Source organism: Solenopsis invicta, unplaced genomic scaffold (assembly GCF_016802725.1).
Source record: "Solenopsis invicta isolate M01_SB unplaced genomic scaffold, UNIL_Sinv_3.0 scaffold_131, whole genome shotgun sequence".
NCBI lineage: Eukaryota > Metazoa > Arthropoda > Insecta > Hymenoptera > Formicidae > Solenopsis > Solenopsis invicta.
In genome coordinates, this window is record NW_024105247.1 from 122,464 (window position 1) to 173,595 (window position 51,132).

At 36.4% G+C, this 51,132-nt stretch overlaps 3 protein-coding genes across 6 annotated transcripts; all 3 read left to right on the plus strand.

Annotated features, from left to right (window-relative positions):
- Nucleotides 1-2,240: 2,240 nt before the first annotated feature.
- Nucleotides 2,241-5,133, plus strand: LOC113004006. The gene has a single exon (XM_026135872.2). The coding sequence runs from the start codon at nt 3,780-3,782 to the stop codon at nt 5,106-5,108; it is 1,329 nt and encodes a 442-aa protein (XP_025991657.2). The 5' UTR covers nt 2,241-3,779; the 3' UTR covers nt 5,109-5,133.
- Nucleotides 5,134-5,223: 90 nt separating this feature from the next.
- On the plus strand, nt 5,224-15,627 carry LOC113005795. Its single transcript, XM_039459265.1, has 4 exons — nt 5,224-5,623; nt 5,668-7,035; nt 14,836-15,203; nt 15,514-15,627. Exons 1-4 carry the CDS (start codon nt 5,224-5,226, stop codon nt 15,625-15,627), a joined length of 2,250 nt encoding a protein of 749 aa, XP_039315199.1.
- A 12,780-nt stretch (nt 15,628-28,407) lies between these two features.
- LOC105206120 (cytochrome P450 4C1-like) lies at nt 28,408-34,465 on the plus strand. Of its 4 annotated transcripts, XM_039459266.1 has the most exons (7): nt 28,408-28,797; nt 30,374-30,443; nt 32,700-32,826; nt 32,924-32,999; nt 33,079-33,191; nt 33,305-33,542; nt 33,954-34,465. In XM_039459266.1, exons 1-7 carry the CDS (start codon nt 28,680-28,682, stop codon nt 34,316-34,318), a joined length of 1,107 nt encoding a protein of 368 aa, XP_039315200.1. In that variant the 5' UTR covers nt 28,408-28,679; the 3' UTR covers nt 34,319-34,465. The 4 variants fall into 4 exon arrangements, with proteins under 4 accessions (XP_039315200.1, XP_039315203.1, XP_039315201.1 ...); XM_039459269.1 differs by lacking the exons at nt 28,408-28,797; nt 30,374-30,443 and adding an exon at nt 30,457-31,043 and having other exon boundaries at nt 33,954-34,463; XM_039459267.1 differs by lacking the exons at nt 28,408-28,797; nt 30,374-30,443 and adding an exon at nt 31,183-31,571 and having other exon boundaries at nt 33,954-34,464.
- Nucleotides 34,466-51,132: the final 16,667 nt, after the last annotated feature.

Genomic DNA, 51,132 nt, shown 5'->3' on the forward strand with positions numbered 1-51,132 from the left:
AATATATATTTTTAACTGCACATATTCATTAGTAATAGGCTTATTCAACGCATTTTTGCACCACGCGAAAGAATTCGGCAGAAAAATGTATCGTTTGCCCCGCAAACCGAGATATTATTGACGATTCAAGTTACAGGTTAGGAAACCTGTCATACGCGTAATCATGATCGCGGTCACGTGATGCACATCACATGGTGCATCACGTGATCGCATAGATGCTGATAGTGTAGTAGCGAGCGCCACACTGTGTCGAAAATGTGAAAGGGGAATTCCTGAGGGCGACGACCAAGGAGACGTATCTTACAGAAAATTTAGAGATTAGAATTTGCATCGCGATATCTCCGCTTGTACGGCACGGAGAGAAAAAATAAAAACACTTTTATATATGCAATTTTTCCCAAGCTATCGAATGAGACGACTTTGAACTTGATCGGTTCAGCCGTTGCTGAGATCTGATAATCTCGTTATGCTTGAACTCGCTGACTCGCGTTAAAGAGGCTTCGGTATTTCTCGCTTTTTTTTTTGAATTGGCACGAGACGCGACCGCGCCTCTTGATACTACCTCAAAAATTGATTTTTTTCCAGAACGTGTTTCATCGCCTTAACGGTTATATAGGCCCGAATAAAAAATACATGTCCCAAATTCTTATCTGCACTGCAGCATATTAAAAATCAAAATCGAAAGGGGACACATCGGAACCTTTCCTTATTGGATGTTAATTCGGCCCAGGATGAAAGGCTCTCTTGAATTTAAAGCGAGAGAATTACAATCGTCTCAAGAGGGTTTCGGTAATCAAGTTTGGTAGGGATATCCCAAGAAAAAGTTTTTCAAAAAATAAGGTAAATGATACAATTTGTGACAATCATGTATCTTATTTTCAATAAAAATATTAATAAAGATCAATATTGTGTGTGTGTGTGTGTGTGTGTGTGTGCGTGTGCGTGTGCGTGTGTGTGTGCGTGTGCGTGTGTGCGTGTGCGTGTGCGTGTGCGTGTGCGTGTGCGTGTGCGTGTGCGTGTGCGTGTGCGTGTGTGTGTGTGTGTGTGTAAAATATATGAATAATAAGAATTCTTATATTGTGCAAACAAAAATATCTACAACAGCGCAATCAGAAATAATTATTAAACAAATTTTGCACCTATTTCTTCAAATCTTGAAACTGAGATATTTAAAGTTCGTGAACAAGCAAAAGAATATAATAAATCTATACTATCACCATTGTTATTATGTGAACTTTGTAATTTTAGCATAAGTCAAACAATTACTACTTCAAGAGATAGTACACCATCTCCAGCATTACAAACATTGACAGGAAATAAAAAGGTTAACCGTAAAATATAAAATAATACCTATTATGAACATTTCCTTGTAATTTTAAGCGAGTATTTTCAATACCGTATGGTTAATCGAGAAAATTCTCAACAAACTGTTTAAATTCTTAAGAATTTGACACCTGATATTTTGGTTGATCGAGTTTAAAAATCGTTATTAAATCTATCTACGTATCCCAGTAAGCAAGAAAATCACAAAAGCACTTTCGACTACGCCGGTAGCGGTATAATGAATGTCCTAAGGCGCTTTAATATTATTACAGATAATTGAAATATTTTAGAGAAACAGATTCTCTGAAAGCATCTTGCAGCTGTTCCAACTGCTTCTTTGAATTCCGCCTGTGATCCAAAAATCCAAAACTTGAGAAAAGTAAGTTTTTTATTTACTTACAAAAACTCAACACTTATAAAAATCCAATTAAAAAAAAATATTTCCTGTAAAATACAATCTCTTAATAATCTTTGACAAATGTTATAGTGAAATGAAATAATTCAAATATTTAAAAAAATGTAATTTTATTAAATTGTGCTAAACATAAGTATGTAGGATTCTACGCTAAATCACACATTATATCTGACCCATAGTCCTATTTTTTTTTCTTTTATAGCAATATTAATTTGTCGGCATTGACTGTAATTTTCGGATGTTGATCAAATAGTGCCTTTTGTTAAATTTTTTTTAAATCCTTAAAAGTTTCTTTTGCAAAGATATGATATTTTTTTAAAGAAAGTGTAGATTTTTGAACAATTTTTCATTTTTGCCTAATAGTTTTTTCTTTTTAACTTTATAATAGCTTTATAATAAATCATTTTTTGGCAATGCCGTTTGTGCAGTCACATTTATGAGATTCTAAACTTTCATTTGAAAAAAAATTGTTGAAAAATATTGACTGGAACCAAAATTATAGCTTCTCAATGTTAATAAAGTCTTCCAGGTATGAAGATGTGTTTACGTAAATATTGTAATTGCGTACAACTCATAAACTAATAGCATTTTAAATAATAACCGCGAAAAGCACAAATATATTTACAATTAGTCAAATAGTTTCATCCGTGTAATAGCCTTTTGCCAGGTATATATTTTCAGTATTTGATTATTTATCTGTGTAGGAATCAAGAGCGTTTAACAATAACAAAAATATTTTAAATATCAAAATACAGAAATTGTCGGAGCAACATAAACGCGATATGGTAAAAAAAATTTGTTATATTAATAATGTATACTTATTACATTTATTCTAATCCCTTGGTAAATTTTCATATACGTATTTTAAGATATTTCATAAAAAACAGTGTTATTCGACTCTTACATATTGCATAATTAATAAATTAGTAATTATTAAATTGACATTTAAAGAATATATTTGCTAAAAATCGTACACTATTCGATCATGTATCATTTATATATAGTTCTCGTGCACGTTGATGATTTGGTATCGCACACGCTCGATCCACGCGTTTTGCTCTATAACAACACGCTTCGGTGATCGCAGATGAATATTATTGTAAGAGTTGCCTATTTGTGTAATGTTTGATATTATGCTTAGGTCGGCATTTCTCGATAAATTCAGGTAGGCGTACTCGTGTTCAACAGCCGCTCGTTCGCATGATTTACGCGACAACAAGCGCGAATACTTTTCTCACGTGATTCCCGCATGGACATTACAAGCCCATACGCTATTCCCTCTCCCTTAAGGACAGATTTGGGAACGCCGCAGCTTTTCGATAGCTGTCGATAACCAGATTCGGTCGAGACTTCATGCGAGCGAGACGCACGAGCGATAGAGCAGTGATTTCGCGGAAACGGTGATAGAAATTAAGAAACCGTGAGTGAATAACGAACTTCTTGCCAGGATTGCTCGAGCACAGCGAAATACTCGCGGTTTACGTGATTGCTCCGACGGAAACATAAAGCAGGCATAGCAGGATTGAAAGAATTTTGTACGCGAGGACTTATCGTTGTTTGGAGACAGAATCTAAGTGCAACGAGACCTCAGTGATCCAGTGTGCACTGTCATGTATAATAAAGACGACTAAGACTCAAACTTATACCAATTCGTCGAAATTCATCAAGATCACCTGCTCCTACACTAATCCCGCTTTCTCGCTTTCACTTTCGTACTTCGCAGACGCTCTCGCTCTCTCACATGCATGACTCCCGTCTTTCACACGCTCCCCCGAAAACAGTCGCACTCTCGCGGGGCGGGCATTTCGTTTCGTCACACCAGATATCAAGCTAAGCTCAACTCATTTCGCCTCGAACGCCACGCGCTCTCTCTGAGTGACACGGGCGCTCTGTTCAACGTTTTCGCTCTTGAACATAAAATTGTGGTCCTTCGAGCCGGATTCGTGGTGATTCAGTGGAGAATTCTCGAGTGGCCTGGTCGACGGCAGGGACGAAAGACGACCGCAACCTTGCACTCTGAAGCATCATCGAGGACGACAACATGAACGAACTTCTCGACCAGCAAATAACCGCCCTTCAAACAATAGGAAGGTCGCTATCTAACTTCAAGAAGATAGGAAAAAACAACTACACGCCGGCCATGATCCGACAGCGGATGACAACGCTAAAGGACACTTGGGCGACATGCCTCGCCAGGCATGCCCGATTGCTACAAACCGTCCCGGAAAAAAACCGAGCCACCCTAACTTACTTCAGGGAATTGCAGCTCGAGCTAAACCAGGAGGTCTACGAAACAACGCTCGATTACATGGCCACCTGCCTCGAGGAACTGGAGCCTCCCGTACCAGCATCATCGTCATCATTACATTCGATAAGTACATTCGAAAAAGCGTCCTTTTCCTTGAATCATCTTCCTCCGATCAGGCTTCCCCCGTTTTCCGGGAATCTTGATGAATGGGAGAATTTCCGAGATCGATTCACGTCTCTCATCATACAGAACAATGAAATCACTGCATTCTCAAGGATGCATTTTCTTGCATCCAGTCTTAGCGGTCGTGCGCTTGACACGATAAAGTCAATTCAAGTCACCGCGGCTAACTTTGAAATAGCGTGGAAAACGCTGGTGTCACGCTACGATAATACGCGACGGCTCGTCGAAGTACACGCATCCGCGCTCTTCAACCTTCCGCCGTTTGGTCGCGAGTCCGCGCTCGAATTGAACGAACTTCGTGACAGAGCCAATCGGTCAATCGTGTCACTGAGAAACTTGAATCGATCTAATGACGAGAGACTCAGCGACTTGCTGGTGTACAGCGTGACTCAACGACTCGATCACGCAACACGGAAGGCGTGGAGGCTTAAAACGGGCGACGACGCGAGCGTTCCAACATACGAAGCCCTTGACAAGTTTCTTGAGACGCGTGTTCGCGCTCTTGAGGAATTGGTCCCTCAAAGTTCTTCGAAGCACGCCCGTGCAGCCAGAGTATCGAGCGCGTCTGCAACCGCTTCGAGTCCAGCGTGCCCCCTCTGTGCCGCGTCTCATTTCATTAATCGGTGTCCGCAATTTTTAAAGAAGACGCCGACTCAAAGAATGGAAGTCATTAAACAAGCAAACAGATGCCTCAACTGCTTGAGTTACAAACACGCTGCTCAAGCGTGTCCAAGCCGATATTCATGCCGTACATGCCAAAATAGACATCATTCCATGCTTCACAATGACTCGGCCTCTTCTTCCTCAAATGCGACGAGTTTAAGTTTAACGACCACCTCAGATATCTCCGCCGAAAATAAAAACAACGATCACCGCTCTATGCTCAACCCTGCTGTTCGCTGCGCGAAAGCGCGTATTGCTCGCGACCGTGCGCGTTAATGTAATATCTCCGGCGAATCGCAAGCTCGCGGTACGAGCCCTCCTTGATCAAGGCTCCGAAATCACATTCATAAGTGAACGTCTCACGCAAGCGCTACGGTTGCGCCGCTTCAGCATGCCTCTCGAAATCTCTACCGTCGGTGGAGTAAATATCGGTAAAAGCCGTTACGCCGCTCAGATTCAGGTCGCTCCGATCAACGGATCAGCATCGGCGCTCGCGACAACGGCGTCAATTCTAAAGTCATTAACGAAATATTCGCCATCACAACCACGAAATCATAATGAGTGGACTCATCTAGCTCATCTCGCGCTCGCTGATCCGACTCCCTTTAGCGCCGAACCTATTGATGCGATAATCGGAGCGGACCTCTATAGCGAAATGCTTTTCGACAAAGTAATTAAAGGCGCACCTGGTCAACCAGCTGCGCAAGCAACTATCTTTGGATGGATATTGTCAGGTCCAATCTCCGATCCCTCTCCTCCGGGTCACGTGATCAGCGTTCGGCATTGCGCCAGTACTGACATTCTGGATCGCGACATCCGCGATTCTGGGAGATAGAGGAAGTTCCGCGTAAACCGCCGCTCACACCGGAAGAGCAGCAATGCGAGGATCATTTCGCCAACACGCATTCTCGCGGCCCTGATGGACGATATATCGTACGGTTGCCGTTTAAGCGTGGCCCTCCGATCGAAATTGGCAACTCACGAGCCACCGCGGAATGGTTACTCAGAGCGCTTCATCGTCGTCTTTCGGTGCGACCCGAATTGAAAATCGAGTACTCACAATTTTTGTGCGATTATGAATCGTTGAATCACATGCACCGGGTGACAGAAGCGAACGACTCATCGCAAACCGTGTATGTACCGCATCACGCCGTTATTCGGGATGGCAGCGCGACGACACACCTTAGAGTAGTTTTCAACGCGTCATGTCAAACTTCCAACGCAACCTCGCTCAACGACCATCTCCTAGCAGGCCCAAAATTGCAAGCAGACTTGTCGGCTGTCATCCTACGTTGGCGGCTATTTCGGTACATTTACGCGGCCGATATCACAAAAATGTATCGGCAGATTCAAATCGATCCGCGAGATATCAATTACCAACGTATTCTTTGGAGCCCTGAACCCAACAATCCTGTGCTAACATTTCGGCTCTCGACCGTCACGTACGGCACCGCATGCGCTCCTTTTCTAGCTCTGCGCGTGATACGACAGCTGGTTGCGGACGAAGGCGCCGCGTTTCCACTCGCCGCGTCGGTATTATCCGAAAACGTATACGTGGATGATGTCCTGTTCGGCGCCGATAGCGTGCCGCGCCTAAAGCAGATTCGCACTCAAGTCTGTTCACTGCTGCGACAAGGCAAGTTCGAACTAAGAAAATGGTCGAGCAATTCAGCGGAGCTGCTGGACGATATCAGCGTTGAAGATCACGGCATCGCGTGCGACAAAACGTTGCAATCCGACGAAAGCCTAAAGATCTTGGGCATCATCTGGAGTCCATCCACTGATGTATTTCAATTTAAAGTCTCTTTTGATTCGGTTCAGTCTACAACCAAACGATCAATTCTATCCACCATCTCAAAGCTCTTTGACCCTCTAGGGTGGAGCACACCAATCACAATCACAGCAAAAATGTTTATTCAAACATTGTGGCAATCTAAACTTGACTGGGACGATGTTCTCCCTCCCGATTTCTTAATTCAATGGGAGCGTATTCAATTTTCCCTCTCAGAGCTACACGGACTTTCATTGCCTCGCTGGGTTCAGCACGAAGCTCAAACTGAGCAATGCGAATTGCACGGCTTCGCCGACGCATCCGCGCAAGCATATGCTGCTGTGGTCTACCTCAGGCTGGTGTCTAAGTCCGGCGTCGTGACCACTCAGCTGCTTATCGGGAAATCTAAAGTCGCGCCGCTGACTCCTCTCAGTATCCCGAGACTCGAACTACAAGCCGCAGTGCTATTCACTCGTTTATTAGAATTCGTCAGAATAACTCTCTCTCTCTCTCAACTGCTCCATGTTATTGCTGGACAGACTCTACCGTGGTCCTTGCGTGGGTGACCCAACACCCCTCCAGATGGAAGACGTTCGTCGCGAACCGCGTATCCGAAGTTCAAACGCGAATTCCGAACGCCTCATGGAGACACGTGACAACCGATGATAATCCCGCCGATTGCGCGTCTCGCGGAATCCCGGGTCATTCGCTCGCGTCGCATCCGCTCTGGTGGTCGGGACCACCGTGGCTTCGGCACCTCGCAGCGGAGTGGCCGCAGCCAATCCACTCGACTCATCTCGATACATCGTTCGAAAGCAAAAATGAAACAGTTTCGGTTTTTGTCGCGTGTCAAAATTCGTAGGAATTAGCAACGCGATATTCTTCATAGCCTCGTCTCATTCGAATTACAGCATACATAATGCGATTCGTGACAAGAACGCGACGGAAACCCGATGTTCACGATAGCGTCGAGCAATATAAGGCGGCGATTCATGCTCGCGAATGTCAAATCGCAACGGAGTTTTGGCTCCGATACATTCAAGCACAGCTTTTCCCTCACGAACGAAAGGCTCTGCTAAATGATCAACCAGTCACGTCCAAAAGCCCACTGGCCTCGCTCAATCCGTTTCTGGACAATGCCAAAATAATTCGTGTTGGCGGGCGGCTGGCACACGCTACCATCGCGTTCAACGCAAAACATCCCATAATTTTAGCCGCGCATCCTATCGTTCAGCTATTAATTCATCACATTCACATTAAAACCTTGCACGCCGGTCTTCAACTCACGCTTGCGACTCTCCGACGCGACTACTGGGTCTTATGAGCGAGACCGATCACCAAAACTGTAATTCATCGTTGCGTTATCTGCACTCGGGAGCGAGCAACGATTCCAATGCAACTGATGGGAAATTTGCCAAAGGTCCGCGTCAATTCTCCAGAGCGTGCGTTTGTGCATTGCGGAGTGGATTATGCCGGACCAGTTCTAACGCGTTCAATGGCCGGGCGCGGAATGACGTCACGCAAGGCGTACATCGCCATATTTATCTGCATGGCCACTCGAGCCATTCACCTCGAGCTCGTCGACGGCTACTCAACGGCGGCATTCCTCGGAGCCTTCTCCAGATTCTGCTCGCGACGCGGTCTTCCTACGTCCGTCTACTCAGATAACGGCACGACATTCGTGGGCGCCGATCGCGAGCTCACCGCCGCATTTCGATCGGCATTGCGAGACCCGAGTTTTTTGAATAAAACAGCCGCTGACAGCATTTCCTGGCACTTCGTTCCCCCTTCGGCTCCGCATTTTGGCGGTATCTGGGAAGCCGGAGTTCGAAGTGTCAAGCACCATCTCCGGCGAGTCATAGGGTCTCATACTCTTACATTTGAAGAATTCTCTACCGTACTGTGCAATGTCGAGGCTTGTCTAAATTCGCGGCCTCTAGCCCCTCTCAGCGACGATGCAACCGACTACGACCCGCTAACCCCGGGTCATTTTTTAATTGGCTCCGCAATTACGGCCGCTCCCGAGCCCTCCATATTTGAAGTGCGAGAAAACCGACTTACGCGCTGGCAGCTCGTGCGGCAGCTTACAGAGCGCTTCTGGAGGCGGTGACATGACGATTACGTTAATACGCTACAGCAGCGCGGAAAATGGAAGCGAGTTGAAAAGGCAGAGATTCGAGTTGGACAAATTGTACTCTTGCGAAATGCGCTCCTTCCCCCATGTAAATGGGAACTCGCGAAAGTGACGTAATGTCACCCGGGCGCCGATGGTTTGACACGCGTCGTCACTGTAAAAACCGCCTCCTCAGAATATAAACGTCCGTTAACGAAAATATGTATGCTCCCAATCGATCTTGAACAATCGGACACCACGGCAGAATAGCGTCTAAATTTCTAATGGATATTTGTAAAACGATGTGTGATTGATATTCCGACCGCCTCTGTAAATCAATGTAGACCTTAAGTTTTTTTTTTCTCTTCTTTTCTTTTCTTCCGTCTCTGTTTTCTTTTCGAAACGACGGTTTCGAGGCGGGCGGTATGTTAAGAATCGTACACTATTCGATCATGTATCATTTATATATAGTTCTCGTGCACGTTGATGATTTGGTATCGCACACGCTCGATCCACGCGTTTTGCTCTATAACAACACGCCTCGGTGATCGCAGATGAATATTATTGTAAGAGTTGCTTATTTGTGTAATGTTTGATATTATGCTTAGGTCGGCATTCCTCGATAAATTCAGGCAGGCGTACTCGTGTTCAACAGCCGCTCGTTCGCATGATTTACGCGACAACAAGCGCGAATACTTTTCTCACGTGATTCCCGCATGGACATTACAAGCCCATACGCTATTCCCTCTCCCTTAAGGACAGATTCGGGAACGCCGCAGCTTTTCGATAGCTGCCGATAACCAGGGGGTCGATTGTGTATCTTTGTCGACTTTTCTCACTTCTCGTATTTTCATTTCACATGAAAAAATACGCGCGATTGGCTATGAGCATAGTGAAAATGCGATATCCCTATGCTCACGTGAGTGAAAATCACAAATGCGAGTGCGAGCAATGGTAGAAAACTTCACATAATCTTTAAAAAACGGTGCGTCGCCTCTGAGTTAATCTCCAATAATCTCAAAGTCCCTCCTGTTGACGATTGACGACGCGTGTTCCGAGTAAGATATCAATTAAAAAAAAAACGGTGCGTAAATATTGCATAATTGATTTACAATATATACTTATATTATTTATATCTTATTATTTATTTATTGTTATTTATTATTTATATACTTATATAATTATTAATTTATTTATATACTTTATACAATTTTACAATGTATTATCTAGAATATATTATCTAGAATATCGAATGTATCCTGAGTATCTCTCAGTCTCTTTCTTAATAAATTTAAATTTCTTTTTCTAATTCTTTTTCTAATTCGCATGTTCCTCTTGCTCGATAAAAAGTAAAAGGTACTCCATTCTGAAACGATACAAGACTTCGCAAACTCGACCAAATTCGACACAGTTTGATTGAACTCGACATCAAAATACTTGCCGAGCAATGTCACGTGAGAAATGTCGCATTTCCACTATGGTGAAAAGTAGCCAATCGAGTGAGAGCTCACTTTTACCATTTTCACTAGGTTTTGGAATACGCAATCGACCCCCAGATTCGGTCGAGACTTCATGCGAGCGAGACGCACGAGCGATAGAGCAGTGATTTCGCGGAAACGGTGATAGAAATTAAGAAACCGCGAGTGAATAACGAACTTCTTGCCAGGATTGCTCGAGCACAGCGAAATACTCGCGGTTTACGTGATTGCTCCGACGGAAACATAAAGCAGGCGTAGCAGGATTGAAAGAATTTTGTACGCGAGGACTTATCGTTGTTTGGAGTCACAATCTAAGTGCAACGAGACCTCAGTGATCCAGTGTGCACTGTCATGTATAATAAAGACGACTAAGACTCAAACTTATACCAATTCGTCGAAATTCATCAAGATCACCTGCTCCTACACTAATCCCGCTTTCTCGCTTTCACTTTCGTACTTCGCAGACGCTCTCGCTCTCTCACATGCATGACTCCCGTCTTTCACACGCTCCCCCGAAAACAGTCGCACTCTCGCGGGGCGGGCATTTCGTTTCGTCACACCAGATATCAAGCTAAGGTCAACTCATTTTGCCTCGAACGCCACGCGCTCTCTCTGAGTGACACCGGCGCTCTGTTCAACGTTTTCGCTCTTGAACAATATTGTCTTCTGAACGCGTACTATTAAAAATATGTGAATTTTCTGCGTGTACTTATAGAATACAGAAATAAACGTCAATGTTCTTGTAAAAGTAAAATAATATTACCTTACGTCTTCGTTCAATGTTTTATTTGTATATGTGCGAAATAATACGTGAGTAATTTAAATGAAAAAATTTTTCCAATAACAAGATTACACATTAAAAATTTCTGTTAATCTTTTTCTAAATTTTCTCTTAATTCCGCATTAAAGGCCTTATTTATAAACCGAATATGAACGTAATGAATATTACCTAAACAAAGTTATACAAAAATTATATAAATTTTAATTTATTATTATAATTATTTGCACGATATCTAAAGTTACTGTATTAGATTACATAAAATTGTTAATTTAAACATTAAATTGTTACATAATGTTTAATTATTGACAATTACTTTTTAAATATATTAAAATACATATTTGTTTTTATATGTTATGTTGCTGACAAAAATTGTTTATACGAAAAATTATTTTTATCAACATGCCACAGTAATATTTTCATAAATTTACGCAAGTAATAATTCGAAAGTAACAAGGTATGTGTATAATGTTCAGAACATATTAAAAAACAGTAATTCAGGTAATGCACAGGCCCATGAGAAGGTGTCGAAATTATTTATGTGTAACATATCGCAATTCCTTGTTACAAACAGGGGTTAGACAAAATAATATGAACACCTATTCTGAACACCCGAAAATAGGCATAATTCAAGAGAGTGGAACTTTGTAAAAAATAATTATAAAAAAATTTAAAAAAAAGCATTTTAAAGCTTGCAATCTCTAGTTTTGAAATTGGTAAGTCATTAAACCAATTTTCAGATTGTTTACAAATTTACGCGGATTAAATGTTGATGCGTTAAATACAGGGATGGGAAGTAACTCGTTACTTGTAACGAAGTTACAGTTAGAGTTATCTGTTCTTGGTAACTGTAACTTAACTTCGTTACTTTTTTTCAACTGTAACTATAAACTTAACTTAGTTACATTATTTGTGTAACTAGTAACTAAATTAATAGTTATTTTTATAGTTACTTTATATATTTCAAACTCATTTGCCAATTTAGATAGCATTTGCAAACATCACCCGAGTGGCGTCGTGTATCATTTTATCTTTATTTAACAATCGGTAAACGACAAGGATAAAATGATATATATGAGGGTACTCAACTGATGTTTTCGAACGCAGCTTTAATGTAATTGGTGATTGGTTAGACCTAAAAGAATACACTAATAGCAGTAAGCGCTCACTCAACCACTGAGTTTGCTGAACGCAGCCACTGTTGCTCGATGCAGTGACAATTCTATGTTCTATGCTTCTTATGTGATCCGAGAGAGATGATATGATGAGAGATGATGTGATCCGAGAAAAAGTTCTGTCTAGAAACATACACGTGACAATGAACGGTTATATGTTATACATTTGGCAGCCCCGTACCAGTAGTCATAGGTTAAAAATTATTTACATGTAGATACACGATTGTATGTACATACAGTCGTGAGCTAAAAGATTGAAACACATTTTCTTCGATGGTTTTTAAAATATAGACTTGCTCATCGAACGGCGAACGTAATTGGTTCTTACTTGTGGATTCAACCAATTATGTTCGTCGATCGAGGAGCAAGTCTACATTCTAAAAACCATCCAAGAAAACGTGTTGCAACCTTTTAGCTCACGACTGTACTTGTAGGGCCCGGATATTCAAGTACGATTCCGGGATGCTCGCGAAGAATCACTGCGTGTTGTGTGATCGTCTGGCTGGTCTATCGTGTACATACGTGTGATAATCAGCCAGCAGAGAATTGATTACTAAGAATGCCTTTGAGTCTAAATTCTATACTTAGTCTTAAAGTTAGTTTATAATAGCCGTTACCATAAGAAATTGATCAATCATAGTCAATTATTCTTTTATAAATCAACTATGATTGACCAATTTCTTACGATTACGGCTATTATAAACCAACCTTTATCCTCAAAAAATTTAGAACATAATTCACATAGTTTTCATCTGTACATATAGGTAATTAATATTTAATATATGTAAACATGTCACATGCATCTTATGCGTCGTCAATAAAGACTATAATAAAGACATAAGCCTTTAGCCTTAAGAAATTGGCCAAACACAATCGATTATTCTTCTATAAATCAATTATTATTGGTTAATTTCTTAAGGTTAAAGGCTTAAGTCTCTATTGTAGATAACGCTTTACACAATTAAAGATAGAAAAGACTTTACGTGGATGTTCTTCAGTAAAAGTCTCGTATTTAAATTATTAATGTTTTATAATATTACCAAAAAAAAACAGAAAAGTAACTGAAAAGTAACTTTAAGTTACTTTTTCAATAACTGTAACTGTAACGAGTTATTTTTTAAAGTCAGTAACTTGTAACGGTAACTAGTTATTTTTTGGAAGACAGAAACTGTAACTGTAACTAGTTATTTTTACAAAGTAACTTTCCCAAGCCTGGTTAAATATCAAAATGTTTTACAAACTTTGCAAAGCTCCACGACGCGATATAAAAATTGCACACATATGCGGTTTAGAGCATTCAAAAACGTGGATCTTTATCTTTTTTTTCGTTTTTGATGAGAGTTGTACGACTTTTTTCACTGAGTTAGGCAACACTGAAGCAAAAATGGCCTCCAATGTCGTATAATTCAGTGAATAAAAATTGTACAACGCTCAACAAAAACTAATTAAAGGTAAATTAAAGGTATAGATTCACGCTTTCGAATGCTGTCAACCGCATTTGTGTGCGATTTTTAATTCACGTCAAATAAACTCGCAAAATACATAATAAATTTTGCCGCATCTTTATTTTTATGCATATAACTCCGTAAAAAATCAGTATACGTTTTCAAAGTCGATATTAAAAGTGTATGTTAAACATTAAGCTGTAAAATGCGTTTTTAAAACATTTGATTTATCATTTTTGTTGATTTATCATGTTACACTTTTTTTGGAGAGTAACTGTAGGTTATCTTTTAATTTTGCTGTTGAACGCTCACCTAATTTTTGATGAAGTCGATATTTGAACTTTGTAAAAAAAGAAAATTGTAAAACGATCTTCCAGGGCTCATTTGAAAGGGCGAAACCTTTCGATTATTTAAGTTAATTTTTCTCGAAAATTCTTTTACACTAGGAAATGAAGGAAGAATTTTAAGAAAAAAAAGCCACTTTTGCTTTAGTGTTGCCTAACTCAGTGAAAAAAAATTGTACAACGCTCATCAAAAACGCAAAATAAAGGGAAAAATCCACGCTTTTGAATGCTGTAAACCGCACACAATTTTTATTTCGCCTTGTGTAGCTTTGCAAAGTTTGTAAAATTTTTTGAAATTTGACGCATCCCCATTTAAATCTGCGTAACTTCGTAAATAATCTGTAAATCGTTAAATGACTTATCAATTTCAAAACTAAAGATTTCAAACTTTAAAATGCTTTTATAAATATTTTCTTACAATCGTTTTTGACAAAGTTACTCTCTTGAATTACGCCTATATTTCGTAGTCAGAATAGGTGTTCATATTATTTTGTCCAACCTCTGTATATTACTAAAATTATTTCAATACTTTTTGTCCACTTTTTGTTTACAGACAACATCATATTTAATGATAAATAAAAATATGAGTTAAAGAACGCATATTCAATAGTAGCTGTAATAAATAAATTTATAAAAAAGGTACACAAAATGTTAAAAATAGCAAAGAAAACATTCTATAAATAGCCCTTATTGCGAGATTATAATGAAACTTTAGTATCTTTACGAACACATCGTTTATGAAAAAAATTGAATTTTATATTGGAACAAACTGTTACATTATGAAGTTGATAGCAACAACGACTATGGTAACGATAATGCAGTATTAATAAAAGCTGGCAAAGAAATGCAAACAATTTAAAGCAGAAGTAATTTCAATTAAACGTATGATTTCAATGAAGATTATGCTAGTATTTCGACAAATATCAATGATAATGAAGTAACAACTGAAGACTTACAAAAAAACGTCATTGTTGAAGAAAATCTTTCTGGGGATAATCCCTGTTATTACAAAGACAGTGACAACAATGATGATGCAGTATTCGACGATATCATTCCTAGTGATGGAGGATATAGTGACGACGAATACGAAGACAATTTGAATCATGATAACAATCTTATCATGTTTTATGAGGCTGGTCTAACAGTATCAGATGCATTACAGATGATAGTCGGTTATTGTTTGTGGTTTACTGTGACTATAGAAAGAAAAGGAACTCTTATTACACTCATAAAAAGATTAGCAAGACCAAAATTCGCACAATGTAAGGTTAGTCAGTACATGTTGTCGAAATTATACAATCCGACGGAAGATAAAATTGCTTTTAAGAGCCGAAGCTTATATTATTAAAGTTATTAGGTTAATGTGAAATAAGGTGTAAAAGTTGTTTTTACGAGAAAAAGAATTATCTCACTTTCTTATCATGTCTATGTACATAACCTTCCGACGGAACACTGTTCATTATGTCTTCATGTGGCTTTATAGTTTTCATGTGGCTTTATATACCATTCATAGTGATGGGGGATATAGTGACGGCAAATACGAAGACAATTTAAATCATGATAACAATCTTATCAAGTTTTATGAGGCTGGTCTAACAGTATCAGATGCATTACAGATGATAGTCGGTTATTGTTTGTGGTTTACTGTGACTATAGAAAGAAAAGGAGCTCTTATTGCATTCATAAAATGATTAGCAAGACCAAAATTTGAAGAATGTAATGTTAGTCAGTACATGTTGTCGAAATTATACAATCCGACGGAAGATAAAATTGCTTTTAAGAGCCGAAGCTTATATTATTAAAATTATTAGGTTAAGGTGAAATAAGGTGTAAAAGTTGTTTTTACGAGATAAAGAATTATCTCACATTCTTATCATGTCTATGTACATAACCCTCCGCAGGTACACCGTTCATTATGTTTTCATGTGGCTTTGAAGGTATCGTATTATTTTCAACATCTGTGTAAAAGAAACGTAATATAATACTCATACAATAATTTAAAATTATAAACCATTTTTGGAAAAATAATTTCAAGCATTCCCGTCCATTGTTTCACATAACTGATAACAGTTTTCTGCACTTCATATTTAGCCCCGTCATTTCATTATTCATCGCTTTCAAGTGTTTTATTTTAATCTTGTCTGACTCTAAAGCATGGCGACCTATGACTGGCGGCTAGGTGGGCATATGCCCACGCCCCCCTGGATTTTCATATTTTAATTTTTGAATTTAGAATGATTTTAAAATTGCCAACCAAATAATTTTTGTTTGTAATTTATAAATTAATTAAAAATAAAAATATACGTAAATATTTGTTTAAAAATAATATATACAGTGTATTAAAAATTTCAAACGTAACAGGTGGAATATCTCGCAAACAATACATTTTAGAAAAATGTTTCATGTACAAAAGTTGTAGTGTTTCGAGGTGGACAAATATTGGTAAAATTAATTTTTAAAAAAATTCTACCTTTTTAGGTCACATGGAGGTCATCGCCATTTTTTGAATGAAATTATATTATTTTTTTACATGGTATGAAGTATGATTCCTCTGATTATTCTGCATTCAAAAGTATTAAGGTAGAATTATCAAAAAATCATTAGTTAACAAGATATTTTATATATTATACTCGGCATCGAAATATTTTATATGCACGGGAACAGCTTCCTTTTTAAGAACGAGCGAACCCATTGATATTTTTTCTTCTGGAAGTCGATAGCGTTTTCTCTTTACGGAAACCTCGAGCTCGAAACAGTGCAGAGTGTCGAGAGCGATCGTCACTTGTTTCATCGTTGCTTCCAGCATTTCGATGAAACATTTTAGTCGTTCCTACCCACTGACAATGTTTACCTTGATACTTTAGGAATTCAAATTCAATATTATCCCAGTGCCTCCGTATATATAAATTCGGCGTTGTGCTATTTTACATTAGACTTTCATACTACGTCTTTCATGCAATAAAAATAGTGGCACTCTATGAAACACAAACGTGTATTTATATGTAAGTATACATATGTTTATATTATTACCTGTAGACATTTACTTAGAATTTATATATGTACAGTAAATGTGAAAATTCGGTGGACGTATGCACTTACTAGTTAATGAATATACCTAATTTGATAAGTGAATGTATTCACAGGCAACGAAATATAAACTTTTACCAGTAGAAGCATACATTATATATCTACTATTGTGTTATATCAAATGTATATACCGTCTAGTAAATGAATACATTTACTGGGAATAGTGGATATGTTTATACTTACATTAGTTGATACTTTTGCTGAAATCTTACATAAATGCAAATATCGACTAGTAAGGGTATACACTTGCTGAATTTTATGCTTTTACTGTAACACATATATATCTTCTTAGTTTTTGAGAGAAAAACTTATATACTGTAGAGTAATTCCTATTTGCAGATCAGAAATTATTGTAGATATAAGAAAGTTTTTTCAAACAAAAGGCCAACAGTAAATAAAAGTGAATTACCATCACCCAAAATACTTCATGGCTGTGACATGAAACATAATGACAACAGAAGTGATAGACACAAATGACTGAACCAAAACATTTTTGTCAAAGAAAAAGAAACCCGGGATACTTTGGTAGCGCCTTGTACGAGCTTTAAATCCGAGCATGTTACATCTGAATTGTCTGAATCTGATAAATTATTGCATGATATTGGTAACTACATTGAACTCAATAATATTTTAAGACTTACCCAGACAGCACCGAACATCCATTGGACGTCCAGTTTTGATTCTGATTTGGTCCAAGCGACCATGGACTTAATACAAACGTTTTAAAAACGTACGTTCTTCAACGTAAAATGTATGTTAACATTTGGACATTTTAAAAATGTCCATCTTATGCAGAAAAATTTCTAAGTCTTCTCGCAACGTATTCCTTTCTCTAACTCGACAATTTTTTAAAAATCACACGAGGAGTTTTGCTTCGGTTGCGAAGCGTTTCGTTTAAATTGTGCTCTCAATTGGGTTTTAAAGATCAGTTCAGATTGCACGCAGCAAGCGGCAAACATCGAGTAGCAATCGATAAAGCTTGCTGTTCGTTAATGATGGGAACAGTTTGTAATCTTTAACAGCCAGTAGAGGGGATGGATGGCAGCACGCATGGTGTAAGAATACTAGGTGTATCGTTCCCGTGGTTGCGCAGTAGTCCGTAGAATTGGCCAATCAGAATTGGTCACAAATGTTAAAAAGCAATATTGCTACTAACAGTCGTGGTGGTCGTGGCTAATGCAAGTGCCATAATTGAAAATTAAAATTTAGAATCCTTTTTTGTACAAGAAAATTGCCACAAAGCATTTTTATTATGCCGACGTGTTACGTCAAGAATTATGAAAGTCGCACAAATTCGTGTATATAAAAAACATGTCAAATTTTTTAAATTCCGCAAAAAATCTGACATTTGTAAGCAATGGCTTGAAGCTTGCCAAAGAAATGAAATGAATACAAAAATTAATAACTAATAAAAGACTACATACAAAATTGACATTATTTAATGTTTCTGTAAAATTACTTTCCTTTACTTTAGCGAAATTATAATGAATATTTTTTAAATTTAATTTAAATTTTTTTTATACGGAATAGTAAATTAAAATGTTTCTTTTTAAGTGCCACAGTATAATTTTTATTTTATTTTTTATTATTTAATTATAATGCATTGCAAAAATTGATTTAAACATAAGTTCTATAAACGCTCGTTTTATTGCTAACGCAAAATATAAAAAAAAGAACAGCCAATTTATAAAAACTAATTTATTTTAAAAGTTTCTTTATTGGTACACAAAGCTCCATGTTAAATTTCGTGGTTACATTTGTGAACAATTTTAATTGGCTATTTCCATCTACGGCAGCCATTATGCGCAACAATACACCTAGTATTCTTACACCATGCGTGCTACCATCCATCCCCTCTACTGGCTGTAAAAGATTACAAACTGTTCCCATCATTAACAAACAACAAGCATTATCGATTGCTACTCGACGTTTGCCGCTTGCTGCGTGTAATCTGAACTGATCTTTAAAACTCAATTGAGAGCACACTTTATACGAAACGCTTCGTAACCGAAGCAGAACTCTTCGTGTGATTTTTAAAAAATTGTCGAGTTAGAGAAAGGAACACGTCGCGAGAAGACTTAGAAATTTTTTTGCATAAGACGGACATTTTTAAAATGTCCAAATGTTAACATACTTTGTACGTTGAATAACATACGTTATTAAAACATTTAGTCCATGGACGTTTGGACCAAATCCAAACCAAAACTGGACGTCTAATGGATGTCCGGTGCTGTCTGGGTAAGTCTTAAAATTGTAACGCTGGTAGATTCTCGGTGTCGGTTACGGGATTTAGGTTCAGGATCGGTTGCTCGGATGTGCTCGCCGGACGTCCGGGTTCGTTTCAAATGATAACGCCGTGGTTTGGTAGTGAAAACGAAATAGTTTAAATATATTTTGCTATGGTTTAGTACAAAAGAATCATAAGGTACCGATATCGTTATCGGATAATACTGAACTCCACGATTAGTATTACGGCACTGGAGTGCTTAATTGCGCGGTCGTCGGCCCGCGTGAAACTAAGAGCACGGTCACAATGTATTCGCGGCGTACTTAATATCTAGACATTTAGAATAAACTGATTTTAGCAACTCTGGAAACAGACGGATACGTGTCATGCGCTATGCGCTCGGAGGTAGCAATCGGGGTTGCTCGGTTAACAAAAATCGGTTCCACGGACAAGAAAATATAATTCGCGGTGTCACTTAATACTAAAGAACGGACTCGAATAATTATAGCAACGGGTGGACAGGCATTATGCGCCAGGCGCTCGGAAGTAACGGTCGGAGTTGCCGTGAAGCGGCTTACTTAACTTACGGTTAAACGGACCGTGATTGGCCCGCGCGACGGTCGGTCGCGATCGCGGAGTCGGCAGCGGTGCAGCGGATAGTTCCGCGATACGCGAGAGCGGTCGACGGTGGAGACCAAAGCGGTCTCTCCCTGCGGAGTGTTGTCACCCCGTAGAGAACAGGTTTGCGGAATTGAGCCGGAGAACGGCGTCGAGCATTCCCGACGACGGTGCTGGTCTCGAGAATCCCCGAGAACGGAATTGCGGGACGGACGGTTCCGATTGGCCGAGAATACCCAGCCGCGGAGACGACGAGTTTTCCCGTCGCGGACGGAGGATGGGATCGGCCGAGTATTCCCAGCCGTTAGGACCGACGAGTATGCCCGTCGCGAGAAAGTTAGAACGAGAATGCCCGTTCCCGAGGAAGTGCTTGAGAATGCCCAAGCTAAGGAGCATCGAGAATACCTGGCGCAGGAGCGGAGTAGGTTCGAGATCGGTGGCTCGGAGCGATCTAATTTCGGCTGCCCGCTGCATCCTGTTCTTAATATTTTCCAGCGCCGGATAGTCGCGGCAGAGTGATCTGCACGCACGGCCAGTAAGTCATAAAAATCATAGACTAATGTCTGTTTAACATTTCCCAGCGCCGGATAGTCGCGGCAGAGTTATCTGCACGTACGGCCAGTAAGTCGTAAAATCATATTTAACATTTTCTAGTGACGGAGGGTCGCTAGAGGAAAACTGCGTCAACGACACTTGAAAAGTTATAAAATCTCAATACAACATTTTCCAGCGCCGGATGGTTGCGGCGGAGAAGTCCGCTCACACGGCACTTGAAAGCTACCGCGACAGAGAAATTTGTTGCGCGACCGTTAAAGTCATAAAATCGTGAACTGACATTTACTTGACATTTCTCAGTGCCGGATGGTCGCGGCGGAGAAGTCCGCTCGCACGGCACTTGAATTTGAATTTCCTCATTTAAGAAATCTGAGTGGTGGTTGCATCAGAAACAACCCCCCCACTAGGTGTACCGACATGCCGCGCTTTTTCCAGAGCTTTGTCTCAAAATCGTATAAATAGGGATGCAGCCCGCGACTCCGGGCAGTTCGAACTCGACAGTAGAGATCAGGGCTAGTGTAGCCGGGACGGTTCCGTGTCGCAATTGTAGCGACCGAGTTCCCCTGAGCTACTAGTTCGCGCTAATCAATTCAAGCGAGTCAGTCTAATTCCAATTTTAACTCTAACTCAAAAATCTATTCAAAATCAAATTCTAACTCAAGTTCCAAATCAAGACACATTCAAATTCAAATTCAAATTCTAATTCTAATTCTAAGCCTAACCCTAGATCCACCTTGATTTTAAATTTTACTGTAAGCTTAATTTTAATGTAGTCGTAGTTGTAGTGATAGGTCGCATAGATCGGATGACAGGTTAAATACACGGTTCTATTAGATTAAAAAAAAGATCCTCTTTAATGTGAACACGAGAAAATTTACATTATGTGGTCGAGAGCATTATGGACGTAGTGTCATATAGTACATGAGACCATAGATAGGAAAGTCACTACATAGGTAGCCGAAGGGGTCGCTCTCAGCAGAGAGCGGATTGTCGCGAGCGGATTGCAAGTACCAACATTCTCCCTCAATCCGAACGCTGATTGTCTGGAATGTTGACTCCAAGTCCTTTTCTGAATTTTTCATGTTTAGCGTACGATAAGGGTTTCGTTAGGACATCTGCGATCATAAGGTCCGTTGGAAGGTATTCCAGTTTGATCGGTTGGCATCTAAGAACCTCTCGAATAAAATGGAACCGGACGTCTATGTGTTTTGACCTTGCGTGATATATTGGATTGTGAGCCAATTTTGCAGCGCTCTGGTTGTCGTTGAACATCTGCACATTTGCGAGGTTCTCCAATCCTAGCTCCTTCAGGAATCCTATGAGATGAATGCCCTCCTTTGCGGCGTCAGTCAGACTCATGTATTCCGCTTCAGTTGACGATAACGCTACTGAGCGCTGTTTGCGGGACTCCCATGGGACTCCCATGAGATAGCCCCATTGCTGAGGATAAAAGCTGATCCTGTGTAAGACTTTCGATCAATGCGATCGTTCGCCCAATCTGCATCTACGTAGGATGAGAGGGGCCTGCCTGTTTTCTGATAGGTTAGGCCATGATTTGATGTACCTTTCAGGTATCGCAGAATTCGCTTGGCCGCGATCCAGTGTTCTTTTTGAAAGCAGTTGTTGTACTGGCTTAGGTAGTTCACGGCGTATGCGATATCCGGGCGAGTGCACACAGCAAATAACATGAGAGGCACTAATAGCTCTCTGAAGGTATTTCACTTCTTGAGTTGCGGATGTATCTTCGTTGATGCACTGTTCCGATCCTTTTATGGCCATTGGTGTATTTGCAGTCTTACAATCTTCCATGCCGAATCTCTGAAGAACATCCTTGATATAATTGGATTGTGATAATGAAAGTGTGTCTTGATTTTTGTGAATCTCGATTCCCAGGCAGTATTTTGCTGGTCCAATGTCCTTGATGTCAAACCTCTTGGAAAGTTCCAGTTTTAGTCTTCGTATTTCCTTCTGGTCAGATGACGCGATGAGTATGTCATCTACATACAGCAAAACCAGTGTGAGATGCTTGGACGATTTGCGAAAGTAAACGCAGGGATCGGCATTTGTCTGTATCAGACCGATATCGTGGAATGTCTTGTGAATTTTGTCGTGCCATTGCTTGCCTGCTTGCCGTAATCCATAGAGCGCTTTATTTAATTTGCAGACCTTGTTGCTTCCTTTCAAATCGGAGAGCATCACCTTGGCTTTATTTGTTAAATTAATATCGTTCTCCTCCGTGACTATTCGCCTTAACATTTCTTCTAGGAGGTCCGGCTTACTCATGTAGATCACGGTATCTATGTCACCGTTCAAATAAGCCGTCGTGACATCAACTTGCTCTATATGAAGGTTTAATTCCGTTGAAAGCGCCATTAACAGTCTCAGCGAACTCAATCTGGCGACGGGAGCGAATGTATCTTGAAAGTCGATACCGGGTCTTTGTGCAAACCCTTTAGCCACCACTCTGGCTTTTCGACGACTGATTGATCCGTCCGCGTTATGTTTGTTTCGTAGCACGGTTCTGCAACCGATAATTTTTGCGTCGGTCGGTTTTTCAACTATCTTCCACGTGTCGTTGATTATCAAACATTTGATTTCGGAATAGATAGCTTCCTTCCATTCGTTTTGATGTGCTCCGGTTAGTGCGTCTTTAAGCAAGATTTCGGATGCGTTCATGGCATACTGAGCATCGTACCATATTTCGTCATCTTCCGAAATGGAAATATCAGCAGCGTCGTTAACAGGTACCATATGATACATCTTGGGAGGTCGACCTGGTTTTCCAGTAAGGATTCTTCGCGGTCTTCCTGGTCCACGCTTCATATACGTTTCAATGGGTGCGATTTCTTCATCAACGTCTTCGTCATCTTGGGCCACTTCACGATCCTGTGATCGATTGGGACCTACTGCGGCTTCTCTGGAATGTGACTCATCAGTATTTAGTAACAGAAATCTGCCATTTTTAGTATTGCTGGTTAATATATCTTCATCTTGATTGTTTTTTTTAATTTGATGTAGAAATTTGATGTCTCTTGTAACGACAATCTTCTTCTGGGATGGTACCCATACCCTGTAGCCCTTGGAAGTTTCGGAGTATCCAACGAAGGTCCCTTGAGTGCCTCTCGGATCCAGCTTTCCTTTGTGTGGAGATTTATTCAGTATGTATACCTTTTCCCCAAAAACAGCGAAGTATCCTAGAAAAGGCTTCTTCTTGTGCCATTCTTCGTACGGGGTCTCACCATCCAAGCTTTTGGTGATACATCTATTCTTAATGTAATTGGCAGTATTAACTGCTTCAGCCCAGAAGGAAGTTGGAAGTCCACTTTGTATCATCAAACATCTCGCAGTCTCGATCAATGTGCGATTTCGTCGTTCGGCCACGCCATTTTGTTGTGGTGTATACACCGTAGTCAGTCGACGACGTATCCCGGACTTTGTTAGAATAGCGTCCATTTCCGAGTTACAAAACTCTTTGCCGTTATCTGATTGAATCGCCTTGATTTTCTTTCCGGTATGATTTTCTACTCTGCACTTATATTCCAGGAACTTGGTTGCAACTTCATCCTTGCCTCTTAGAAAGAATACCTCGCACCATCGGGTATGGTCATCTATAAAAGTCAGCAAGTAGAGTGCGCCTCCATTGGATTTCGTGCGCATCGGACCGCATACATCTGTATGAATAATGTCTAATACATTTGCTGCTCGATTATGATTCGTGGGAAAGGGTAACCTTGACATTTTTCCGGCTAAACAAGTTTCACAAGGTTTTAGTTTGTGAGATATTTTGAACTTTAATCCTGATACCTTTTCGTTTTTCATCATCATATTTAGATCGTGATAGTTTAAGTGACCTAGCTTTTCGTGCCAAATTTCTGCATCCGTCTTTTCAGGTTCAGCTGCTCCGCAAATCTCTTCATTTTCTTCACGTAACAGGAAAAGATCGCCTTTTCGATCTACGATGAGAGAAGTTCTGCCTTTTGGATCCTTGATTACAGCACCGTCCTTTTTGAATATCACAGTGTGATTTTTGTCGACTATCTTCGATACTGACAGGAGATTTGTTCTAAGATCTGGCACATAAAGTGCGTTTTCAAGCTTTATTGTTTTATCAGCTTGTCCATTTGAAACGGAGATCCTTACATCTCCTTTTGCGGCTGCCCTCGCCGTAGCGTTGCTTGCCAGCTTGATTTTACCTTCAATATCCTGTGTGTTGATAAAAGATGACATGTTGTTGCACAGGTGGGAGGTACTACCGGAATCCAGGCACCAAATACCAATATCGCCTTGAGTATCTACTTGAAAAGCTGTGAACGATGATTCCTCTGTAAGTGCGACGTTTTCATTTTTTGTATTTTTGGAGTAGCAATCGGATGCCTTATGGCCGAATTTATTACATTTGTTGCATCTGTATCTCGTTCGTTGAGTAGGTTCTTGCTTGGTTTTGTCTGATGGTTTTGAACTCGCATTGCGTTTGGAGGTACTCACAGGTTTGTTGTATTGCTTCGCTATCAAGACGTTGGAAACATTCTCCGCAGCCTTTTGTTTCCTTGAGTCGTATTCCTATATGATTTTTACTCGTAATGACTCCGCATCCGGAAGCTGATCACGCGATTCTATGGCGCACCTGAAATTTTCAAAATTATTTGGTAGGCTGTATAGCAGCATAATAGTGAGAAGGTCGACATTAATTTCAATTTCCATCGCTTGGAGCTTGTCTACGATGTCATAGAAAGTCATTACATGAGTATGTACGTCATCGCCTTCTTGCATCTTACTTTGAATCAGCTGTTTTAATAATGCAGCTTTGCGGGCAGGCCCTTTCGAAGCGTACACGGACTCTAATTTTTCCCATATCTCCTTGGATGTCGTACAATTTCGAGTGTGTTTTAACTCTGAAGGACTGATGCATAGGATTAGATCCGATTTAGCTTTACGATCTTCCGCGATCCATTTCTGGTATGCGACTTGCGAACTAGCTTCGTCGGTGACGGTAGGTTTCGGCTTTTCGCCGGAAACGTATTGCCACGTGTCGTTTTTAACTAGCAATGCTTCGACTTGTATTCGCCACGTGTCGTAATTATCCTTTGACAACGTTTCTATGCGCGTAGAGTTAACGACATTTGTGGCGGACATCTTGCTCGCGTTGGCGTATCCCGGCGTTTACTTCGAGTCTCGACGATTTACGTAATGACACGTGTGAGGTTAGGAGCGTCGTTTCGACACGAGAGAGATAGAGATGCAAGATTCGTTCGCGCCCGTTTTATATATTTTATTAGTCGTGATGCACTCGACGATTATATTTATCCGAGTCTCGGTTTTTCGGCGATTGCTGTTCGTGCTCGAGAAACGGTTATTACCTGTCTCGCTTCTTTGCACTGAGCGCGTCGTCCGTTGTAGAGATCTCGCTATTGCTCGTGTTTCGTATCTAACCTTTTTGATTTTTTTTTTGCCTCCTGGGCCCATAACCATTTGTAGGGATAGGTCGCATAGATCGGATGACAGGTTAAATACACGGTTCTATTAGATTAAAAAAAAGATCCTCTTTAATGTGAACACGAGAAAATTTACATTATGTGGTCGAGAGCAATATGGACGTAGTGTCATATAGTACATGAGACCATAGATAGGAAAGTCACTACATAGGTAGCCGAAGGGGTCGCTCTCAGCAGAGAGCGGATTGTCGCGAGCGGAATGCAAGTACCAACAGTAGTTTTAAATTGTGCTCTTGTAACCTGCTTCTTTTACCTTTATATTGTAGTAATAAAAGGGTAGTTTATACACAACGCTTTCGCTCGATTTCTACGCTTAACCTTCCCCGCTTTCATGCATGCAACACCGCGACGCGAGTGTAGTGCATAAACAGAAGTACCACGGTCGAGACCCGAAGACAACCGGATAGCTGAGAAGGACGAGGACGATCATCACCTGACCGGAGCGGCCACCAGGGCACAGTCTCAGCAACAACCACCATTCTAAAAGCTAATTGTAAGTCGCAACGTCCAATAAGGCATGTCACATAACGCGTATTTTTTAACCCGAGCCCCATACTTCAATTGGCTTAACTCCGCGTTGTGTAGCCTAGCCACCTTCCATCAGCACCAAATTAATCACACTATCATTTGCGACAGGTGCCAAAATAACCTACCTCTTCGCAACCGCGTATTTTACAACTCGATCACGCGTCACCATTTAATTGTCGGCGGGGACGAAGAAACCATACGCTGCTCGTCCTGCAATTGTTTAATCTCATTTCCGGAGATCGCGGTTGACTGCGTCGAGTGCTACGAAGCACTGAACGATCTCGCGCGTCATTTGTACGACTCAGAAGACAAGCCGTACCTTAACATCGAGCCTACTATAATAGAGATCGAAGAGACGTGCACGAGTTTATGCCCAGAAGAATAATAGTCATACACGGTAAATTAGAGCATGTGCCCACCGCCGCGCATTACCATTTTCTCGGTCCGTGTCCAACGCGAAACGAACCGCTCGTTCGGTGTATGGCTACGCAGTGCCCAGTGCGTAAACTCTCTGTATTTTTGCAACGACGACGAATCAACGGTATTATGCCTCAAGTGTTAAAGCAAGCACTCGAGTATCAAGAAGGGAGATTATCACGGGGTAATTACCCACTATATCCATCTTGGCCACCCGTACAACCCGCAAAGGTGCGATTCTTGCCGCGCGCCCGCAGATGCCCGCCGCCACCCTCTCGATTGTGACCGTTGCCCCCACGAGTTGGAAGAATTCATAACGTATTTAATACGAGAAGAAGATAGTCCCTGGAACGACTCCGACGCCACCATACTTGCGCTCTCACGGCACACCCTCTAAGGTTACAAAACTCCCCTTACTAGGCCATCGGCCGCGGAAAATCGGGCCCGTCCGCCGGTAAATCTGGCCACGCGATCCGCTACTGGGCTGTGGAGCCCCCGAAGCTTAGGCTTCGAAACAGCCAGTTTCGCCGAAACGCGCGTATTCTGCTCAACGGCGACCGCGCTCGGTCGGGACGTAACAGTTTCATCGAAATGCTGGAAGCAACGATGAAACAAGTGACGATCGCTCTCGACACTCTGCACTGTTTCGAGCTCGAGGTTACCGTAAAGAGAAAACGCTATCGACTTCCAGAAGAAAAAATATCAATGAGTTCGCTCGTTCTTAAAAAGGAAGCAGTTCCCGTGCGTATAAAATGTTTCGATGCCAGAATAATATATAAAATGTCTTGTTAACTAATGATTTTTCGATAATTCTACCTTAATACTTTTGAATGCAGAATAATCAGAGGAATCATACTTCATACCATGTAAAAGAATTATATAATTTCACTTAAAAAATGGCGATGACCTCCATGTGACCTAAAAAAGTAGAATTTTTTTAAAAATTAATTCTACCATAATTTGTCCACCTCGAAACACTACAAATTTTGTACATGAAACATTTTTCTAAAATATATTGTTTGCGAGATATTCCACCTGATATTACGTTTGAAATTTTTAATACATTATATATATTATTTTTAAACAAATATTTACGTATATTTTTATTTTAATTAATTTTTAAATTACAAACAAAGATTATTTGGTTGGCAATTATAAAATCATTCTAAATTCAGGTTGTTACACAGTCCTGTTTTGTCTTGTCTTTACAAAATTTATACAAAATTTTTTAGTAAAAAGAAAACAAAGCGCTGCTGGCCAATGATTGAGTTTTACAACATAAATGCAAATTTTTTTAATCAAGCAATGACAACAAAACAAATATTGTATGTAGTAATTGCCAAAAACACATTTATAAGTCACACACAAGTTATTTTTGTCCAAATTGTATCAACTTATAAAATATGTTTTCCTTTATTTTTTGGTGTATTATTTATTTTTTTTTATTTATCTTTGAATTTTTAGTAATAAAGGTTTATAGCTGTTTGTTTTGTTTTTATATATTTGCAAATATATAAAATAATGACCCGAATAGATCAACTGTATTGTAAATTCGAACAGATCAGCAGGGTTAATGATGAACAATCAGTTTAATGATTATGCGGATATATTTATGTTTATTATGGTAAATAAGTACATCTCTTTTTGCTTTCTGACCTTCTATTTTTTCTTTGATTGAACAAATTTTGTAGTTTTTTTATTTTTGCGGTATTCTAACAACTTGAATATATAACATTTTAATGCTGATTTAGGAAAACAATGGCGCCACGATAGAGACCTCATCCAGATACCATTTAATTCTAATACATTTGCTGTGGTTATGACTGAAAAAGCAAAACTTTTAACTGAGTGTCTCCAAAGAAAAATGGACGAAAATCCAGGGAATGCCGTTAATATTTTTCCTTTTCTTATGAACGCGGCTCTTGATATTATCTGCGGTAATGTATTATTTCTTATGATACACACTACATAATTACAATATTTTTCTCAAAAAAGCATTTTCAACATAATACATTATATACGTTACAATTAATATTATTAGTCATTTTATGAAAAGTAAAAAGAATATACAGTGTTGCATTTAAATAACTTAAAATTATCTAGATAAAGATAAGATAAATTACATTTAAAGTTATCTTAGATAAGATAAAGATAATTCAAATTTAATTTATCTAGATAAAAGAAAAATTTATACATTGTTTTATCTAGATAATTTTAAGATAATTTAACTGTTAAGGAAGAACATAGAATACAGAAAAATTTTTATAAAACTTCTATTTATTGGTTGAACATTGAACATTTATTGATTAAAATAATTAATAAATGAAAAGGAAATTATAAATCATAATTTCTTAAAAATAATAGTTTTTTAAATAATTTGTCCGAATTCTACCAAGTGCAAATATCTACTGTCCGCAACTGAAGAGGCGCTCTACTGCTGCCGATGATGGCAATGATGTATTATATTTTAGCGTCGAATTTGACCCGAGTTCGCCTTCAGTCGAAAACAATATTTGACTATAATAATTGTTGCGACAGCGTGAGATCGACTTGTGGTTTTTGTAGATGCGATTTTTGTAATCCCACTACACGTCATCTTAGATAATTTGATAAAGACAACACTTTTTTAAATCTAAGATAAGACAAAGATAATTTATATTTTGATCATCTAGATAAAGATAAGAAAAAGCCATTTCTTTATCTAGATAACTATCTAGATAATTTTATATAGATAACAGCAAACACTGAGAATATATTTAAAGTCGAGATCAAACCGCCGGTGTGTTAAGATTATACATAATGTTATCGTGCTGCCTCGACTCTGTTCAACATCCTTATAATTTTACTGCATTAATAACGTAATCTGACGGCACAATAGACTAAAAAAGATGACCGCTAATAAGATCGAGATACTGCTCAATGTGGGTGTTTTCTACCTTTAACTGTTTAATCATGTACTCTAGTCATCACCCTACATTTTCATTTCCCCATTGAATCATTATATTTATGTAAGCGACACATTTTAAATTGTAACATACTAAAGAAGGACAAATAAATCTGAAACATGTTTATGTAGTAAATTTATGTATTAAATTCTGCTTCTTAAATATATAATAAATTTAATTTATTATTGATTAGATCTAATAATTGCTTGACTCGACCTTGTTTACCGTTCAAATCTGCATACCTTTAAATTTATTAATATTTATTTTTTTAAATTTGCAAATTATTTGTTGTAATAGTAAAAAAATTCACGAATACATAAAAACACTAAAATCCAACTATGACCGAGGAAGGCCTTCTTGTTTAGATTTGAAAGAAATTCTTATTAAATTACTAAAGTAGTAATAGCAATATAATGTCAGAGATTTATGTTAGACTACTGTAATTCGTGCAAATTCTTGTTCTCACAAGCAAATTTTTATTTAGCAAAATTTTGTAATTAAGAAAGCAGACCTAATTGTTATAAACGACGTAGTAAAGAAAACAAAAATATCAATTATTATTTTGCAGAAACGGCAATGGGTATGGATTTACATGTTCAAGGAAGAGTTCAATCCCCACATATAACAGCAATACAAAAGTCAGTTCCAAAATTTTTATATTGCTATTGTTAATGAAACACTTAGTATTTTAATACTTAATAATGTTAAGAATCAATTTTAGCGGGTCTTGCGAAAGTGTGAAAACCCTTTAATATTTCAGAAAATAAGCATTTTCGAAAGAATTGTTCCGAAAGAATTTTAGACAATAGTTGTAGGGTTTAAAAAGATCTATTTACTGTGTAATTTACCGACTTTCCGCGCGCAGATCAGCTCGTCGGATTCTCGGTGCTAGACCGCGAAAATGGTTCGACGCGGTAGAAAGGAAGGTCGACGGGGCGGTTCGAGATACGTTAGGCGAGATATGATTTTGAACGTATTGACATATATTTGATCGACGACATGTACACGGTAAGCTATTTACATATATATATACACAAGTATGCGTCCCAGCGCTAGATTGTACAAGAGTATATCGGCGCATTCTGGTGTGGGCGCGGTCTTCGGCCGGCGTGCCGCGTTTCGCAACGCGGTAAGCGTGGCCTGGCGATACGGTTCGCGGGCTAGCCGTCGCGACGCGATTATCGCGGGCAGGCCGGATTCCCGCGCGGTGTGGTGATTTTTCGACGGAACCGTCGCAGGTTGGATGCGCGGCACCCTGTCATGTACCTTGACCCGAGAACCCGAACATGGCGGTTGCGGTTTGGTGGGTGTCACGAGGCAAGGGAGGTTGATTCCGAGCACCCGGGGGACCAGCTCGCTGACTAAGGACCTTGGCCCCGAGCGGGTCTCGACTTCCGGGCGTCCGTATGTTCAGGAAGGATCGGTGTCGGAGGCGCAGTACCCTCTCGCCGCGGCCAAGCACTCTTCGATCGGTTTTTCTGACTTCTGGGAGTGGAATATCACTGGCGCAGCGAATCGGTGTCGGAAAGCTGGCTGGTGACGGAGTCGACGTTTCTCGTCGTGACGGCCCTTACCGAGCGACTCCGCTCGCCAGCGTTATCTTTTCGGCGCTTGACGGCGGAGTCGTCGGGTTAGAGAGGACCGCGTGTCCTGCGAGTGCGCGTGCGCGCCGACTCAGCGCGTGCGATGACTCGGCGCGTCTCCTCTGACGGTGTTCGTCGCCAGGCGGTATTACGGTGTTTAAGTCTTAAAAACGGGTACCCGAGGTACCCCCGGTTATGGCCCGGCGGCCTTTCCGGCCGATTCTATTATTTTAACCTTAGGTGGTGTTGCCATGGTCAAATCAAGATTACAATGATTACTTTAAACAAAACGTTTTATTTTTTATTCCAGAATCTAATAGCAAGTGTCAATAACTTTTCGACACACTATAATAAAGTTACTATTCATTAAGTTATGAGACTTATAAGTATATAATGACTTTCAAGCCGCATAACTCGGCAAGTACAAAATAAAAATCAAATTTGTTATAATGTTTTGTAAAGCTTTTGACGTCGGTTAATAGATTCTGGACTCAAAAGTAGAAAATTCAATTAAAAAAATGTATGTGATTTTTATTTGAAGTAACACCATACAAGATTAGAATGATAGAATCAGTAAATAGATCATTTTAAATCCTGCTTTTATCTAAACCTTTATCTAAATCAATTCTTTCGAAATTGCTTATAGCAAATTTGGTTGGATGCACTAGTGAGCACTGGTGCACATTAAAACCGCCGTACACTAATCGATGAACGATATTTATTAACATAAATATATAAACAGATTAAATTGTGAAATACTTATTCGATATTTTATTATGCTATTTGATAAAATATATATTTTATTATTTATGATACTTATATTTTAATTTTTAATTATATTAGATCAGTGTACAGCGGCTTTAATATGCACCAGGCCCCACTAGTGCAGTCCAACCAAATTCGCTATTAGTTTTCGAAATATTAAATGGTTTCCACACTTTTGGAAGATCCTGTATATAATTTCAATTTTCGCAAGCACAACATTGGTATATTACGCTGCTCATGATGTAAAAAAGGAAGGTGAACCGTTGCATATAATGGCGGAGATCTATGAATCACAACCAATCAGAAATTGAACTAATTTGTGGAGCAAACTATTGCACTATTATGCTTTGGCGACTATATTGAATTTTGGAAATAATCTCAAAATTTGAATGACTAACGAGATTCCTACTATCCCCAACTCACTGCACATCTATCGGAATAGTCACCTTTCTTTTTCCGCTATGATGATATTCTTCAAGAACGACGTACTTGTGTTAATTTTTCCCCCAACTCGATAAAATGCCAATCGTATTTTGATACTTTTAGAATAGCCAAATTAACAACGATTCGAATGTTTCAACCGTGGCTTTGGATTGATTGGCTGTATTATTTAACGCCTGCAGGAAGACAATATAAATCAACACTTAAAATAGTGCATGAATTTGCTAATGAGGTAAAAGAAATAACAGATTTAAAACAGTATCAGTGTTTAAATTTTTTACATATTGTTTATTAATTCACACATTTGCAATAAACATGATAAATTCTAGGTGATAAAAAAGAAAAAGCTGGAACAACATTCAAAAACTGACCTAATCAAACTTAAAAATAAGGATAATGACATAGGTATTGCTGTAAATTATAATTATGCATACATTTTACATTTTTTTTCTTTTTCTTTATTTTATAAAATGTATTGTATTAGGTAAGAAGAAGAAGACAACGTTTCTAGATGTATTATTAGAAGAAAATGCGAAAAACGACACTCCTATGAGTGATAATGAGTTGAGAGCGCATGTCGATACGATTATGAGTGCGGTAATATCCAAAAATAAAATTAAAATTCTTCATTTATCTTAATATAAAATTTTCTCTTATATCACTCAATAATGTATTTATACAATTGTAAAATAATATGAAAATAATAACAGGGACACGGCACAACTGCAGTAGCTGTATGTTGGACACTCTTTCTCTTAGGCAATAATCCCGATCACCAGGAAAAAGTTCACGAAGAACTCGAAGAGGTTTTCAGAGATTCAGAGACACCAGCCACTAAAGAGCAGCTGAATGACTTAAAGTATCTCAGCAGAGTTATAGACGAGACGCTTCGAATATTTCCGAGTGCACCTACAATCTCGAGGAAACTAATGAAAGAAGTAAAATTAGGTAAGACATTTAATTTACCAGTTAAAAAGAAAATTTTAAAGAATTTGTTTTGTAAACGTTTAAATGTGTTTGTAAATCAATTAAATGTAATAATTTTTTTGAAGGTAATCTTTTATGGTTTGGTACTTATGAAACTTTATAAATAAGGTTCTTATTATTCTTTTTTTTAAAAAAAAATTAAAGTAATTTCTCTAAAAATACTTGTAGATAATCTTTTAAATTAAAAACTAAACTTGAATTATACTATTGCAAGATTGTTAAATTAATATTATAATCTCACATAATAGTTTAATTTTCAGATCACAAAAGCGATTATATCAATACAAAAAATCAATGTATTTTATAATGTATTTTGTGTATTATTAATCGAGGCAAATGCAATCTATAGTTAATTTATTTCTTTTATTTTAGATGACCATATTACCCTTTCCCAAAAAGATCATGAGGTCGTAGTGCCAATAGTGCTTGTACATCGAAACCCAGAGGTTTGGCCGGATCCATTAAAGTTTGATCCAGATCGCTTCCTTCCAGAGAACAAAAATAAAAAACAGTATGCCTACATTCCGTTCAGCTCTGGACCGAGAAGCTGTATAGGAAAGAAATTTGCTCTAATCGAACTGAAAATCTTAGTGGTTGCTATTCTCAGAAAATGGAAAGTAGAGAGTGAAAAAACAATGGACACGATCAAATACGGTGAAATTATCGTTTTGGTACCCTGCGAGAAATTACTTATACATTTCGTACCCAAGAAACGATATCAATTTGCCAGCAAATAAGTATATGCTTTCTATAATTTGATTTTTATAACTACTGTTATTACTCTTTTACGTATATGTATTTTATACTTACATTTTTGCTTTTGTGGTGAATAACTATCCGCTTTAATAGTTAAATATTAATATAAAAATTTTTTTTTTATTTATAATTATATATAAATTATAAACATTACAATGCCATTATTGCCCCCCACACACACCACACACACACACACACACACACACACACACACACACACACACACACACACACACACACACACACACACACACACACACACACGCCCCCACGCACCACGCACGCCCCACACGCACACATGCATACACGCACACACGCAAATTATGATAATGTCTATGCGTTTGTTTGTATTCGTGTATAAAAAGAAATGTAATTAGGTTCGATAAAAAAATAAATGAGACCCAAATTTAAAATAATTTATTTTGAACTGATTATCATTTTACGATAAAAAAATGTTGCAAAAGTTAGCAAAAAATTAGTAATTTGTGTAAAAACTGAAAATTTTTTATCTTTAACTTAAAGCAAGAACTCGTGAAAGTTATTTTAATTGATCTTTTGGACTAATAAAAAAAAAGTTTAATATGAATCACTCCAAGAAGTTTAATTATTTGAAGTATTAAAAATTCATATTTTTGGTAAATCGGTAAATTATAATTTTACACTAATGATTAAAATTTCATTATTTGAACAACATAAAAAGGTAGATAAAGGGATGTAATAAATAAATATTATTATTGTATGTATAATTAATAAATACGAATCTCGAGAATAGTCTAAAAAGTTTTATAGTGTTTGCGCGCGATCGATGCAGAAGGCGAAAGAATATTGTGTACGAATGCACATAATAATGCGTATACACCATATTAAAATAATTCTTTTTAATTTTGTAATTTTACTTATTATTTTTATACTGTTTGAAAACTAATAAACGTATACTTAATCAAAAATAAAGGGTTTCCAGAATGCCGAAAATTTACAAGTTATCAACACAAAGATACAATACTTTTTTCAAATTTTTGTGTAATTTATATAAAGAATAATAAAAAGAAATATGCTTATCGTATCTTTGGATAGTTGAATTTTTTTGCACCTTAATTCTAGTCTTCAAATTGCATTATAAAAAAAATTACAACAATGTAAAAATTGCATAGGGTACATCCTATTCATATGTGAAGAGCTAGAATTAAAATAGTGATTAAAAAAAACTCTATATACGGTATGTTATAGTTTTTTATCTCTGGATTTGTTGGTTTGCAAAAGCTAATTGATAGTGGTGGTACTCAGCATTACAATACTTGCTAAACTGAAAATAATGTATCTGACAGTAAGTTATTGTATAAAGATTTTTACACAATGTACATTTATTTTTATTTTATAAAGTATAGGAAGAGATACGTCTACAGGTATCTTTAAATAAATGTCTTTATAACATAAAATTTATTACTTAATTCCATTACTTTCTATACTATTATCTATACTTTCTATACTATACGTTTTATTTAAAATGTCTTAATAATTTATAAAAAATCTTTATTGAAGTTTACTTAAAATCAAAGTTAAATAAAAAATGTTTCTTTATTTTTTAATCATTTCTTTAATTTATATAAATTTGTAACAATTATGTTAAAAATTTTTATACATAATCACAAAAAACAATATTTAAACCGTAATGGGCACACTTCCAAATAATAACTTAACGGTCACATATATAGAGTCCACTGGAACCCCTGCACAAAATCAGTCGCCATTTGCCAACTTTTTGATATTTCGCAAAAATTTTTCTGGTCATACATTGAGATCGGTTCATTATCATCCAATAATTTTTTTTTCTAAATTAGAATTTAACATAATGTCAGCATAATGAAAAAATTCAAATAAAAAGCTGCTAAATTTAACTGTTTATAAAAATATTAGTAAAATTTTTAATTTCTGAGATTATTCAACAAAAATTTAGGGGTGTATTCTCAAGATAGTATATTTTTAGATAAAAATTAGTTTTATAAAGGGTTGTTCGATTTTGCGTAATTAAAAATTCAAATAAAAGACTGCTAAATTTGACTGTTTATTAAAATATTAGTAAAACATTTAATTTTTGAGATAATTCAACAAAAATTTAGGGGTGTATTCTTAAGATAGTATACTTTCAGATAAAAATTAATTTTATAGAAGGTTGTTTAATTTTGAATAGTTTGTGTAGCGTTAAAGTTAGAGTAGCGTCCAAAAGATCGCGGGTGAATATTACGGGTTAATAAATAAATAAAAAAATAAAAAAATATATATATACATACATATATATATATATATGTATATATATACATATATATATATATATATATATATATACACAAAATATATATATATATATATATATATATATATTACAGGGTGCGAGAAAAGTTCCCGGGGCGGCGAAATATCTCGAAAACTAAGCATTTTAGAAAAAAATGTTTCAGATAAAAGTTGTAGGGTTTCAAAAGATCTATTTACTGATCTTATCAGTTTAACCTTGGATAGCGTCGCCAAGGTCAGATCAAAATCACATTAACTTTTTTAAATGGAACTGCCTACTTTTTATTGCATATTCTTGTAGCTTATCTCAAGACCTTTCCAAAATACTATAAACAAATTTTTTTCGCTAAGTATTTTTCGAGTTGTGAAGCTTGAAGGTTACAGTACATTACAGCTTTCAAGCCTCACAACTCGGAAAATACTCAACGAAAATAAACTTTCTTGTATTGTTTTGGAAAGGTCTCAAAATCGATTACAAGAAAATGCAATAAAAAATATGCAGGGTGTTTAAAAAGTCCCGGACCGGTTGAATGTCGCGGACTTTTTGAACACCCTGCATATTTTTTTTGCATTTTCTTGTAATCGATTTCAAGACCTTTCCAAAACACTACAAGAAAGTTCATTTTCGTTGAGTATTTTCCGAGTTGTGAGGCTTGAAAACTGTAATGTACTGTAACTTTCAAGCTTCACAACTCGAAAAATACTTAACGAAAATACATTTGTTTATAGTGTTTTGGAAAGGTCTCGAGATAAGCTACAAGAATATGTAATAAAAAGTATACAGTTCCATTTAAAAAAGTTGATGTGATTTCGATCTGACCTTGGCGACGCTATCCAAGGTTAAACTGATAAGATCAGTAAATAGATCTTTTGAAACCCTACAACTTTTATCTGAAACATTTTTTTCTAAAATGCTTAGTTTTCGAGATATTTCGCCGTCCCGGAACTTTTCTCGCACCCTGTATATGTATGTATGTATATATATGCATATACATACATACATACATATATATATATATATATATATATATATACAGGGTGATTCAGAATAACCTAATGTCCTTGAAGAGACATATTCCTGAGGTTATTCTGAAACAACTTTTCCTTAGGCAAAAATTTGTCCGAAGCTTAGTTTTTAAATTATAAAAGAAAATAGTTATCCAATAACCGGGCGCGTATAGCGGTAAGACAGAGCCGGTACAATTCCCCGTTCAATATGGGCGATTACGTGAGACGATCGCAATGGTCAGCTGACAGTTCGAACACTCGTTTCCATTCCTCCCCCCTCTCTCTCCCGCTCTCTTAAAACCTGTATTCCATTCTCATTCTCATTTTTTTCTTATTTATTTAACAATTCATGCACTGACACTAAAATAATGCTAGAATTTTAAACGATGTTTAATTATTTGACGTCTTCGTTTTAATAATTTTGTACGAGTAAAAAAAAATTTTTTTTTAAATCTAAAATAGCGTATTTAAAATGCGTGATTGAAAAATAAAAATGCAGAGTGAAAGAGATATAGAAAGAGACAAGTTTGATGAAATTTGAACGTTTATACTCACTTCATCGTCCTGCACAGCAATCAGCTTTATCTTCACAAAAACAGAATATTCATAGACTCAAGGTTTTCCTCTTTTCTTCTTAGATTACATCACTTGTCACATTTACTGCAATCATTCTCTTGATCAAAAATTACTAACGCATCACTTTATACAAATCACTATCGTCAATTATTATTAGTCACTACTTATCACGCGTGAGAATTACTCAAAAAAAGAAACACGTGTTTACACGACGAACACACGACAAAGAGGTTAGATTAGGTTATATCCTCTTTGCTTTACGAGCGAGCAGTCGACTAGTTTTATTGTTTGCGGTATCACTGCGTAATCAACGTTCTAAAAGTCAGAACGCGATAATTAAGAATTAAAAATACTGTTGCGCCTGTGACCATGAACTCGAAGATTTTATGGTTATCCCGGACGAGCCCCCAAACGTTGCACTCGCGTCGCGTTCACGGTTCACGTTTCTCGACCGACTGTCTTTTGTCTCATATCAAACTCAGTCTTTCGGCCGTCAAAAACCGGAATGATCTTGAAATTTTCGAGATCACGGTCGCATGCACGTATTTCATTTTTTGAGTAATTCTCACGCGTGATTAGTAGTGATTAATAGTAATCGACGATAATGATTTGTATAAAGTGATGCGTTAGTATTTTTCAATCAAAAGAATGATTGCAGTTTATGTGACAAATGATGTGATTTAGGAAAAAAAAAGAAGAATTTAGAGTTTAATATGGATATTTTGTCTTCGTGAAGATAAAGGCTGATTGCTGTGCAGGATGATGAGTATACACGTTTAAATTTGATCGGACTCGTCTCTTTCTCTTTCTCTCTCACTCTGCATTTTTATTTTTCAATCACGCATTTTAAATATGGTATTTTTGCTTTTTGTTGTATCTCTTCTGATACGTGGGATAGTGATCATTTTTCTATTACAACGCATATTAATGGTAAAGTTAAAGTACGCGGATCATTTGTGTATAAATGGCCGTTAAACGATAGTGTATTGCGAGAATTTTCTGCTTTATGTATGATGGATTCTTTTACTATTAACAATCTTAAAGGTACCCACATAGCACGTAATATTTCTGTGATATCACAGAATCATTGCAATATCACAGAAATATTACATATTATTGTGAAATATCACAGAAATATTACTGTGATATTACACAGTGATAATGACATTGAAATATTCCACTGATATCACAGAAATATCACAAAAATATTACTGTGATATTACACAGTGATAATAACATTAAAATATTCCAGTGATATCATTGCAATATATTGTTGCAATATTTAATTCCAAAGAACAAGGTAATGTCAAATGACGTTTTTATTATGTCTTATTAATGCAACGTCACTATCTCTTTGATTAATTTCGATATTTTTAGTATCCTTAATATTCTTGGTAATTTCGGTATCCTATAGAAGAAATCAAGTTACAAATAAAATAATTATGTCTTTGCCCTTTCGTGGAATAAAAGTGAAAGTTAAGAAAAAAAATTAATTAACTTTATTATTAGTTTAGATATTTACTTAGTTTATCCCTTAAACTGTATATATGTATATACTATAATGTACGTTCTTCTATGTAATCTATCAATTTAATTATTGCTTTACAACTCGATCAATAATGATTTTATTAAAAAATTACAGAAAAACCTTTGTATTTGTCTTATTGCCATTTATAATTTTTACAGGAGCACAAAAATCGATTTTAATTTTTAAAAATTTTTATCATAAGGTATTTAAAAAAAAAATGTTTACAAAAAGTTTTGTTAATACACATTTAATATTCACTTGGCAATAAATATTTCAAAATATATTTAGAAATTTTTGAAAAAAATATACATTTTTACGTCGTTTAATATTTACTGCTCGGTACATTATTTTGTGAAATAGTTTATTCATTAATTTTGATTAGACTATTAAACACTACAGTAAAAGGTTTTTCAAGTTTTTTAAAATATTAAATTTCCAATAAATTTTTCTTTAGATTTCATTTTTTTTTCAACTCTATTAAAAAATATGATTATACATTTTCTATCATTAATTAGGTATTTTATAATGTTCATTAATTATATGTATGTATATAATGTTGCGGCTCGGTCACCGACCGTCACAACATACGACGAAACAAGTGAGCGCATGCACAGCCGCTATGCGATCCCGCCGTGTGTATAAGACTCCACGCAAACAAGTGAGTGCTGGCACCACCGCTAGGTGGCCGCGCCGCTGGAGACCTTCTCGTGAGTCAAGTGCAGCCACAGGTGTTATATCTAGATGCCACTGCGGCCGACCGAGCCGACTCACCACGAATCACTAGCTCACACTTCAGTGAGATTTTAAAGAAAATCGTTGCTTGTTGTAATTTGAAAACGAATACTCGTTCTAATTTTTTTCCCAATGTGACGTCCCTTGAAAAAAAAGTTGATAAACTTGTTTTAATGAACTGATTTCTGATCAGTAACGGATTATATTTTGTCAGTTAACTGATAAAACATCATCAGTTACTGATCAGTAATCAGTTTATTGAAACAAGTTTATCAACTTTTTTTTCAAGGGGTACGTGTGGAACGCTGTTTTATATTTTTACATGTAAATAAAATTTTATATTTTTACATGTAAATAATATTTTGTATTGTTATTTAATCTTGAACATAAATTAAAATTATAATTCAAATTGAATCTTTTTTAACAAAAATGAAAAAGGATACAAGAGATTTTTTTTTGTAAATTAAACATTTATTACGTTTACATTATTGTATTGTTTTAATAAATATAATTATTTTTTTCTATGTCTAATATATATTACATATAACAATATGAAAATAATATTAAGAATAACAATAAAAATAAAATAAAGTAAAATGATTTATTTATTTAATTTCTTGCAATATTATTTAAATATCACATAAACATCACAGAAATATTTTGAAATATGACAGTAATATTACTATGAAATATCACAGTAATATTATAGTGATGCGTTTTCGCGGACATTTTGATATTACTGTGATATCACAGTAATATTTCGTGATATTTCTGCAATATTTCATTTGTAATATTGCAATGTAAAAGTGATATTGCTGTGATATCACTGCAATATTACGTGCTATGTGGGTAATAACACGATTGAAAAATATGAATTTTTTTTTTAACAATATCAGGGACAAGTTATACAACTTTATACCTAAAAATCGAAAAAACCCCAGAACAATACATCACAGGCATGGTCATTCTTGAACCAACCCCCCGTAGTGGAATAAGACTTGCCAAAAAACCTTAGAAATAGAAAAAGAGTCATCCAAAATTTCAAAAAATGTCCCAATGTTAATAATTATAATGAATACTTAGCGGTCAAAAATTCTTGTAATAAAATTTTTAAAAAACAGAAAAGGAAAGGATGGCAGATTTTCTGCAACTTCTTTAATAGTAAGACGCCTACAACGGAAGTATGGTCACTTATCAAAACTTTTAAAAAACGAAATTCAATTGTATTGTCCTCACAGCTGGATCCCAACGATACTGTAAAATCCCAAAAAGCTTTTATCAAAAAATTTTGTCCCGCGTCTTACTTACCGGGCCCCGTTGAGCTGTTGACAAATGATGTTAAAGAATCTCAAATATCTCATCCTTCTCTAAATTTCCACTCCAGCAAGGATTTCAAGCATGATAATCCCATCTCTGCTAACGAGATTATCAAAGAAATCAGGAACTCCAAGATGAGTTCAGCTCCTGGCATTGATCAATTTAGCTGTCGCATCCTTAGAGCTTTGCCTGAAAGTTAAATTAACATTCTAACTTACATTTTTAATCACATTCTCTTTGAGGGAGTTTATCCAAATTCATGGAGACGCTCACTTATTGTACTAATTCCGCAGGCACATAACTCAGGGGTCAGGCCCATTGCTTTGCTCTCTTGTGTTTTTAAAATTTTAGAAGGTTATATATTCAAGACTATAATGGTATCTGGAGGCTAGTCGCATTATTCTTGACTTTCAGTCGGGCTTCAGATCGGGTAAATCTTGTGCTGACATTCTAGTATTGCTATTCTGCTTTGTTCCGACAAACTTCGCTCGAGATGAATGTGTTTCATGCTTCTTCTTCCTTGATGTAAAGAGCGCATTTGATAATGTTATCCCGCAGCTACTCTATCGTGATTTAATCGAAATCGGAATTCCTATACCTATCTGCAAGTTTATAGAAAATATGACTGCGGAAAGAGAACTTCACTTTTTCGTGGATGGTCAGCTTAAAGATCCTTATTTAGTACACAAAGGCACCCCTCAAGGCTCCACGCTGAGCCCCATAATGTTCATTATTTATTTAAGAAAAATCGGTGATACACAAGGACGCAAACATTTTGCAGTACACTGATGACATTGTTATCTTTGCTGCCTCTCCAAACGTGGACGTGGCCATTCAGACTGTCCAGGAATTTGTAACGCGAATTGAAAATTTTCTCAAACTTAGAGGTCTTGACCTTTCTCCGGATAAATCGCAACATCTAGTCTTTTTCAACAAAAAAAGCGCACCTATTAATTCCCAAGATACGTATATGTATTAAAACTTAGTGGTGCCCAGGGTTGAAGAGGCTAAATTTCTTGGAATTTGGTTAGACAGAAAATTGAAAAGAAATATTCATTTAGATCGTCTTATTTCTAAGGGCCGTAAAATAGCGGATATTATTACAATGCTCTTAGGATTATGGTGGGGTTCTCATCCTACTCTCCTTCTTAGGATATACAGATCCATGTTTAGAGGTGCCGTCGAATATGGATCTCATGCTTTTTGCATGGAAACCTGCTCTCTAAAGTTCCTCAAGTTCAAGAGACTAATGCATCGTATTATAAGCACTGCCTTAGGCTATCGAATATCTACTCCTATTAACGTGATGTTTTCTGAAGCCTGCGAACTACCTCTAAATATTTGCTTTATATGTTTAGCTTTCAAATGTGCTATTAAATGCTTTTCTAACCAAACTAACCCGGTTACACATTATGTGTTTAGCATTCGCTTCTAGAAGGAGAAGTGATAAACTCAATCTTTTAAAAACGTTTTTTATTTTTGAACGCTATACTCAATTTCGCTACTTAAGGAATGTAATATTCAGCAGCTTAACTCCTCCAGACTCTCTGCTCAATTACTATGCCGCTATCTATAGGCCTACTATTGATACTAATCTCCATCATCTCGTGAGTAAGGATGATTCAGATGCGGAAATTCAGCAAATCTTTCTTGCACATAGAGAGCGATTTTGCAACTCTTTAATGGAGATCTTTACAGACGGCTCTAAGTCACTCAAAAACTGCCGCGCTATGGCAGCTGTTTATCTGCCTCATATTAAAGCAGCTATAACTCATAAACTTTCAATCTCCATATTCTCCGCTGAGGCCTTGGCCCTGTTTCAGACCATTAAATTTACATCTGAGGACGCCACTATCTATACGGATTCACTCATTGTTTTGAAAGCGATTGAGAGTTTTTCCACTAAAAATAATAATTATCTGATTTCTCGTATAAAACAGAAATTATTCGAAAAAGATCACAGGATATCAACATAACTATAGTCTAGATCCCAGTTCACAAGAGTATCTTTGGCAATAAAGAAGCAGATAAAGCGGCTATTTTAGCTGTCAACAAAGGATATAAGCCCAATCCTCTACTTCCGTACACAGATCTCCATTCCCAAGCCAAAAATTTCAGAGATCGGCGGTTTTTCGAATATCTGAATGCTGCTGCTGACTAAAAGGGACATCTTCATTCGACGATGTATCAAAACAGGAATAAAGCTCCTACCAAAACCTGGTTCTACAAGATGCCACTCGAAAGGGAGGAAATTGTACTAATTAATCGCAGTGGACACTATAACCTTAACTACAATCTCTATAGAAAATATTTAATCAACACTCCTGCCTGCTCATGTGACTACAGCAAACAGGACATCAATCATGTTCTTTTTATTTATCCCTTGACTAAAAGTATGTCGCTCAAACTCCTAAAACATATTAGCAAAAGTTCCCTTGTCGTCCTTTAGATATCTTGTTTGTTTTAACCAATCCAAGCCCTAAAATATGTCGTCTTATTTTGGCATTTCTGAAATCTGCTCAGTTATCCAATTGATTCCTTCCGCATTACAAGCGTTCGTCAGTGAGTTCGTTCCTCTTGCGCATTCAAGGGGAGGGCACTTCCGAATTTCAAATAGGACTATACGCACATGTGCCCATAATAGCAGAATTTAAAGTTTTTTCGAAAACAATTTTGAGTAGTTTGATCGCCAGATTAAACAGTTGTTACGATCAATCAGTTCATTGTACCATTGTCGTATTGCTCCTGTGTATAGTAGGGCGGGTACCAAGAATCTAGAAGGAAGGAAGAAAGGTCGGTTAAGGATCACGGCGGAAGATCGCGATGCGTCGTAGCGCATTTCAACTCACATTCTTATCATCTCGTACGAGTGTTTGATGCGAGCGAATGTTTTGATATTGTCGTGAACTGCCGAAAGTGAAGTGTTGGCCTTCGTACCAACATCCGTCGTGTCGAATGCATAGTAGGAAGTCGTGTCGCGTTTAATCGTGTTTTGCAGCTTCTCCGTTATTTCCTTTTCCGAGTTTCCGACACGCGTGAGCACCGAGAGGATTTCGAGAGTCCCGAAAACGAAGGATCGCACGTTTGTAGCAAGTATGAATCAAGACAAATCGTGAATCTTGAATCTTGAACTCCTCCGTGTCCCTCAGATGGCAATAGACGATCGGTCAGACATTAGTAATATCTTTGCCAACACTATATACAGGGTGATTCAGGATAACATTGTGTCTTTGACGAGACATATTCCTGAGGTTATTCTAAAACAACTTTTCCTTTAGTAGAAACTTGTCCGAAGCGTAGTTTTTAAATAAGAAAAGGAAATAGTTATCCAATAACCGGGCGCGTGAGGCAGGGACGGCGCAATTCACCATTCGATATGGGCAATTACGTGAGGCGATCGCAATAATAAGCTGACAACTAGAACACAAGTTTCTCTCCCTTCCCCCTCTTTCTCACTCTCTCACCCGTTCTTTCAAAGCCTCTATCCCATTCTCATTCTCATTTTTTTCTTATTTATTTATCAATTCAAACACTAAGACTAAAATAATGCTAGAATTAAAAACGATATTTAATTATTTTACGTCTTGCTTTAAATAATTCTGTACGTGTAGAAAATATTTTTTTTAGTCAAAAATACCATATTTAAAATGCGTGATTGAAAAATAAAAATGCAGAGTGAGAGAGAAAGAGAAAGAGACGAGTCCGATCAAATTTAAACGTGTATACTCATCATCCTGCACAGCAATCAGCCTTTATCTTCACGAAGACAAAATATCCATATTAAACTCTAAATTCTTCTTTTTTTTTCCTAAATCACATCATTTGTCACATAAACTGCAATCATTCTTTTGATTGAAAAATACTAACGCATCACTTTATACAAATCATTATCGTCGATTACTATTAATCACTACTAATCACGCGTGAGAATTACTCAAAAAATGAAATACGTGCATGCGACCGTGATCTCGAAAATTTCAAGATCATTCCGGTTTTTGACGGCCGAAAGACTGAGTTTGATATGAGACAAAAGACAGTCGGTCGAGAAACGTGAACCGTGAACGCGACGCGAGTGCAACGTTTGGGGGCTCGTCCGGGATAACCATAAAATCTTCGAGTTCATGGTCACAGGCGCAACAGTATTTTTAATTCTTAATTATCGCGTTCTGACTTTTAGAACGTTGATTACGCAGTGATACCGCAAACAATAAAACTAGTCGACTGCTCGCTCGTAAAGCAAAGAGGATATAACCTAACCTAACCTCTTTGTCGTGTGTTCGTCGTGTAAACACGTGTTTCTTTTTTTGAGTAATTCTCACGCGTGATAAGTAGTGACTAATAATAATTGACGATAGTGATTTGTATAAAGTGATGCGTTAGTAATTTTTGATCAAGAGAATGATTGCAGTAAATGTGACAAGTGATGTAATCTAAGAAGAAAAGAGGAAAACCTTGAGTCTATGAATATTCTGTTTTTGTGAAGATAAAGCTGATTGCTGTGCAGGACGATGAAGTGAGTATAAACGTTCAAATTTCATCAAACTTGTCTCTTTCTATATCTCTTTCACTCTGCATTTTTATTTTTCAATCACGCATTTTAAATACGCTATTTTAGACTTAAAAAAAATATTTTTTTACTCGTACAAAATTATTAAAACGAAGACGTCAAATAATTAAACATCGTTTATAATTCTAGCATTATTTTAGTGTCAGTGCATGAATTGTTAAATAAATAAGAAAAAAATGAGAATGAGAATGGAATACAGGTTTTAAGAGAGCGGGAGAGAGAGGGGGGAGGAATGGAAACGAGTGTTCGAACTGTCAGCTGACCATTGCGATCGTCTCACGTAATCGCCCATATTGAACGGGGAATTGTACCGGCTCTGTCTTACCGCTATACGCGCCCGGTTATTGGATAACTATTTTCTTTTATAATTTAAAAACTAAGTTTCGGACAAATTTTTGCCTAAGGAAAAGTTGTTTCAGAATAACCTCAGGAATATGTCTCTTCAAGGACATTAGGTTATTCTAAATCACCCTGTATATATATATATATATATATATATATATATATGTATGTATGTATGTATAAGCATATATATACATACATCCATATATATATATATATATATATATATACATATATATATATATATATATATATATATATATATATATATATATATATATATATGTATGTATATATATATTTATTTATTCTTTTATTTATTTATTAACCCGTTATATTCACCCGCGATCTTTTGGACGCTACTCTAACTTTAACGCTACACAAACTATTCAAAATTAAACAACCTTCTATAAAATTAATTTTTATCTGAAAGTATACTATCTTGAGTATACACCCCTAAATTTTTGTTGAATTATCTCAAAAATTAAATGTTTTACTAATATTTTAATAAACAGTCAAATTTAGCAGTCTTTTATTTGAATTTTTAATTATGCAAAATCGAACAACCCTTTATAAAACTAATTTTTATCTAAAAGTATACTATCTTGAGAATACACCCCTAAATTTTTGTTGAATAATCTCAGAAATTAAAAATTTTACTAATATTTTTATAAACAGTTAAATTTAGCAGCTTTTTATTTGAATTTTTTCATTATGCTAACATTATGTTAAATTCTAATTTAGAAAAAAAAATTATTGGATGATAATGAACCGATATCAAGGTATGACCTGAAAAATTTTTGCGAAATATCAAAAAGTTGGCGACTGATTTTGTGCAGGGGTTCCAGTGGACTCTATATATGTGACCGTTATGTTATTATTTGGAAGTGTGCCCATTACGGTTTAAATATTGTTTTTTGTGATTATGTATAAAAATTTTTAAAATAATTGTTACAAATTTATATAAATTAAAGAAATGATTAAAAAATAAAGAAACATTTTTTATTTAACTTTGATTTTAAGTAAACTTCAATAAAGATATTTTATAAATTATTAAGACATTTTAAATAAAACGTATAGTATAGAATAGTATAGAAAGTAATATAGTCTATAATAATATAGAAAGTAATGGAATTAAGTAATAAATTTTATGTTATAAAGACATTTATTTAAAGATACCTGTAGACGTATCTCTTCCTATACTTTATAAAATAAAAATAAATGTACATTGTGTAAAAATCTTTATACAATAACTTACTGTCAGATACATTATTTTCAGTTTAGCAAGTATTGTAATGCTGAGTACCACCACTATCAATTAGCTTTTGCAAACCAACAAATCCAGAGATAAAAAACTATAACATACCGTATATAGAGTTTTATTTTAATCACTATTTTAATTCTAGCTCTTCACATATGAATAGGATGTACCCTATGCAATTTTTACATTGTTGTAATTTTTTTTATAATGCAATTTGAAGACTAGAATTAAGGTGCAAAAAAATTCAACTATCCAAAGATACGATAAGCATATTTCTTTTTATTATTCTTTATATAAATTACACAAAAATTTGAAAAAAGTATTGTATCTTTGTGTTGATAACTTGTAAATTTTCGGCATTCTGGATGCCCCTTTATTTTTGATTAAGTATACGTTTATTAGTTTTCAAACAGTATAAAAATAATAAGTAAAATTACAAAATTAAAAAGAATTATTTTAATATGGTGTATACGCATTATTATGTGCATTCGTACACAATATTCTTTCGCCTTCTGCATCGATCGCGCGCAAACACTATAAAACTTTTTAGACTATTCTCGAGATTCGTATTTATTAATTATACATACAATAATAATATTTATTTATTACATCCCTTTATCTACCTTTTTATGTTGTTCAAATAATGAAATTTTAATCATTAGTGTAAAATTATAATTTACCGATTTTCCAAAAATATGAATTTTTAATACTTCAAATAATTAAACTTCTTCGAGTGATTCATATTAAACTTTTTTTTTCTTAGTCCAAAAGATCATTTAAAATAACTTTCACGAGTTCTTGCTTTAAGTTAAAGATAAAAAATTTTCAGTTTTTACACAAATTACTAATTTTTTGCTAACTTTTGCAACATTTTTTTATCATAAAATGATAATCAGTTCAAAATAAATTATTTTAAATTTGGGTCTCATTTATTTTTTTATCGAACCTAATTACATTTCTTTTTATACACGAATACAAACAAACGCATAGACATTATCATAATTTGCGTGTGTGCGTGTATGCATGTGTGCGTGTGTGCGTGCGTGCGTTTGTGTGGGGGTGTGTGTGTGTGTGTGTGTGTGTGTGTGTGTGTGTGTAATAATGGCATTGTAATGTTTATAATTTATATATAATTATTAATAAAAAAAAATTTTTATATTAATATTTAACTATTAAAGCGGATAGTTAGGTTAGGTTAACCTAACCTAATATATACATTAATGAATGCAATCAGTAATACATTACACACGTATACATTAATGTAAACAGTATATAAAGTAAACAGTATAAAAATAATTTTTAATGTTTTATTACAGTAAGTAATGAATTGAGCCAATAACAAACCAATATTGAGTCAATAATAAGTTAGTATTTAATAATTAAGCACTAGTCAAATAATCACTGAAATAATATTAGTACAGCAGACGAGGATATTACGGTTACTGTCGACATTACGGCTACCCCCATGTAAAATATTGATTACAACAAAGTTATACATTAAATAAACATTGATGCCATATTCTTTCTTCTCTTTTTTTTAATCATTATAAATTTCTTAGTCATTATTAGTATAAAATAACGACAAAAGCGTTGTTTTACTTACCGTTGTTCTGCTCCTTGGCGTGGCGACTCAACAGATTCTTTTTTGGTCTGACTCTATCCTACGTCGCGGTCTGTTAGCGGTGTTATTCCAGTTGTGCATATCACTCATATATATATCACGTACGTTAAAACGAGACTCTACCTGGCGATGATTTGGTGGGAGAGACCAGGCCTGGATTAAGACTAAGATTCAGGCTTTCTTTAAGCAACTAAATTTGTACCGCCCGTATTCAAGCCTCAAATAGAACTTAAAGTAATCAAATTCTGTATTCTCATGTTTTTTACGTTATTTCATTTCTAAGTATAATTGTAAGGTTAACTATAATTACAAATGTTAAAATGTCCAAGCATGTAGACCGCGTAAAAACAAAACTATTCTATTTAAAATTTTAATTTGCCTAGTTTTATTAATATGCTATACATATGAACATTTTGCAAAATTATATACTGTATACAAAACATATATTTACTATAATGTACTATTTGAAACTTATGATTATATCTTTTACCGTTTCGACAATACGACCTCATAAATTGGAAAAATTGATTTTTTTCCATAACGTGTTTCATCCCCTTAACGGTTATATAGGCCCGTATAAAAAATACATGTCCCAAATTCTTATCTGCACTGCAGCATAATAAAAATCAAAATCGAAAGGGGACACGTCGGAACCTTTCCTTGATAGATGTTAAATCGGCCCAGGATGAAAGGCTCTCTTGAATTTAAAGCGAGAGAATTACAATCGTTTCAAGAGGGTTTCGGTAATCAAGTTTGGTAGGCGTTTCCCAAGAAAAAGTTTTGCAAGAAATAAGGTAAATGATACAATTTGTGACAATCATGTCTCTTATTTTCAATAAATATATTAATAAAGATCAATATTCATAAATAAGTGTGTGTGTGTGTGTGTGTGTGTGTGTGTGTGTGTGTGTGTGTGTGTGTGTGTGTGTGTGTGTAAAATATACAAATAATAAGAATTCTTATATTGTGCAACCAAAAATATCTACAACAGCGCAATCAGAAATAATTACTAAAACAAATTTTGCACCTATTGCTTCAAATCTTGAAAATGAGATATTTCAAGTTTGTGAACAAGCAAAGGAATATAATAAATCTATACTACCACCATTGTTATTATGTGAACTTTGTAATTTTAGCATAAGTCAAACAATTACTACATCAAGAGATAGTACACCATCTCCAGCATTACAAACATTAACAGGAAATAAAAAGGTTAACCGTAAAACATAAAATAATACCTATTATGAACATTTCCTTGTAATTTTAAGCGATTATTTTCAATACTGTATGGTTAATCGAGAAAATTCTCAACAAACTCTTTAAATTCTTAAGAATTTGACACCTGATATTTTGGTTGAGCGAGTTTAAAAACCGTTTTTAAATCTATCTACATATCCCAGTAAGCAAGAAAATCACAAAAGCACTTTCGACAACGCCGGTAGCGGTATAATGAATGTCCTAAGGCGCTTTAATATTATTACAGATAATTGAAATATTTTAGAGAAACAGATTCTCTGAAAGCATCTTGCAGCTGTTCCAACTGCTTCTTTGAAT

What these genes read in the sequence shown, in the direction of transcription:
- LOC113004006 (XM_026135872.2), top strand. Translation starts at nt 3,780, where the DNA reads ATGAACGAACTTCTCGACCAGCAAATAACCGCCCTTCAAACAATAGGA.
- LOC105206120 (XM_039459266.1), top strand. Translation starts at nt 28,680, where the DNA reads ATGACTGAAAAAGCAAAACTTTTAACTGAGTGTCTCCAAAGAAAAATG. An exon ending in TCGATACGATTATGAGTGCG is followed by an intron (nt 33,192 to 33,304) that starts GTAATATCCAAA and finishes AAATAATAACAG; the next exon opens with GGACACGGCACAACTGCAGT. An exon ending in AATGAAAGAAGTAAAATTAG is followed by an intron (nt 33,543 to 33,953) that starts GTAAGACATTTA and finishes CTTTTATTTTAG; the next exon opens with ATGACCATATTACCCTTTCC.
- LOC113005795 (XM_039459265.1), top strand. Translation starts at nt 5,224, where the DNA reads ATGCCTCTCGAAATCTCTACCGTCGGTGGAGTAAATATCGGTAAAAGC. An exon ending in CGCGCCGCTGACTCCTCTCA is followed by an intron (nt 7,036 to 14,835) that starts GTATCCCGAGAC and finishes ATTTCAATGAAG; the next exon opens with ATTATGCTAGTATTTCGACA. An exon ending in CAAAATTCGCACAATGTAAG is followed by an intron (nt 15,204 to 15,513) that starts GTTAGTCAGTAC and finishes AATCTTATCAAG; the next exon opens with TTTTATGAGGCTGGTCTAAC.